Source organism: Miscanthus floridulus, chromosome 1 (assembly GCF_019320115.1).
Source record: "Miscanthus floridulus cultivar M001 chromosome 1, ASM1932011v1, whole genome shotgun sequence".
In the NCBI taxonomy this organism is placed as follows: domain Eukaryota; kingdom Viridiplantae; phylum Streptophyta; class Magnoliopsida; order Poales; family Poaceae; genus Miscanthus; species Miscanthus floridulus.
Genome location: NC_089580.1, coordinates 147,418,669 through 147,490,757, shown reverse-complemented (window position 1 = coordinate 147,490,757; position 72,089 = coordinate 147,418,669). Strand labels below are relative to the sequence as shown.

At 44.4% G+C, this 72,089-nt stretch overlaps 2 protein-coding genes, 1 long non-coding RNA gene and 1 pseudogene across 5 annotated transcripts; 3 read left to right on the top strand and 1 right to left on the bottom strand.

Annotated features, from left to right (window-relative positions):
- The first annotated feature begins 490 nt into the window (after positions 1-490).
- Positions 491-2,402, top strand: LOC136497297 (cytochrome P450 93G2-like). Its single transcript, XM_066493096.1, has one exon. The coding sequence runs from the start codon at positions 596-598 to the stop codon at positions 2,183-2,185; it is 1,590 nt and encodes a 529-aa protein (XP_066349193.1). The 5' UTR covers positions 491-595; the 3' UTR covers positions 2,186-2,402.
- A 29,501-nt stretch (positions 2,403-31,903) lies between these two features.
- Positions 31,904-34,202, top strand: LOC136497289 (probable F-box protein At2g36090; annotated as a pseudogene).
- Positions 34,203-34,497: 295 nt separating this feature from the next.
- Positions 34,498-44,362, bottom strand: LOC136543483 (villin-2-like). Of its 2 annotated transcripts, none has more exons than XM_066535920.1 (24): positions 44,151-44,362; positions 43,779-43,911; positions 43,511-43,613; positions 43,351-43,416; positions 43,013-43,249; positions 42,749-42,926; positions 42,514-42,646; positions 41,855-42,014; positions 41,623-41,779; positions 41,446-41,549; positions 41,197-41,367; positions 40,748-40,816; positions 40,595-40,663; positions 40,302-40,439; positions 39,623-39,751; positions 37,912-38,062; positions 37,770-37,780; positions 37,541-37,681; positions 37,329-37,454; positions 37,066-37,122; positions 36,872-36,973; positions 36,549-36,774; positions 35,953-36,146; positions 34,498-35,012 (listed from the first exon to the last, which is right to left on the bottom strand). In XM_066535920.1, the coding sequence occupies exons 2-24, from the start codon at positions 43,832-43,834 to the stop codon at positions 34,899-34,901; spliced, it is 2,892 nt and encodes a 963-aa protein (XP_066392017.1). In that variant the 5' UTR covers positions 43,835-43,911; positions 44,151-44,362; the 3' UTR covers positions 34,498-34,898. The 2 variants fall into 2 exon arrangements, with proteins under 2 accessions (XP_066392017.1, XP_066392021.1); XM_066535924.1 differs by having other exon boundaries at positions 41,197-41,355.
- Positions 44,363-49,988: 5,626 nt separating this feature from the next.
- On the top strand, positions 49,989-54,541 carry LOC136497281 (uncharacterized). 2 transcript variants are annotated; one of them, XR_010769268.1, is made up of 5 exons: positions 49,989-50,448; positions 51,060-51,207; positions 51,904-51,964; positions 52,685-54,257; positions 54,406-54,541. It is a non-coding gene; the product is annotated as an uncharacterized lncRNA (long non-coding RNA). The 2 variants fall into 2 exon arrangements; XR_010769272.1 differs by having other exon boundaries at positions 49,989-50,453.
- Positions 54,542-72,089: the final 17,548 nt, after the last annotated feature.

The following is a 72,089-nucleotide window of genomic DNA, read 5'->3' as shown; positions in this document are numbered from 1 at the left end:
TTTCTTGGATTCTTTACATGTGTGTTATAATCCTGTAGTATAATCCTAGTCCGTTTGGATGAGATTTTAAGATTATGAGATTATTTTTATCCGGCTTCTTAGAATGCCAATCAACCCTATGCAGCCTGTTCGGCTGGCTGGTTCGTATCGTTATTGGTTCGTGAAAATACTGCTAGCTAATTTATATGAGAGAAAAATATTATTTCAGTTAGAAATTTAGGATCGTTTACGACGTGCTGCCAAACGAAGGTGCTGACGGTACCTTAATCGCCACGGGGGACCCTAGTCGAGCCGCTGGAGCCTAGGCGCAGAGACTGTTTTCTTGGCATAGGACCACTGCCGCCTCCAGGGGTGGCCCGCGTTCCTCCGCGTCGCTCCTTTTGGCTGGGTGGCCTGCGTTCCTCCTCGTCGCCTCTTCAATTATATAGTAGTATTCTAGTACTAGTATCTAAGTAGTATATCTAGTATATAGTAGTATTCGGGTGGTCCAAGGCTCCAAGCACACCTATATAGAAGCACAGCTAGCGTAAATAAACTAACCAGCCACACCATACGAGACGAGTGCAGTGCAGTGCAGAGCAGAGCAGAGATAACAATGGAAGCAGCAGCTGCTGCTGCCAGCGGCGGCGGCGGCCTGGCCCTGCTGCCCGGCGTCCTGCTCCTCCTGGCGCTCTCCACCCTCGTCATCTCCAGATGGAGCAACCGTAACAGCAGCAGGCTGCCCCCGAGCCCGATGGCCCTCCCGCTGATCGGCCACCTGCACCTCATCCGCCCGCCGCCTCACAGGGCCTTCGACCGCATCCTGGCGCGCTACGGGCCCCTCGTCTACCTCCGCCTCGGTCCCTCCACGCACTGCGTCGTGGCGGGCACGGCCGACGCCGCCCGGGACCTCCTCAAGCACGAGGCCAGCATCCCGGAGCGGCCGCTCACGGCCGTGACGCGCCACCTCGCCTACGACGACGCCGGGTTCGCGTTCGCGCCCTACGGCCCGCACTGGCGCTTCATGAAGCGCCTCTGCATGTCCGAGCTTCTGGGCCCGCGGACCGTCGACCAGCTGCGGCCCGTGCGGGAGGCCGAGCTGGCGGCCGTGCTGGCGGCGGCGCGCGACGCGGCCGACAAAGGGGAGGCCATCGACGTCAGCCGCCACCTCATCAGCATGTCCAACAACGCCATCATGCGCATGGTGGCCAGCGCGCTGCCGGGCCACATGACGGAGGCGGCCAGGGACTGCGCCAAGCAGGTCGCCGAGCTCGTGGGGGCCTTCAACGTCGAGGACTACGTGGGGCTCTGCCGGGGATGGGACCTGCAGGGGCTCACGCGGAGGACGCGCGAGGTGCGGGACAAGTTCGACGCGCTGCTGGAGATCATGATCACGGGCAAGGAGGAGAACCGGAGACGGCAGCATGGGCTGGGGCAGACCACCACCGCCGCCGACAACAGCAGCAAGGACCTGCTGGACATCCTCATGGACGCGGCGGAGGACGTGAACGCCGAGGTGAAGCTGACCAGGGAGAACATCAAGGCTTTCGTGCTGGACATCTTCACGGCCGGCTCCGACACCACGGCCACCAGCGTGGAGTGGGCGCTGGCGCTGGCGCTCAACCACCCGGACTGCATGGAGAAGCTGCGCGCGGAGCTGGACGCCGTGGTGGGCGCGTCGCGCCTGGTCGGGGAGCAGGACGTCCCGCGCCTGCCCTACCTGCAGGCCGTCTTCAAGGAGACGCTGAGGCTGCAGCCCCCCGCGGTGTTCGCGCAGCGGGAGACCATCGAGCCGGTCCACGTCCGGGGCTACGTCATCCCGCCCAAGACCTCCGTCTTCTTCAACATCTTCTCCATCGGCCGCGACCCGGGGTACTGGGAGGAGCCGCTCCAGTTTCTGCCCGAGCGCTTCATGCCCGGCGGCGCAGGGGCCGGCGTCGACCCCAAGGGGCAGCACATGCAGCTCATGCCGTTCGGGAGCGGCCGCCGCGCCTGCCCCGGCATGGGCCTGGCCATGCAGGCCGTGCCGGCCTTCCTCGCCGCGCTGGTGCAGTGCTTCCACTGGGAGGTGCCCGTCCCGCCGGGCCAGTCCAAGGCGCCGCCCTTGGACATGGAGGAGCAAGCGGGGCTCGTCACCGCCAGGAAGAACCATCTCGTCCTCATCCCCACACCGCGCCTCAATCCGCTGCCGACAAGAGCTACGTAGCTAGCTCCGTACATCACCGACACCTGCGGGTCCACAACTCCAGATCTGTCCCTGTCTTCACGGGGCGAAGGCTCTTTTCGGTCTCTTTTACCACTCTCCGTCTGTGTTTACAAACCTGCATTTCTTCACTGCAGCACGTTTCTGTTTCTGTATGTTTTATATTTTACTGTGACACATACTACGTCTGCAACCACCTTCAGCGGAAGTTTTTTTTTTTAGAATTTTAGGGGGGGGGGGGGGGGGGGGGGGGGGCGTTATATTTGTGCCTGTTGATGTTGATACATCCAGATTTGTGCTTAATTAGGAAGTACTCCTAGGTACGGAGTATATTACTACTGGGGAAAAACCACGCTTCGCGGGGACGTCCTACCCGGCAAATTTTCATCACTAAATTCCTTCAAGCACCATAAGGATCGCCCATATATGGAACCAAACACAAACGTTGCAGCCAAATAGGACCGATGCATCGATCTACAACTTTTGTTGTGCACGGATGAACATACTCGATCGTCGTCCTTTTCAAACAATTTCCAGTAACAGATTTTGGGTGTTCCGGCAGCAGAGGACACAGCAAGACATTGAAGTTCCTTGCCGTAGCAAGCATGTAAGCATTAATTGCTGAAAATACACATGCAGCTGCTGTAAATCTTGTGACATCCTTCATGATGCTTTTGAATTTTGAGCAACCTATTCGCAACCTATGGTCCTGGAATGAGCGTCAAGCGAAGGGCCGGGATGCATGCATGCGGACCTGCAAAGGCACGTAGGACCAGAAGCAGTGTGACTATCTCATTCCATTTTTTTTTTAAAAACACAACATATGTCAACCACACGATTGTTGGCTGCTAAGACTAGACACAACGTAGTCGACGCTCAAAAGAAATTTGGCCCGTGTTTAGTTGGCCAAATTTTGGAATTTGGGTTACTGTAGCACTTTCGTTTTTATTTGATAATTAGTGTTCAATCATGGACCAATTAGGTTTAAAACATTCGTCTCACGATTTCTAACCAAACTGTGCAATTAGTTTTTTTTCGTCTACATTTAATGCTCCATGTACGTATCACAAGATTCGATGTGATGGCTACTGTAGCACTTTTTGGGAATTTAGGTTTGGAACTAAACACGGCCTTGCCTGCTGGATGCCATGAACTTTTTACTTGCACAACGTCCAGCATCGACGCAATGATTAGTGCATGTGGGACCTTCCTTCCTCTCGCTCCCTCGCTCCATTTTACTTCAGGCCTTGTTTAGATACCATCCAAATTCTAAGTTTTTTCACTCTCTCTTCATCACATCAATTTTTAGCCGCTTGCATGAAGTATTAAATGTAGGTAAAAAAAAATAACTAATTACACAGTTTAGTTGGAAATCACGAGATGAATCTTTTGAGCCTAGTTGGTCCATGATTGGACAATATTTATCAAATAAGACGAAAGTAGTACTATTCATCGGTTTCAATTTTTTTGCAAAGTGAACGAGGCCTCAGTCATCAATGCCCAGGAACGTCCCGCTGAAGACAATATGGCATGTACTTGGCTCGATGCCTAGCTTTTTGAAGTGAGCATCGGCCGCTGCAATGGCATGAACGATGCTTGGGCTCCATTTCTCTCGTTTCAGCATCGATATTTCATCACATTGTGGCTAGTCGAGATGTTATATCTCCAAATATCAACTCATTATTAGGTTGCATTTTATCATAAAAGGCAATAAAGGGTTGTAAGTGATTGCTTCAGAGAGACAATTATTGCATTGGAGAATCGATCAATTGCATTGCATGTTTATGTAAGCACTGACAAAAAGACGGTCTCTTTTCGATCGCGTTAAGTTTATCACTCTCTCTGTGTGTGTTACGTACAATCCTGCATTTCTTCTCTGTAGCACATTTCTTCTGTTTCTGTTTATGTAGTATATTTCACTGTCACACATACAGTACGTCTGCAATCACCTTCAGGGGAAGTTTATGTTTGTGCCTGTTGATGTTGGTACATCCAGATTTGTGCTCAGGAAGTAGGTACTGCTACTACACTGGAAAAAAGAGACACGTACTTCGCGGCGACGCCCTGCCCGGCAAATTCATCACTGATTCCTTCAAGCACCATAAGGATCGGAGCACCCATGGAACCAAACACAAACAAACGTTGCAGCCAAATAGGACTACTGATGCATGCATCTACTTTTGTTGTTGTGCACGGATGAACATACTCGATCGTCGCCTTTTTCAAACCATTCCCAGTAGCAGAATTTGGGTGGTACGGCGGAAGACAGCAGGACATTGAAGTTCCTTTGCCGTAGCGAGCATGTAAGCATTAATTGACAATAAACTTTTACACACGCAGCTGCTGTACATGTTGTGACATCCTTAAATGATATCCATGTGATAGCTATAATAATAACATTGAAACTGCCACGTCTCGTCTAAAAAGTAGAGCACCATAATTTTTTTTCCCCGTTAAAGATCCCTCCTTGGTACGTCGTCGCTTAATTGGAGCCTCCGATGCTGCATGGTCGATCGTAGGGGTGGTTCCAGAAAGTTCCGCACCACGGAGAGGACAGCCAGCGGCACCGGGCACCTCATGTCCAGTTTAGTTTGCAAAAAAATTTACAAAATTTTTCACATTCCTCGTCACATCGAATCTTTGGACGCATGCATGAAGCATTAAATATAAATAAAAAATAAAACTAATTACACAGTTTAGACGAAATCCACAAGACGAATCTTTTAAGCCTAATTAGATTATAATTGGACACTATTTGCCAAATAACAACGAAAATACTACAGTGCCTATTTTACCAAAAATTTTGGAACTAAACTTAGCCTCAGCCGGCGCGTGCGTCCAGGAACATAGCAGCAGCCTGTGGTGACCAGCTGTACGTTGCCATGGCCCATGCACGAGAACTCCGATTACGGGGACCGGGAGGCGCGCGGACGGGGCCAGGACTCCCCAGAGTACGTCTAGACGGGGTGGGGCGGACCGAGCGGGGAAGGGTAGGAGGCCAGTGGCCAGCGGACGAGGAAGGTGGTCCATCACGGTCGGGGGATGAAGGGAGGTGATGCGGATCTAGCAGCTGCGCCGAAAAGAATGTCCATCCATGCAGGAAGGTAAGTCTAAGTCAGCTTGTTCGTTGGTGGGTTTCTAGGCTGATAAGTCTGGCGGGTGCCAGTTTGTCGTGAGAGAAAAATACTGTACCATGGCTGATAAGTCCTGGCTAAAACTAACGAGCGAACAGGCTGAGTGGCTCGAGGGAATGCGTGCCGGTGCAGAATTTCTTGAGCTGCTTTTGGAAACATATAAATGATCCCTATTTGTTTCCAGACAACATAATCTCTAGTACAAGATTGCAGCAACAGCCTAAAACGGAGGAGGAGGAGTTCATGCTGGCCAAGATTGGAACTATCACATGTTTGGCTGGCCTAAAACTGTGGCTGCGGAACTAGAAGAGAAGAGTCTTCAATCCTGGGAGCGAGCGGAGGAAGTTTCTGATTAACAATCTGCTGCGGGAGCTGTTTAAGGAGTTTCTTTTGGGTGTGTTAGCTAGTGCGCTGGGCGCAGCTCTGTGTTCTGTTGGCTCACCTTCTCTTTTAGCTTCGTGTTCTGAGACTAATTTGGTTTAAGTGGTGTCGGTGCTAAACGGTTCCGAATGGGACGCTGACATTCGTTATACTGTAAACAGTAAAACCGCCTTTTGGCTTTTAGTTAAAAGACTCGGGCTATGCCCTACAACTTAAAAAAAATAGCAAGCGCGCGGGTGTCATATGCTTTTTTCTAGGGAGCGAGGAGTCCGGAATAGGTGAACGATTATTTCGAACACCGATTACAAAAGTTGTTGGAGCCTTGTTTCTTTCAAAAAATTCTTAAAGAGAATGTCTATATCACACTTGGGTGTTTTTTGGGCAACTAGCATATGAATTTTGTAGAACATCACATAATACATAATAGAACATCACATAATACATAATAGAACATCAGAGTGTCTATTTGGTAGTCGGGTATTATTCGTGTGTTTTTTTTTTGGCCAACTAGCACCCGAATTCGTAGAACATCACTTGTGCACCATGCGAACATCACGAAAACATCATAGAACATCACTGACCGAGTATCGTAGAACATCACATGTATATTATGCGAACATCACATATATACTATAGAAACATTAGAAAAAATTCATATGTGAGATGGGTGTTATTTAGCATTCCTAATGTTGAAAAACAATCATCAGGATTCACGGACTGCAGTTGGTTCCAAGTGATCCGTTCACGGAGCATGCAGCATACAGTGCGACGGCTAGGCACAGCCGCACAGGTGTGCTGCAGCGATAAGACGCCATATGATGCTTCTGAGCAACACTAATGGAGTAATGGTCCTGGAGTGAGCGTCAAGCACATGATGGACAGAACAAAAGGGGATCCATGCATGCAGACCTGCAAAGGCACGTAGTACCTACCCGAAACAGTATAGATGGTGAGGTCTACAGCGTGGATCTTTGGCGCCGACTATGTTTAGTTCTTCCCCCTAAAGTTTAGGGCATGTTCTTTTCTCTAGTCCTAGGACTAGAGACTAAAATAGGAAGTAAAATGGTGTTTGTTTGAATGAACTAAATGGCTAAACAAAGATTAAAATACCCTTCTTCCTCAGGACAAAGGCCATGGAGAGAGAGCTCGCCGGGCAGAGGGAGCGCCCGCCGGAGCTCGCCGGCTCGCGTCGCTGGGGGCGCGGCGGGGCTGACGGGTAGGGGCGGCCTCACTCGCCGACGTTGGTGCCAGGCCCCGGCGCAGCGGACGCGTGGGGTGAACTCCTGCCAGGGCACCGCGCGATGGACGGGTCGGGTCTGGGCGGCACATCGGGCGAGAGGAGAGAGAGAAAGAAGGGGTGGGGACCAACAACAAATGAGGGGCATGGGGGGTCAATTTGGCTACTTTAGTCCCAATAAGTCTCGCCCCAAGGGATTTATGCATTTTAGTCTCTAGTCCTTGTTTTAGTCCCTGGTGTTTGGTTTAAAGGGACTAAAAGTGACTAAAATTTAATCTTTAGTCCCTCCTCTCATGGAAACAAACAGGTCCTTAGTCCCTATCACATAGGATGTTTAGACACATGGAGTATTAAATATAGACTAAAAAATAACTAATTGCACATATTACGGCTCATTTACGAGACGCATTTTTTAAGCCTAATTAGTCCATGATTTGACAATGTGGTGCTACAGCATGTGCTAATGACAGATTAATTAGGCTTAATAAATTCGTCTCGTGAATTTCTGAAGATTTCTGTAATTTATTTTATTATTACTGACGTCCCCTAAATTTTAGCCCCTGAATCTAAACACCGCTCTAGATTCGCTCCAGCAGATCCATGCCAAGAGATGAGGAGCGGTGGGGACCACCTAATCCATGGCGCATGCACCAAGAAGTGAGGCACGCAAGCGTCAGCCAGGAGCACATGGAGGTAGAGGATCTCCACGAGCAACGACCAATAAGGCCCCGTTTAGTTCCGAAAATTTTTGGCTTTTGACTACTGTAGCACTTTTGTTTGTATTTGGTAAAATTTGTTCAATTATGGACTATTTAGGTTTAAAAGATTCGTCTCGCCAATTACAAGCAAACTGTGCAATTAATTATTCTTTTTACCTACATTTAATGCTCCATACATGTGCCGCAAAATTTGATGTGATGGAAAATCTTAAAAATTTTTGATTTTTGGATGGGATCTAAACAGGACCTAAATCAATAATAGCCTTCTCCCTGTCCATGCATGAAATGGATCCCTTCTCGATGCATGGCTTCCTTCTGCCTCAGGCATGCGCACCCTCGTTATCAGCGTCAGCGTAGTGGCATCCCTTAGCTCTTCTCCTTCCTCTTGCCTCTATTGTAGCTGCCTCTAATGTGGATGTTTAGTTCAATGGACCTAAGGATAATAAGGGGTGTTTGGTTTCCTGGACTAAATTTTAGTCCATGTCACATCAGACGTTCGGATGCTATTTAGGAGAACTAAATATGAGTTAATTATAAAACTAATTACACAGATGGAGGCTAATTTAATAGACGAATTTATTAAGCCTAATTAATCCGCCATTAGCACATATTTACTGTAGCACAACATTGTCAAATCATGGACTAATTAGGCTTAAAAAATTCGTCTCGCAAATTAGCCATAATCTATACAATTAGTTATTTTTTTCGTTTATATTTAATACTTCGTACATGTGTCAAACATCCGATAGAACATGGACTAAAATTTTCCTGTAGCCAAACACCCCCAACTTGGATAAAGCCATAAAGGGCGACATGAGAGCTGCTGTGAAGATTACAGAAGACATGCAAAATCCCGTACATGACGTGGGAGCAGGACAATCGTCTACAGGCACGTGTCAGGGTAGTACAGTTTTTTTCCCCAACATTCAAAAGAACGGCTGCAGGACGCGTGTCTTGAAAGGTGAATTTTCGCTGGCCATGCAATTCAGCAAGATTCTGCTGGGCCTTGTCATGGCTACTACTGCGTACTAATAAGATCAGCCCTTGTTTAGTTTCACCCTAACTTCCAAAAAGTTGCTACAGTACCTGTCACATCGAATATTTACGGCCCGTACATGGAGCATTAAATGTAGACGAAAAGAAAAACTAATTGCACAGTTTGGTGGGAAATTGCGAGATGAACGTTTTGAGCCTAATTAGTCCATGTTTGAACACTATTTGCCAAATAAAAACGAACGTGCTACAGTATCCCCAAAATAAGAAACATTGCGTCAAACACCACCTTATTTATTATACTCTCCTTATTTGACAACATGTCTATTTAGGGATGTTTGATACCTCTCTTAAACTTCTCTATCACATCGAATATTTGACACTAATTTGAAGTATTAAATATAGACTGATGATGGATTAATTAGGCTTAATAAATTCGTCTCGAAAATTAGTCTCCATTTGTGCAATTGGTTTATAATTAGTTCATGTTTAGTCTTCCTAATTAGCATCCGAATGTCTGATGTGACGTGGACTAAACTTTAGTCCCAGAATCTAAACACCTCTTTTTTTTCTATCTGGCGCTACATGGATAAGTGCCCTTCAAAATTTTCAGTGCCTACACGGAAGAGTGAATTTGAGGAGGCTCATCTGTTAGGCTGCAGCTTACTGGTCCTCATATACAATCTGCAGCTAACTGTGTTCAGCGCTCGGCTATTCTATGTTAGGATCTTCGGCTGTTCGCCATAGTTTTCTTGTGCCCTTCCATGTTGTCCATGCTAATGCTACAGTGTCATTATAAACACAAATCAACCAACCAAATCATAATATATGTTCTGATGATTGATCATGAATAGAAAAAATGAAGGGCACAAAAAAAGTCCATGTTACCCTAACTTGGTTCCATTCCATAGTCATGGAATATCAGTGTTGAATTGTACACATATCCGGAAAATAGCTAACTTTATGGTTGCTTTGTTTGCTAAATAAATGTCCAATAATCTGATGAGTGAATACCATTTTGTCAGCCAAAGACACCAACAAACAAGTTCACATCAATTCTCTGAATCATGTAAGGACATGAAACAACATCAACATACCCTTTTGTCCTAGATAATATTCAACAAGTAGAATAGTTTTTGTTACATTAGTAACTCATAGTAAAATAGGGTCCAATGTTCTAGGTCATGATTGGGGTACTTAGATTGCTAAATTATGTATGCATATATGTCTATAGGAAAGTTCCTGGCTGAATTTAACCTACTTGCTTCTGACGAGGAATTTTTTTTCCTTTTTCAAATAAGAGCAGCCTCTATTTGCAAATGCACTAATTTCATTATAGATCTTTGGAAGGTTGTGGTGGAGGATCACAAGAGATTTCTGCTAAATGCAGTTCATGCTGGCCTGGAGAGGTCATGGATTTGAATGAGATTGACTTTGTAGCGTGCAAAGACATGTCCATATAAAATCCTAAGCTTCTGTTAGGTATATTATATAACGATGCATCTTGTATATTTTGTCTTCACTAGTAGTATGCTCGTGCTAATGCTACGGTGGCATTTAGACATACAAAATCAACAAAAAATATGAGTTAACAAAACTTAAATTTCTGCAAAGACCAAAAAATACCCATGCCCATGCTACATGAAAAATATTTCACAAACTGGTAACCTCTAAAACTTTGTAGCCAACTTCTTCATTCCGGTTGTTTCCTTTTTCAATAATTACATTGCAACTCCACTAATTACCACTAAAATTTTATAGCCAACTCTTTCATTCCACTTGTTTTCTTTTTTAATAATTACATTACAACTCCACTAATTACCTTCGTAGCCATAAGCTCGTGGAGCGTCTGTTTAATGTCCCGTGCTTAACCCGCGCTCTTCGAGCGGTCCACCTCAACCACTGGGATGTGGCATAATTAGATGAAGAAAATGATGAAAAAATATGGACACATGTTTGCACGCTACAAGTCAATCTCACTCAAATCCATGACCTCTCTAGGACAACATGAATTGCAATTATAAAAAATCCCTTGTGATCCTTTCTGCAGATCAGTGTTTGAAAACACACTGCACTACTGGATTCAGGTTCTTTGCCAAGTGTGGCACTCGGCAAAGAACACACGGCAAAAAATTGATCGGCAAAGCCCTCTTTGTTGAGTGTCTTTTATCGGGCACTCGGCAAAGGCTTTGTAAGCATCGTACGTGACAACGTGCACGAAATCTTCTGAAATTTTTATCATAGCCTCTATATACGATATTACGACATCTCAACAAGTTTCATAATTTTTGGACTTCGTTTTCTTTTTATAGAATTTAAAAACACTTCACACGCAAGTTCGCGGTCATGTTTCGTGAACAAGATGTTCGAAATTTCGGGTCCGTTCCTGGATACGGCCTCACACTACACTCAGTAACATGACTATCATTTTTTGAATCATTAACTTCCATTATTCGTACCATGTGCAGATCAAATTTATATTTTTCGAAAAAATTCAAGTAAACGAAATAAAGTAACTAAATATATAAAAAAGCCACAAAAAATCCCCAAATTCTAACGAGGAGTTCCTGGTACTTAAAAAGGGCTGCACAAAAAATTTGGAGGCAAAAAAAAATTTGCCGAGCGCCGGGGCATGGCACTCGGCAAAGGGTGTGAAAGGTCCTAATATGGCTAGAGTGGGGGTGAATAGCCTATTTAAAATTCTACAAATCAACTAGAGCAATTTGATTAGTAAGACAAATAGTGAAATGCAAACTTGCTCTAGCTCTATGAGGGTTGCAAGCCACCTATCCAACAATTCTAGTTACAATGATAGTTAGACGCACAACTTGCTATGATACTACTCACTAAGAGCTCTCAAACTTTCTACTCTAAAGAGCTCCACTAAGCAAACTTAAATAGCTAAGCAAGCTCTCAAATCTAATTACACTAAAGAGCTTGCTACAACTAGTTTGCAAGAATATAAATGGGTGAGTAGGATGGTTATACCGCCGTGTAGTGGAATGAACCAATCACAAGATGAAGATTAAGCCAATCACCGGGAGAATGCAAATGACAAGAGACAACCGATTTTTCTCCCAAGGTTCACGTGCTTGCCAACACGCTAGTCCCCGTTGTGTTGACCAACACTTGGTGGTTCGGCGGCTAAGAGGTGTTTCACAAACCTCGTCCGCACGATAGGACACCACAAGAACCAACCCACAAGTGAGGTAACTCAATGACACGAGCAATTTACTAGAGTTACCTTTCGGCACTTCGCCGGAGAAGGTACAACTCCCCTAACAATCACCGGAGATGGCTACGAACAATCACCAACTCGTGCCGATCCTCCACCACTGCACCGAGCCATCTAGGTGGTGGCAACCACCAAGAGTAACAAGCGAAATCCGCAGCCCAACACGAATACCAAGTGCCTCTAGATGCAATCACTCAAGCAATACACTTGGATTCTCTCCCAATCTCACAATGATGATGGATCAATGATGGAGATGAGTGGGAGGGCTTTGGCTAAGCTCACAAGGTTGCTATGTCAATAAAAATGTGCAAGAGTTGTAGCTTGAGCCGGCCAAGGGGCTTTAAATAGAAGCCCCCATCAAATAGAGCCGTTGGCTCAAAGAACGGGCTGACTACGCGTCGATCGGATGCTACGGTCACCCTGCACCGGACGCAGCACCGGACGCTCCGGTCATGAATACCAGACGCGTCCAGTTGGCATACCAGACATGTCCGGTAGCCCCAGACTGCCACGTGTCCAGTTCAAATCAAACTTAGCCGTTGCTGCCCCTTCAGCTGACAACCGTACGCTCACACCGAACGTAGAGTCACAAATGACCAGACGCTGAGCCGCAGCGTCCGGTGAAGTACAGTAAGCAACCACACCCGACCGGACGCATCCGGTGATACTGGATCGGATGCTGCCAGCGTCCGATCGGCTGTCCTCCGTATACTGTTGTTTCTGATTAACACCGGACGCGTCCGGTGTGGCGACCGGACGCGTCTGGTCGCTGAGTCTGTCGCAAAATACCAGACATGTCCGGTCACATACCGGACGCGTCCGGTCACTCTGTAACCAGCACGACTAACTCTTCTTCGACTCTATCTTCTTCACTCTTGCTCAAATATGCCAACCACCAAGTGTATCACCTTGTACACATGTGTTAGCATATTTTCACAAATATTTTCAAGGGTGTTAGCACTCCACTAGATCCTGAATGCATATGCAATGAATTAGAGCATCTAGTGGCACTTTGACAACCGCATTTCGATACGAGTTTCACTCCTCTTAATAGTACGGCTATCTATCCTAAATGTGATCACACTCACTAAGTGTCTTGATCACTAAAACAAAATGGCTCCTATATTTTATACCTTTGCCTTGAGCCTTTTGTTTTTCTCTTTCTTCTTTTCTAAGTTCAAGCATTTGATCATCACTAATGTCATAATCTTCATCATTGCTTCATTACTTGGAGTAGTGCTACCTATCTCATGATCATCTTGATAAACTAGGTTAGCACTTAGGGTTTCATCAATTAACCAAAACCAAACTAGAGCTTTCAATCTCCCCCTTTTTGGTAATTGATGACAACCCTTTTACAAAGATATGAATTAAAGTTCATTTGAATCCATGTTGCTTGCCCAAGCATATTTACTATGTATAAAGGATATGGACAAGTTTCATGAATTCCATATGATAGCAATTGCTGCCCCTACATATGTGCTAAGAGTTTGGATTGAAGCTTTGCACATATGATTAGATAGGAAATATAGGAGATAATTTCTACCAAATGATGCTAAGGTATAAAAGATAGACCTTTGAAGCATGATACCAATCGGAGTGCACCATTATACCATCCTTAGCACCATTAGTAACTAGACATACACAAAAACTAGAATACCCTATGAGATCAATATTACAAATAAGGGTCTAGTTTCCATAGAATGAACATAGGTCTAGTTACTTTAGCCTATGCATGCTAGTTTTTCATTTCAACATTCAAACCTACAACTAGCATACACCACACAAGCATGGATATTGAAATTAAAAAAAATTATGCTATGCAAGGAAACATATGTAATGCACATTCAAATTTACCATACAAGTTTATGAGCTTGCTCCCCCTATTTGTATGCTCAAAATTTTAATTGATCCCCTTCCTTTGTCATATATTATCTCTTCCCCTTTATTTCACTATCTTTGTACACTATTTCTCCCCCTTTGTCATCAATGACCACAAAGGCTTAAAGTATAGATAGGGTAGGATTATTAATGTCAACAATTTGCACAAAAGGTGGCCTTAAATTATAGATATGTTGGGGTGAAACCATGTGAAATGAGGATCATTTTCCCAATTTGGTTCAATCTAGATTACTTACAAAAGATATTTAACTCGGTTTGATCCGAGGACAAGCTTCTTCACACCTCCAATTAAGGGTTATCTTGTACCATGTTGAGTTAAACACTTATAGCTTATTTTCTAAATCAAACACTAGGTTTGCAAGCCCACAAACATGTTATATGCTACTACTAGATCATTTCAAACATACAAGCAATAGTGGTACTATACAAGCATCAAATTCATTTGATTTTCATGTATGAGCCTATTCAAATGTGAAATATGTCTAGATGCACTAATCATGTCCTCAGCAAGGATGTATGTTATGCCAATCAATTTTTACTTTGTATTGCTCGAAGGAGAGGCATGTCATATAATGGGGGTGCATCAACACATATTGGAGAAGTCAAGTATGTTCAATTCATTCCTTAGCTTGCAAAACCTCTTCTCATCAAGTGGCTTGGTGAATATGTCGGCAAGTTGATCTTCGGTGCCCACACTCTCTATGCAAATGTCCCCTTTTTGTTGGTGGTCTCTTATGAAGTGATGACGGACATCTATATGCTTTGTTCTTGAGTGTTGAACTGGGTTGTTGGTGAGCTTTACGACACTTTCATTGTCACATAGCAATGGCACTTGCTTGAATTTGATTCCAAAGTCACTCAAAGTAGCCTTCATCCAAAGTAATTGAGCACAACAACTACCGACCGAAATGTACTCCGCTTCGACGATTCAAAGTGCTACACTATTTTGCTTCTTTAATGACCAAGACACAAGTGATATTCTCAATAGTTGACATATGCCCGATGTGCTCTTTCTCTCAACTTTGCATCCCGCATAATCGGAATCCGAATATCCAATCAACTCAAATATTGCTTCTTTGGGATACCATAATCCAACATATTGTGTATGCTTTAAATACCTCAATATTCACTTAGTTGCCTTCAAATGACTTTCCCTTGGTGAGGCTTGAAATCTAGCACATATGCATACACTAAACATCACATCCGGTCTTGATGCGGTCACATAGAGTAGGCTTCCAATCATAGACCGATATATCTTTTGATCCACCATGTTGCCACTAGCATCACTATCTAAGCTTCCACTTGTCCCCATTGGTGTACTAATAGCTTTACTCTCATCCATTTCAAACTTCTTGAGCATGTCCTTGATATACTTGCCTTGACTCACAAATGTGTCATTCTTTATTTGTTTGATTTGAAGACCAAGAAAGTAACTAAGCTCTCCAATCATAGACATCTCAAACTCACTTGCCATCATCTTGCCAAACTCCTTACAAAATTCTTGATTTGTTGATCCAAAGATGATATCATCAACATAGATTTGCATCACAAATAAGTCATTTCTAAGCTTCTTGGTAAAGAGAGTGGTGTCAACCTTTTCCATCTTGAATCCCTTAGAGAGTAGGAAATCCCTCAATCTCTCATACCATGCTCTAGGTGCTTATTTCAATCCATACAAGGCCTTTCTTAACTTATACACATGGTTGGGTTTCTTTTCATCTTCAAAATCGGGAGGTTGCTCAACATACACAAGCTTATTGATGTACCCATTGAGAAATGCACTTTTCACATCCATTTGATACAACTTGATGTTGTGGGCATAAGCATAGGCTAACAAGATCCTAATTGCTTTCAATCTTGCAACCGAGGTATATGTTTCTCCAAAGTCAAGACCTTCAACTTGAGTGTAACCTTGAGCCACTAATCTTGCTTTATTCCTTATTACTATCCCATCTTAATCTTGCTTGTTCCGAAAGACCCACTTGGTTCCAATCACATTATGATCCTTAGGCCTCTCAACTAACTCACATACTTGGTTTCTTGTAAAGTTGTTTAGCTCTTCATGCATAGCATTGACCCAATCAACATCCTTCAAAGCTTCATCTATCTTCTTAGGTTCAATGGATGACACAAATAAGAAATACTCACAAAATAAAGCCAATCTTGATCTTGTTTGCACACCTCTTGAAATATCACCAATGATAGTGTCTAATGGATGATCTCTTGCAACATTGGTTGGTTGAAGCACTTGCACTTGATTGCTAGCATTTGATTGATCACTTGGTTGAGATGATGAACTAGCCATTTGTTGATCTTCCACATTGCCATCACTAGTGCTTGCTTGGATTTGATCATGAGAACCACTAGCTTGCACATTTGAGTTAGAGAGCACTTGATTCTTGTCACCTTCAATATCAATCATCTCTCTAGGCCTTAACTCACCAATGTCCATGTTCTTCATTGCATTGACCAATTGAGTGCCTCTTACATTATCTAGATTCTCATCTTCCTTATGGGAGCCATTTGTTTCATCAAACTCCACATCATGAACCTCCTCAAGAGTACCACTAGCCAAATTCCAAACTCTATAAGCTTTGCTAGTAGTGGAGTAACCAAGCAAGAAACCTTCATCACATTTCTTTTCAAACTTGCTTAATCTAGTGCCTTTCTTCAATATGTAGCATTTACAACCAAAGACCCGAAAGTATGCTTTGTTGGGCTTTCTTCCATTCAATAGCTCATAAGGTGTCTTTTCCATCATGGGGTGACAATAGAGTCGGTTGCTATAGTAGCAAGCCGTGTTGATTGCTTTGGCCCAAAATGAATGACTCACATTGTACTCACTCAACATTGATCTTGCCATATCAATCAAGGTTCTATTCTTCCTCTCAACTAAGCCATTTGATTGAGGAGTGTACTTGGCCGAGAATTAATGTCTAATTCTAAATTCATCACATAGCTCATCAATTCTAGTGTTCTTGAACTCACTTCCATTGTCACTTCTAACTTTTTTTTATTGTTGTTTCAAACTCATTGTGAATGCCTTTGACAAATGATTTGAATGTTGCAAACACATTACTCTTGTCAACAAAAAAGAACACCCATGTGTATCTAGTGAAATCATCCACAATCACAAATCCATATTTGTTTCCACCAATGCTAGTGTATGTGGTTGGTCCAAACAAGTCCATGTGCATCAACTCAAATGCCTTGGATGTGCTCATTATGCTCTTCTTAGGATGTGTGTTACCAACTTGTTTTCCAGCTTGACATGCACTACATAGCTTATCCTTCTCAAATGTGACATCTTTCAAGCCTCTAACTAAGTCATGCTTAATCAACTTGTTCAATTGTTTCATTCTAACATGACCAAGCCTTCTATGCCATAACCAACCCATGCTAGACTTAGTGATCAAACATGTTGACAATTGAGCTTCTCTAGCATTGAAATCAACTAAGTATAGATTCTCATATCTAAATCCTTTGAATATCAAGTTAGAGCCATCTACACTTATGATCTCTATATCATCCACACCAAATATGCACTTGAAACCAAGATCACATAGTTGAGCTACCGACAATAGGTTGAAGTTCAAGCTCTCTACTAGTAGCACATTGGAAATGCTCAAGTCATTGGATATTGCAATCTTACCAAGCCCTTTGACCTTGCCTTTGCTATTGTCACCAAATATGATACTATCAATCCCATTGCTCTTGCTTTCATTGATTGAATTAAACATTCTTGGATCACTGGTCATGTGTTGTGTGCACCCACTATCAAGTACCCAATGCCTTCTTCCGGCTTTATAATTTACCTACAAAAGAAGATCAATTCTTTTTAGGTACCCAAACTTGCTTGGGTCCTTATAGGTTAGTTACCAAGGTCTTTAGTACCCAAATGGCCTTCTTCTTTGGGCCCACAATTGGTGTACCAATGAACTTAGCCTTCACGCCATTGGCACCCTTACAAAGCATGTAACAAGAATCAAATTTAATTGAGGATACATTAGGTAGCTTATTCTTGTTAGTCTTGCAATTTTGCTCTATATGCCCAACTCGCTTGCATCTATTGTAAAACCGACCATTGCCCTTCACAAAGCTAACTTTGAGAGTGACAAAGGCTGCCTTGCCTTTCTTGGAGGTATAGCCTAATCCCTCTTTGTTGAGAGAAAACCTTTGGCTACCCAAGCACTTTAGCAAGCGGGCATCTCCACCATAGGCATTGCCTAAGGCACGAGTGAGCTCATTCACCTCCTTCTTGAGGGTCTCATTTTTCACTTTTAGTGATTTTTCACATGTGAGACCATCATTCAAGGGTGAAGTGGAAGTGGTAGTGCTACAAGAGGTGTTAGTGGGAGCAACAAAAATAGATTCATCAATAAGATCACATGTTAGTCCCACATCACATGTTATGATCACTTGCTCCTTCTTGGCTTCCTCCACTTTGACTTGCTCAATGAGAGAGGAGTGAGCCTTTTCAAGCTTAGAGTGAGCTATGCCAAGCTTCTCATGGGCTTCCATTAGCCTCTCATGAGTGGCATTGAGCTCATCAAGGGATTGCTCAAGAAATTTGACTTTCTTGTTCAATTCCTTGCACTCCTTTCTCTTCATCTCAAAGCAAGTGTACACTTGCTCGCACATGTCCATGAGCTCCTCCTTGGAGTACTCCTCATCATCACTCCTACAAGCATCACTTTCACATTCATCATCATCACTCACATCATATTTTACCTTGGTAGGTTTTACCATGAGGCATGTCGATGGAGTGTCGAAGATGGAGAGCTTCTTGTTGATGACGATGCTTGCTAGTGCTCTCTTGATGGATTTCTTGTCATCATCACTAGAGCTATCATCATCCAAGGAACCATCACTATCCCAAGTGACTACATAGCCTCCACCCTTCTTCTTCTTTTGGAAGGTCATTCTCTTCTCCTTCTTCTCCTTCTTTTCTGTCTTATCCTCCTTGTGCTTCTTCTTCTTATCCTCATCATTATCACTATTGTATGGACAATTTGCTACTACATGATCGGGGCTCTTGCAATTGTAGTATCTTCTCACATACTCTTTCTTCTTGGTGTGATCTCTTCTCTTTCTTGCATCATAGCCCTTCTTCTTCATGAATTTTCCCATCTTGCGCACAAAGAGAGCCATAGCTTCATCATCAATATCAGTAAGATCATCATCACTTGATTCTTTCTTGGACTTGCCCTTGTTCTTTGATGATGACGAGCTAGCCTTGAATGCTATGCTTTTCTTCTTCTTGTCTTCTTCTTCCTTCTTGTCATCCTTGTCATCCCCTCCCTTTTCACACGGTATGTCTCTTGTGTCGTGACATCACCTAGTACTTGGTTGGGGGTAATATCCTTCAATCCTCCTCTTATGATGAGCATCTCAACATCTCAAATCTTGGAGGTAGGCACATCAAGAATCGATGAGAGACATCATCATCCTTGATCTTCTCTCCCAATGCCTTCAAATCATTGACAATCACTTGCAAACGATGGAATATCTCCGGAATGCTCTCATCTTCCTTCATCTTGAAGCTTGTCAATTTATCCTTGAGGATATACAACTTGGCACTCTTCACCGCCGGTGTGCCCTCATATGTTTCCTCCAATCTCTTTCACACCTCATTTGCTCTTTCACAATCTTTGATTTGCTCAAACACCTTGGAATCAATGGCATTGTATATGGTGTTAAAAGCCATTGTATTGCATTGCTTGTTGATCTTATCTTAGTTGGTGGGATCATCGGGATCAATGATAGCATAGTCATTCTCGGTCACTTCCCATACTTGATCATTGATTGAACCAAAATACATCCTCATCTTTCTCTTCCAATAATTATAGCATGTGCCATCAAAGAACGATGGTTTGCCCCCCACATGGTTGAACACAACTTGAGCCACAATTTAACACCGAGGTTGTTAAGCCTTCAATCAAACGGTGACCATGGCTCTGATACCACTTGAAAGGTCCTAATATGGCTAGAGGGGGGTGAATAGCCTATTTAAAATTCTACAAATCAACTAGAGCAATTTGATTAGTAAGACAAATAGCAAAATACAAATTTGCTCTAGCTCTATAAGGGTTGTAAGCCACCTATCCAACAATTCTAGTTGCAATGATAGCTAGACGCACAACTTGCTATGATTCTACTCACTAAGAGCTCTCAAACTTTCTACTCTAAAGAGCTCCACTAAGCAAACTTAAATAGCTAAGCAAGCTCTCAAATCTAATTACACTAAAGAGCTTGCTACAACTAGTTTGCAAGAATATAAATGAGTGAGTAGGATGGTTATACCGCCATGTAGTAGAATGAACAAATCACAAGATAAAGATTAAGCCAATCACCGGAAGAATGCAAATGACAAGAGACAACCGATTTTTCTCCCGAGGTTCACGTGCTTGCCAACACGCTAGTCCTCGTTGTGTCGACCAACACTTGGTGGTTCGGCGGCTAAGAGGTGTTTCACAAACCTCGTCCGCACGATAGGACAGTGTAAGAACCGACCCACAAGTGAGGTAACTCAATGACACGAGCAATTTACTAGAGTTACCTTTCGGCACTTCGCCGGGGAAGGTACAACTCCCCTAACAATCACTGGAGATGGCCACGAACAATCACCAACTCGCGTCGATCCTCCACCACTGCACTGAGCCGTCTAGGTGGTGGCAACCACCAAGAGTAACAAGCGAAATCCGCAGCGCAACATGAATATCAAGTGCCTCTAGATGCAATCACTCAAGCAATGCACTTGGATTCTCTCACAATCTCACAATGATGATGGATCAATGATGGAGATGAGTGGGAGGGCTTTGGCTAAGCTCACAAGGTTGCTATGTCAATGAAAATGTGCAAGAGTTGTAGCTTGAGCCGGCCAAGGGGCTTTAAATAGAAGCACCCATCAAATAGAGCCGTTGGCTCAAAGAACGGGCTGACTGCGCGTCGACCAGACGCTTCGGTCACCCTGCACCGGACGTAGCACCGGACGCTCCGGTTGTGAATACCGGACACGTCCGGTCAGCATACCAGACGTGTCCGGTAGCCCTAGACTGCCACGTGTCCAGTTCAAATCAAACTTAGCTGTTGCTGCCCCTTCTGCTGACAACCGGACGCTCACACCGGACGTAGAGTCACAAATGACCGGACGTTGAGCCACAGCGTCCGATGGAGTACAGTAAGCAACCATGCCCGACCGGACGCGTCCGGTGATACTAGACCGGACGCTGCCAGCGTCCGATCGGCTGTCCTCTGTATACTGCTGTTTCTGATTAACACCGGACGCGTCCAGTGTGGCGACCGAACGCGTCGGTCGCTGAGTCTGTCGCCAAAATACCGGACGTGTCCGGTCACATACTGGACGCGTCCGGTCACTCTGTAACCAGCGCGACTAACTCCTCTTCGACTCTATCTTCTTCACCCTTGCTCAAATATGCCAACCACCAAGTGTATCACCTTGTGCACATGTGTTAGCATATTTTCACAAATATTTTCAAGGGTGTTAGCACTCCACTAAATCCTGAATGCATATGCAATGAATTAGAGCATCTAGTGGCACTTTGATAACCGTATTTCGATACGAGTTTCACTCCTTTTAATAGTACGTCTATCTATCCTAAATATGATCACACTCACTAAGTGTCTTGATCACTAAATAAAAATAGCTCCTACATTTTATACCTTTGCCTTGAGCCTTTTGTTTTTTTCTTTCTTCTTTTCCAAGTTCAAGCATTTGATCATCACTAATGTCATAATCTTTGTCATTGCTTCATCACTTGGAGTAGTGCTACCTATCTCATAATCATCTTAATAAACTAGGTTAGCACTTAGGGTTTCATCAATTAACCAAAACCAAACTAGAGCTTTCAGGGTGTCTTTGCCGAGTGCCAAGAATAAGGCACTCGGCAAAGATATTTCAAAAAAAAATATTGAAACTTTGCCGAGCGCCGTGTCAGGAGCACTCGACAAAGTATTTTCTGAAAAAAAACTTTGCCGAGTGCCTAAAAGCAGGCACTCGGCAAAGAAGGACGTGGCCGAACACCGTTACGCGGGGCAGCCTATGCCGAGTGCCTCTCTTTTGCCGAGAGCCTGGCACTCGGCAAAAAAGTCCTTTGTCGAGTGTCCGGCTTTTTTGTCGAGTGTAATTCTTTGCCTAGTGCGGCACTCGGCAAAGAAGGTCTTCGCCGAGTGCACGATTTTTAACACTCGGCAAAGCAGTTTACTCTCGGCAAAAAACCCGTTTCCCGTAGTGCTGGCACCTCCATTTTCCAATGTATCAGCAGGAACCTTGAAGCTACAGCCCAAAAATACATCACTAACCTGGATTTGACAGAAAAAGAAAGAGGAGATCCATTTTGCAACTAATAAACAGGGAAAAGAATTCTTAGCACAAGTTCAACATATCTGCTACAAGGCAAAAGCAACATCAGATCAAAATAGTAGGTACTAACAAAAAAAAATGTAAATTGTGGGGATAAGTTAACTGATGAAATCATTAATATGGTAATTTAAAATGTCTGCAGAAAGCCAGAAAGATCACAAATCCTAACATCTTTCACCTCCCAATCAAACCGAAGATCAGGCCTATCTGTCCCCATGTCCCATAGCGATCCATTGCCTCTCCATATATGTTAACCTTGGAAAAGGATTTGGCAGCTTGATATCTCCTACCGCTTGAAAAAACTGTTATATAAGTTTTTGCATCATTTACTAATTTATTAACCACAAACAGTAGCATTAGCACACGAGAGCGCCGGCTCCTCCCTGGGGCCAGGCGACCGGATCCGCGGCCAGTGAGCCCGGCAACAGCCGGTGAGCCAGGCGGCTGGTGACTCCGCGCACACACGAAGGCCTTTTAACAAATATGGATAACACCGAGCATTTCTTATGATCAGATAAAAATCCACCTAAAGCACGAGTACATGACTACATTTAAGGGTGCGTTTAGATCCAAAAATTTTTGGATTTTGGCTCACTGTAGCATTTCGTTTGTATTTGATAATTAGTGTCTAATTATAGATTAATTAGGTTCAAAAGTTTCGTCTCGCGATTTCTTGACCAACTGTGTAATTAGTTTTTTTTTTCGTCTACATTTAGTACTCCATGCATGTGCCGCAAGATTTGATGTGACGGTTACTATGCAAAATTTTTTGGAAACTAAACGGGGCCTAAAGCGAGCCCTTTCCTTCGTCTAGGTTTATTGTACTTTTCAGTACTTGGTGTCAATCAGACTTCAATCAAGCTCAAACTGATAACTTCGCTTCATAGTGTTTAGTACAATCAGTTCTAAACTGACCGGCAAAAGTGAGTTCAGTCGCATCAGCAAACGGTCAAAACTGACTTCAACATTGATCTACACAAAAAAAAGTAGCAAGGCAAATAATGCTCGATTAGCCAATAGGATATAGCTAGACGTAAAACCTAGTAGCACTGAGATTTGTCGAAGAGAAAGGTGGGGTTTGTGCTGCGTTCCTTGGCACGGGTAGAGCCGGACTGCGTACCTTCTTGCCGCGCGTGGAGCCCGCAGAGAGCAGCGCCACGAGCGGCGGGATGGCACTGCAGGGCCCGATGGTGGCGCGGTTCTCCTCGATGCCCGAGAGGCTGAGCAGCGCGCACGTGGCGTTCTGCTTGGCCGGTACCGTGCCGGTGCGCAGCGCGTAGACGAGCGGCTAGATGGCGGACCGGTTCCGCTCCTCGAGCGAAAGGTTGAGCAGCGCGGTGACCGTGCTCTCCTGCGCCACGGGGTCGGTGCTCCGCAGCAGCGGCACGAGCGCCAGGATGTCGGACCGGTGCTTCGGCGTATCCTAGCGGCCGGTGGGTTTCTAGCGGAGGAGACGTTTCTTGCGGGAGCTCGGCGGCCTGGATGTTGGTGTCGCCGCCCCACCGTTAGCCGTCTGCAGCCCGCCGGCCGCCGTGGCACCGCTGCCGCCTGAAAGATGCGTGGGGATGGAGCAGGGTGTCTCTACGGATTGGAGATGAATGAGGAAGGTTTCATCACGTCACAGCTAGAAGAAATTTGGGCTGTAGAAAAGGAAGTGGAGGATTTAATTCCCTTTGACATGCGTGTCTGTTTTTTGAAACGGGAAATCAGGAGGAGAGGACGCGTGGGTTCTCAGCGGATGCCGCGCGCGCGTCGCCGAAGGCCGCCGGTGGGTGCGTTGAAGCCTGACTTCACCCCAAAAACAACTTTGGCCATGGGATCACGACGAAGCTTCCTGATGATAGATCTGAGCCATTTATTTCTACAGGATGTGATTTTTTTTTGCATAAACTGGGGTAGATGTAGGAAAGTTCATCTATGTGGGGGGCAAATTTTTAGGTGAACTGAGCGTATTTCGAATTGGTCCCTACAGTAGAGATTTTCTTCTCCTCTAAGGCCCCGTTTGACAGGGCTTCTCCACCGGCTTTAGGAGCCGTTTGGAGCCGTTTTCTACCAAACGGTATAAAGTAAAATAGTTTCACTTGTGAAGCCCCTAAAAACATGTTCTTATAGTGATTTGGTGTGGGATGGAGCCAAAAAAAAATGGCTTCTCCCGGCTCCTCCTCCAGGCCCTTAAAAACATGCTCTCACAGGGAAGCTATTTTGCCAAACGGTTTACCAAAACCGCTTCAACTCCACCGGTGGAACTGTTCGTGGAGCTGAAGCCAAAAAAAAATAGCTTCACTAATGAAGTGAAGCCCTGCCAAACGGGGTCTAATTATGACAAATCCAAATGGTTGAGGTGGACCGTACCCGACTGAAGAGCGCAAGTTAAGCATGGGACATCAATCCACGAGCTTATGGCTATAGGGGTATAGGGTGTCCGTCATTATTTTAGTTTTTCAAGAAACTTTGGTCAGTTTTATCAAAAAGAATTTTAGAGGTCATACAATGTATATTTTTCATCATATTTTTGTTGTATTGTAATTAGTGGAGTTGCAATATAATTATTGAAAAAAGAAACAATTAGAATAAAAAAGTTGGCTACAAAGTTTTAGAGCTTACTGGTCTGTGAAATATTTTTTATGTAGCAAGGCATGAGTATTTTTTGTCTTTGAAGAAATTTAAGTTTTGTCAGCTCATATTTTGGATGTTCTAATTTGTATGTCTAAATGCCGCCATAGTGTTAGCACAGGCATACTCCTAGTAGTTATAAGTTTAGCCAAATGACCATGACAGAGTATCCTAATTAAGGATGTCTAATGTTCTACTCTCTTTATTCTAAATTCTAAGTCATTTTCATTTTTATAAGACATAATATATATCTAGATGTGTAGTACTACGCTTTGAATCTCTACCCTGAATCACCGGTCAATCACCCTGCCCTGCTGCTGCGAGCTATGGACGCGAGTTCTGAGTCTGTCTGCTGAACACAGGAGGAAGACGATGACTTGTGACTCACTGTCACTGACTTGACGAACCGTTACTTCCATTACACATTTGGGCCTTGTGACATGTGGCTATGGGCCTATCCGCACATGGGCTTTGCCTGCCCGACGGCCTAGCTACTGTAAATAGTACTAGTGGCCAGTGTACGCTATGGATCTCCACAACTTCGATTTTTTTTTTTAATTTTAACACTTTTTGAAAACTAATTTTAAATCTAACACGGTCATTTTAAAAAAAACTAACATTTTGGCCGCGCCTATTTCCCTAGCGCGGCCAAATGCCTGTGTCGCACCATACATGGTGGCGCGGCAGAGGGCTGACGTGGCGGCGACCGAAATCGCTGACCGCTGACGGGGCAGGGCCTGTCGCGCTACCGATCTTGGCGCGGCAGTTCCGCGCCCTGATCCGTGGCGCGGCAGAGCCGAATAAAACCCCCGCGGCCAGTCCCAGCCCCCGCCCGGCCCTCCATTGCCGCCTCCCTTCCCTTCCATTCCCCGGCCGCCTCCTTCCCTCCTCGTCCTCGTGCAAGGCAATGTCGCACATTTTATTTTCGTTTAAATGGTGGATAGTATATTATGAATGGGAGCTAAGTTTAGAAGGAAAAAATTATGTTTGGGAACTATGGTCTACGGTTTGAAGAAAGATATTAGTTTGATTTTGTCAATGTTAAGGTTAATTATTTAGTTAGAAGTATGTTTACCATGTATATTTTTGTTGCTCTAATTGTTGGTTATATTATTTTAGTTGCATTGCAAATGATTATATTTTATATTAATTTGCGTTGTTTTGATTGATGTTTAATTTGAACCATTTTATTAGATAGAAGACATGTTTCGGGAGCAGTTATGGCAAAAATGGGGTCGTCCTAGAGAATTATACCCCGACGAGTCTAGCAAAGATGCCCCCGTCCCTCCTGAACTCTCTGTCCCTAACTATGACTGTGGTTGTCCGGCCGACGTGTTTCAATCGAGACATCCAGACACAGCGGCTCGTTGCTTCTACATGTGCAGTCGTTTTAATGTAAGTAATTGTTTTCCGTATGTTTTTTCTTCTTTATTTGTATTACTAGGTTACTAATATTTTGTTGGAATTTTATTGTGTAGACCCATGAGAGGTGCTTTTTCTTTCAGTGGATCGATGGTGCAGACAAGTTTGACCCCAGATACCTCCTTTTTGACGATTGGTGGAGAAGGCGACATCCACAAGAGCACTTCGAGCGGTGGGTTCCACCTCCCCCTAACCCCCATCCAATGATGGCTAAGGAGAAGCACTTAGCCGCAGTTAGACGACTCGAGGAACCTTCTCTGTGTCATTGCGGAGACCGAGCCGTGATAAACCCTAACAATACGTTGGAGTTTGTGTGTCCAAACAAGCATGAAGTAAGTGCAAAGTGTATGTGTTGAAATGTTGAGCTATATGTGTCATGTACTAATGTCACGTTATTTAGGTGTATTCAATGGCGAAGTGTTGTTTCAAGGAGTGGTTGTATGGTCCTAAGAACAAATGGCCCAAAGAACCTCCAAAAGCAAAGCAAAAGAAGAAAGAAAGGTTAATTTACAAAGCACTGCCAGTCAAGTGCGAATGTGGTGTTAAATCCAACTACGGTCTAGTCCCTTTGGAGCTTGGAATAGGCCATTATTGCGGCCATATGATTGATTATGATGAGGTTGGTTATTTTTATGGTAACCATGGAATCATATTTTGTTTCTTTTGCTAAGACATATATGATATAATTTATCGTTTGAACAGAGCACTAGGAAATGCAGGTGGGAATGTTATGATGGTCAAGCTAAGTTCTTGGATGAACTGAAGGGAACGCAAGTAATTGCACGAAAGAGGGGATATGGATCTGACTACGTCAACCTTTTCGTTAAACATCACAAAGACAAGATGCGTGAGTTTGCTAGACAACGCGGTATTTGTAACCCGATCGATGTTGGGCTTGTCAAATGGGGATTAGAGAGATGGATGATATTAGAGGAGAAGAGGGCAAGGGAGGAGACAAGAGTACAGATACAGGTCTTGAACGAGCATGTTGTTTTATTATGTGCCAGTGAGTACTTCGAAGCCTTTTTTCCGTTGCCTAATTTTAAATGTAAAATAGTCGCGTTGCTAACTGATTGCATTTTATACATGAAGGGATTGGATACAGCGAGGACCATGTTGCAAAGGTGGCTCGTGCAAGGTACGAGGAAAAGAAGTTAGATGAGCACAGAAAGTGAGCTGGTCGTACCGTTGAATCACCAATTGTGTTGTCTGATGAGGGGGACAAGGATGAGGACGACACTGCTAGACTCAGCGAGCTCATCGCTCTAGTAGAGGCGGGCTTACAGGCGGAGAAGGCTGAGGACGACACTAACAGATTGAGCGAGCTCATCGCTCTAGCAGAGGTGGACTTGCAGGCGGAGGAGGATGACGACGTGTTCTTCACTCAGGCCGCAGAGGCAGTAGATGAAGCGGAGGCTGCTTACTATAGGCGAAAGGCAGATCAGGGCAATGCAGGTGAGCCTAGCCACAGCAATAAGGTTGTGGTTGAGGATTGGTACTCGGACGACGAGTGACTTACTCAGTATGTTTCTGACTGAGGGTTTTTAATTACATCGACTGTTAGTTCCATGCTTTATTAATGATCAATGTAGCTATGTAGTAGAAATTCCATTGTGTTGTCTTATATTACATTTGAACTACTGATGTATTGTACCCATGTGTCATGTACTCAGATTACCCATGATCGATCTTAAGTGATCACATCTGTTTGTATCATGCGTTCAAAATTTCTAAAATGAACATAATCGGGTGAAATTATCTCGAATACAGCGCCGTAGCCCACTGGTTCTGCCACGCCATAGCCCAGGTTTTGCCGCGCCAGAGTCCACGGAGCGTCAGTGCCGCACCATACTATCTACTGCAGTTGAATAAAACTGCTCCTGCGTCAACTAACCAGGCCTTTCCCGCTGTATTTACCATCTTATCTAGTTCTCTCTTTGTCTCCTTGAACTGGTGCTCTGTACGTACACAACATAGAGCCTTTACCTTGTCACATACCTCCTGCTTCCGCTGACGCCGTTAGAAATTAGCGACAAAGTGTCTCATGCACCATCTATGTACTAGAGGCGGGAACCCATCTATATGCTCAGCTGTAGCATTAAGAAGCCCTGCGTGACGGTCTGAGATCAAACATATAGTGCGAGTTGGGCCAAGCACTTGCACACGTAGAAGCCGCATGAACCATGACCACGATTCATTGTTCTCTCCCTCTGTCAAAGCAAAAGCCATTGGTACTATCTGGTCCTCAGGATCAACAGCAGCAACCATCCTCAAGGTGCCCCTGTACTTTCCTGTCAGGAAAGTGTCATCAATAAGTACGACTGGTCGACAAAACTAGAATGCATGTTCCGTTGCGTGAAAGACCAGAACACACGATAGAGGACATGCCTCAATGGGTCCCGAAAAAACATCCCTCCGGTGTCCACAAACCATTTCAAGCCAGGGTTGTAGTAATGCATTGCACATAAGATGCGGGGCACCCTGTTGTACGCTTCCTCCCAAGTACCCCATCGAATCGCCAGAACAATTTGCTTAGCACGCCAAGCCTTTTCGTATGTCACATCGTACCTAACTAATCCAGATATGGACTGTTGTAAAGAAGACACCGAGATGTCGTTATTATCATCAACGAGCCCCAATATACGATGGGCAACGTAACATGCAGTGAGCTGCTGATGATTTTCCTTCCCCCTATTGTCTAGGCAAGTGTGGGGTTCGACAACTTTAGTTATCCTCCACTTGCCATCACTCTGTCTCTTTCGTGCATTTAACCTCCACATACAACCGTTTTTGCATATCACGTGGTACCTCAACTCATGGTTCGAATAAGTGACGGTGTATGGCCTATGGTGGTACATAGCATAGTCCTAAAGGAAGAGTTTTATCTATGACATTGTGTTGAATATCATCCCCTTCCTAAGGGTTTCTTTCTCATGGTTATACAATGAATTCCTACACAACTGGAGACTGGTGTCACAAACTGCCATATCCGTCATGCTGACATCCCTATAGTTCGGAACGCCCATGAAAGGTACGTTCTTGGACCTTAGTTGCTCAAGCTCAGTCGCTGTGTAAGGTGATGGTAGAACATACTGCTGCGCTTTGCTAATTCTGGCCATGAATCATAGGGGGTATCATCTGCAGCCAAATCTGTGACTAGTCTACCCTGAGCCTAGACACCATGCAAAACCTCAATTGGTACTGGTAATGGCATAGTATGAACCTGTACTGGCATGGCATCAGCCGGTGTTGGCGTAGCATCTGTACCTCCTTGGTCATCATCAGAATCGTCAGAATCACTGCTAACTACATCACCGATCCTGTCCTCCTCCTCCTGCTCTTCCTCTTCCTATTCGAAATCATTCACATTGAAGTCATTGCTTATACAACCTACTACAGTTGAATGAAACTGCTCCTGCGTCAACTGACCATTCAAATCCATGTTATCCCGAGTTGCTTCCCCTTCGACCCCCAATTCTTGCTTATTGCCTCCAACACCGTCAATGGACTGGCCGTATTGAACACCCTGCATCATGTACCCATTCTCCACCACCACCTCAGTCATGGGCACATTGGAACCTTGGAGAACCCTAGTGTAGCGGGACCAGTCAGCAGGGTCGCGCAAGGGCATGAGGACATAGTGTGCCCTAGTCTTCCCAGTATAAAACCTCTCCTTCAGTGTGAAATCACCGTCAAACTTTGCATTCAAACGGACACAAAGGTCGTTGAAGCTAGGAGGTTCATTAAACCATTCCAATTCTTCTTCCATATCCTCAAACATACCATCTTCTCTCCTAACACTTCCTCCATACAAAACTCTAACACAACAATCCATCTGCAAAAGCATTAAAAGAAACTTCATCATGTCATCGAAATCGTCAAACGTAATGTCCATAGTAATATTAATATATATTCTAACTATAACTATATTAACTAATCTAATATTAACATCTATACAAGGCTAACTACAACAACTAATTAGACTAAATCCAATGTATAACTAGACTCAATAACTGTACTAACTAAACTACCTAATTTTACTACCTATACTAACTTACTATATTACCTATACTAACTAAACTAAATAACTTTACTAACTCTACTAACTATACTGCAATAATTTTACTACCTATTAGGGGAGTACCTCGCTGCAGCGCGCTAGATCGGGCCGGGAGGCGCGGGCGCGTCGGCGTGGGGGCTCGGCGGCCGCACCGGGCGGCCGACGGCCGTGCCGTGCTCGGCGGCCGGCATGCTCGGTGGCGGGCTGGCGCGGGCGGATGCGGCGGCTAGGCGGCCTTGCTGCGCTGCTCGGGCAACGGTGGCTGCTCGACCACTGGCAGACGCAGGCAGCGGCGGTCGGTTTTATTCGGCTCTGCCGCGCCACGGATCAGGGCGCGACAGTGCCGCGCCAAGATCGGTGGCGCCGCAGGCCCTGCCCCATCAGCGGTCAGCGACTCTGGTCGCCGTCACGTCAGCCCTCTGCCGCGCCACCATGCATGGCGCGGCATAGGCATTTGGCCACGCCAGGGCAATATGCGCGGCCAAAAGTGTTAGTTTTAAAAAAAATACCGACCGTGTTAGATTTCAAATTAGTTTCCAAAAAGTATTAAAATTAAAAAAAAAATCACAACTTCAGCCCTAAGGTCACAGCACGTCGGCACACCACACAAGCAAACAAGCAGTGGCACGTGTACGCACAATACATAGACAGACACAAATAGCACCGTAATACAAAATACATTCCATGTTTGGGTAGCGTTACAGACAAAGGGTTCAATATCTATTTTTATCTTCTCCAGCAACAGGACAAAAAAGAGAACCCTTTCTGAAATGAGTCTCTAGAGAGAGGATACTCATATTTAGGTCGTGCCTCTGCTGTAATCCAAAATGGATCTCGCATATAGGTATTCTGTTGGAGGCTGATATAGTACCATCCACGACCCATTTTGGATTTGGGTCTCCATATAGATCATCTATTGAAGACAGTCTAAGACCCAACTTTGAATTATGACTCTTTTGTCTCCAATGTTCAGTTGTTTGTTTAATTATTAGTTGGATATTAATTAATTTGATTGGTTAATTTTTGGAGCATAGTGGAATGGTGTGTATTATTAAATATAGATACATCCAAAAGCAAAGGAAACTAGAGGTATCTATATATGACGTATTGATAGGTATTTCCGTCCTCCGTCACTAGTAGTAAGAACTATATACCTTCGTAGTTTTTATGTATCTAGATATGATCTATATGTAGATAGGTATTGTAAAATATAACGGAGGGAGCAGCATAAAAGAGCTCAATGGAGAGCTGAGATGGTTGGTTGGAAAAACGATTGATGCTGATACTGATTTGTTATGACTGTGATTTTGCTTGTGAACAGGGCCATCATCGGCCAACTGTGCACCGGCACCCCCAAAGAAAAAAAAGGTGTGCGCTGGCAGATCGGCACAGGCTCCTCCCTCTCTAGACTAGACCCGATCGTCCTACACCGCGGAGGCTGCGAAAGAGACTACAACGCCGCGCAGCAGTGTCGCGCCTGGAGACGCTATCTGAAGAGGCGTCTTCATATCTACGTTTACGTATTTACAATAGCTGTTTACATGTGTGTCGCTGTTTTGTGGACCCGAGTGGTCAGACTTGTAAGGGGAATAAAACACCCCGATCCCTTCTGTAACAACGATCGAACTCGTATTCAGTAAAACTGAAACTCGCCAAGGCAGAGGGCTTGCCCTGCCGGCGACCTCGTTTCCGTATATCCGCTGTGTTCGTGCTCACGTCGGCGGCGATCCCTCGTCGGCGGCCAAGGGTGTGACAAGCAGGCAGGCCGGCCGGCCGGCCGTCGCGTGGCTCGTTGGTACGCCCGCGACCCCGCGTACACCATGGTCCGCCCTATCGCTTATCCGGCGACGTTACTCACGATGCGATGCGACCTGGGGATATTTAAACCCTGACGCCACCTTGTGCTGCTGAATGCTGAATAGTCAGTCAGTCAGTCGTCTCTACCTCATCCACCTGACGAATCTTGATTCTTGAGGTGAGCCTGCCTAGTCTCTCGTCTCCCTCTTCCCCTCCGGAGGATGTTGCTGTGCTTTCGACCTCCTCCCTTATTCGATGCTTATTGCTCCTCCTGCGGCTGTAAGTCTGTAACCATAGATCTGTGGGGTTTTTTTTTTTGGTGTGTGTGTGTGGGGGGGGGGGGGGGGGGGGGGTGGTGGGTTCTGGTTCAGATTTAGTTTCCTGCCCATGATTTCTTCTCTCATTATTAAGCACGTGCTCAGTTCTTTTGTTGGGCATCAATGGAGTAACCACAGCATTGCTTCTCTGGCCAATTGAAAATGCTTGTTCCGTTCATTGTCAGAGTGCAATAGAAGCGGAGAAAGAGTATCTGTGATTAGAAATACCAACTATAAGTTTTAGGACAATTCTATTGATTTTGTGCTACCGAGCAGGCTTGGGACTGGATGCCTTAGTTTTCCAGATCTGGGAATTTGGTCGTTTTGGCCTACTATGCACCGCTATTTTCCTTCCACTGCCTTGGGACTCCAAGAAATTTAAATGTTGGCCCAGAATTTCAGCAATACACCACATATTTTGCCTTTGAAGATTTGCTGATATAGTATGTCAATTGGTATACTGAGAAGAAACTAACCAAAGTCCTGTTTTGTTATGCTCCAGGTTGATTAGGTCCCATCTCTTTTAGCTGCAACTGCGCAGCAGGCTGTGATCATGGCATCGCTGAGTGCCGACCTTTTCTACGACATACTCAAGCGTCTCGATGCTGCAGCTCTGGCAAGAGCAGGCTGTGCCTGCGCTGATTTCCGTGCCATATCAAATGAAGAGGATTTGTGGGAAAATGCTTGCACATCTCTGTGGCCATCAACGAGACGAGATGATGTCAGGAGCTTAATTGTTTCCGTTGGTGGATTCAGGAAGTTTTATGCAGATTGTTTCACCCTTATATTGAACAAGGATGTCCCTGTGGTTCAAACTAATGAAAGTAATTTCTTTGCCGAAGAATGGGCTGAGTCTGACTGCTACTACTACGATGACATGGATGAGCTTGAAAACTCATTGCCTTCAGACTTCATATCTCTGATTGATGTATGGTACAAAGACCGTGCACTCTACTCAAAGGTCATATGGGGAATCCCCAACTCAGACAGTGCCAATGGATGGTTCTATAACTACCCGTTCCGGATAGACTTGTTTCAACACTCAGCTGAAAACAATGAGAACAATGGAGGGGTATCCCTATCCACCATCAATGACTTACCATCGGTGCCCTCGATGGAGCAAGAAAGGAAAGACGGGAAGCTATGGAGGGAACTGAATGATGGCATAAAGTTGAGCTGGATCATTGTCAACCGAAAGATGAAGCGAGCAGTGAACCTGACAAGTTGGCACCCGCTGAGTGGGCAGAGGCACTGGCCAACGGATACTGATTTCGTTCTACGGTTTGGGTCTGTCCTTCCGGCAAAGGAGGTCCTGCCCTGCCAGGTAGCAGAATGCATTCTGTTGATGAAATTCCGTGTGACAAACATGGGCAGCGAGGAGGCTGGGGAACCTTCAACACTTGCGCTGACAGAACTGAGTATGCAGATGGAAGACATGGGCGGTGTTCATCTCAATGGGCGCTGCAGCCTCCTCCTTCTCAAGGAGGCGCTGAGCTGCCACCGGAGCAGGAACTATGACGAGGTGCTGGAGTCTTGCAATTTGTATCTGAAGGCACAGAGTGAGCTGAAAGAAGAGAAGATACGCAGTGAGTGCCGGTTCGACACACTCTGTATTTTCAGTGGCATTACAATATTTGCTGCTATCTGCACCATGTGCTATAGAAAGTTTTGACTTTCTAGATAATGCTAGCTGCGGATTAAATAAATGTTGTAGTGATGCACATGCTTGAGAGCTTGTAAACACAGCCTACTTATTATTGCTGGTTATTAGTTCTCCTTAGATATTTCATGGGGAAAATAACCTAATGTCCTCATCATATATGAAAGTAGAAAATAACAAATTCTGCTAGCAAAATTGAGTTATTTCTACTAGTAGAGTCTAGTTGCAATTGATTCAGAAACTACAATAGATCATAGTAACTGCAGCTCATCGATCATCTTCCTACTTGATAATCCACACCACCAAGATGACTAGGGTGTCAAATCCCTACCGACCCGACTGACCTGACTTGTCGATCATCTTCCTACTTGATAATCCTATCATATAGTACCATGATCACTGCTGCACTGCTGAGCGGTAAGCCGGTAAAGATGATTAAACCAGTAGAACACCGCCAGAACATTAGAAGCTGAAGTCTTATATAACAAAAATATGTTCCATACACCTTGGTGCCAATGCATCATTACTTACAAAAATCTCACTAGTAATGCCATTTGCACCAATTTGTTTTTTAATAAAATAAGAAAGAAACATGTGAAAGGTCAACATCCAGAACGACCTCAGAATAATGGAGGGGCTAGGGTCTAGGGAATAATATGGCCCGTGGACCTATATAACGCGCCCAAACCATGTGCAGATAAAGAGTAGCCTATACAAGTCATGGATAAAGCTGTTGCTGATCATCCGTGGAACAAAAATGATGAGAATGCAGAATGCCAGACAGCGTGGACTCTCCTTGGAGAGGAAAATAGGAACGCGTGACTCTCTGCAACATAAGGGTTTTATTCATAGCCAGCCGTGTTTCAGAAAAGATTGGCTTTCTTTTTCTGCAACTCTTGCTTCCACCTTGGCTGCTCGTAGAATTCCTCTTTAGTCATACCAAATACGGTCTCGAATTCACTGTCCACCAAATATGTCTGCAGAAGCAAAGTGAACTTAGCCTTTGGAATCCATAAACATGAGGTGCAGAAGAGGCTGCCATCAATAAATTGTAATAGATATTCCAATGAGAAACGAAAACGATTAAAAAAACGCCATCAATTTAGTTGCATTTGTAATAAACCCAGCTTAATCATTGTACTTCAATTAGAGAAATGGTCACTATTCCTGCTTCTGTTGCAAAGAACTGCAGGTTGAGGTACTCAGGGAATCATTTCAGAAGGAACTAACGAAGGCCTACAAATTATTAAGAGCATCATTATCTTGGTGAGCATTGTTAAATCATAAATATGTATGAAACTGAAAAGCGTAGAACGATTCCATTTTCAGCAGTTCTAACAGAAGAATTTGGCTGGGGTTCTGATCAAATCTTGACCATTTCATTTGTTCTCCTTGTCTAGATCAGTTTGTTTATTTTTCCAAATACCTTCCACACCTCATGTTCTTCATGACTAACAGCAACTGCGGCAAAACGCCTACAATCCTGACTGGTATGTTCCAAATTGGAAGTCTGAGATATTAGTAACCAGAGGTTACCTCAGAAATAGAACCTTGAAGCAAAGTTATAATAAATTTTCAAACTTACCTATTTACTCTTTATGGTGAGTAAGCTTGCCTATAAATGTTTACAAGCAAAAAAGTTCTATCTAGCATGTCCTACAGGGAGAGGAAAACAGATCCAGTAAATGGAAATTTAGAAGTAAATGCTAAGCACCTGAGCCTTAGTTGAGGCGAACTTAGGTGCCTATTTTCTTCCTAGTATAAATAAATCCACCAGTCCTCCTAAATTGTTCTAGATTTAAATAAAATGCACAGAAAGTTTCATGTATAATTATGACAAATACTCAGCCCTTCCACAAGGAAATAGGTAATAGAAGAGGGAGAACTTTTTTCAAGGATGCAGTGGGAGTCACAAACCTCTCTGCGCTTGTAGTCTATCCCACTAACAGGGTCAGTGGACTTTGATATCAAGCGTTCATAGCTAAAGGTCGTCTGGCCTCCATTTTCGTTAGCAGTTTGTTCCTGTGAGACATCAGGTTCTGTTCGGACATCTTCATGCCCTGCTTCTAACTGATGAGGAGAAGCAGGAGCTAATTCAGTCTTCTCAGCATCTGCATCAAGTGAAGGTATCATCAACGTTTGCCATCAAGCTAAGGGGTAAAAAATTAATCACAGAATTCTCCTGGGTTCATCTTCATCTACTTTCTTGCAGTTACTAAGCGAATCCTATTCATTATTGATGAGTAAAACTCAAGTAAACACAGTTAACGAACTTAAACACATCCCAGATCCATTTTACTCTTCCAGAGCAAAACCAAAAGGACTCGATTTGACTATTTCTACAAAAACAAAGTGATGCAACATGCCGGTGCTAAAAATATCCAATATTATTTTCCAGAATTACTAGCATCACAACAACAATATCAGTGGGAGCTTGAGACATGCTTCTAGTTTTGTTATCTTCCTAAAGAAAAGGTGAAACTTCAGATCAAATTTAGGCTGGCAAGTCTAACCTGCTGTTGGAGACGACCTACTGTGGCGGGGGCTGTGAGATCCCTCTGCAGTCAAAACATTGGACAGTGCTGCAACAGCAGCGGCTCTTTGAGACCCTTGGCCTGAATGAGATTGTGTGCTGCTGGGTTTTGACGATGTATTAAGGGAAGAGGACAAGGCAGCGATTGCTGAAGCACGTTGAGTATGCTCGCTGTCACCTGATGAGCTTGTGGGCCTCTCGTCTGACTGAAAAGCCACAGGATTTGGTGGTTAGCAGATAAGAAAAAACGGGAAGGAAACTTTTTTTTTTTTGTAACGGAGGGAAGGAAATTATTAGCAGTACCTGTTTTCCTTGCGACGATGGATTCAATGCAGATGAAAGAGCTGCCAAGGCTGATGCCCTTTGAGTTGGCCCACCATCACCTGATGAGCCCTTATTTCCACCCTGGAAGCAGTTAAAAAGGCATGAAGCAGAAAAAAAAGAAGGAAAATAACATGTATCATTCTTTGTAAATTGAATAGCAAAAGTGAACTTACCTCTGAACGCATTCCAAAAAGAACTGAAAGTTTCTTCTCAAAAGAGTTTCCATGAATCTGTTTCAAGAATGACACGTATCAGCTTAACCGCAAGCAAAGAAAAATGGTATGCCGAATATTGGACATATGAGAAAAGTCCATTAAGTGAAAAAAGGTAAACCTTCACAATATCAGCTGTCCCATACAAATAGATAATAAATGGAACATAGTTAGAATGAAAAGCTGAACTTGTGAAATACAGAAGTAAATATCTAAGAGCATACCACGGATCGTGTGTTATCCCAGGAGAAGTATGTCCTGAAGAAGCAAGGTTCATTCCCTTCATTGACTTTATAGAGAGGCACATCAGGAGAAATACCTTCAAAGGCCACGGCATGTTGTACGTATTTCTGGGAGGGAAGCAATCGTTGCTAGGAGTTGGACGATAGTGATCCAACCAAAAACAGAAAGGTTAACACTTAAACTTGGTACCTACCTGGCCAATGTCAAATGCTTTCTGTTTTTCTTTTGTCTCCACACACTGACCCATCCAAACAAAAACCTCACAGTGTGTATCAAGTATCATCGTATCTTCGGTCAACAAATCATCTTGTGAAAAATTGAAAACTTCAGTAACCTGTGTACAAGTGAGCTTTCAGAATTTTTTGAAAAAACAAGATTATTGGAACATGACCAATTTGGATCAAATCAATACAGCAACAAACCTCCAGCTTCCCTGACAAATGGTGACGATGTTATCGCGATTGAAGCCAAAAAAAATGATAATAAAACATTAGGGTCACTATAAAAAACAGAATGTGGTAAGATTGAGAAACACTGTGAATAGAAGGTTTGACTACTACTAACCATTCCTAAGAGAGAAGGTATACAAATGAGGCTCTCTAATAACAGCATCAGGTGCAGCATTTTTACTTGTAAAACTCTGCTTTCCACCAATAGAAGACCAGAAAATAGAGCTCTCAGTGCCCTCCTTGCAATGTTTGACAGCAACACCGGTCTGTAGGATTGGGGGTACAGATAATTTAAGTGAGTAATAGTGGCCACGATAAGACATGTCAATTACTTTCAGTTTTATCAGTATCAAGTGCTGCTGAGGGAGGAGGATTCAGCAACCAGCGTAGTTCTGTCTAACCTCATTGGATCATTAATAAACCTTAAATTAGACAGCAGTGAGAAAACACCAGTATTTATGCATAAAATTATTACCTTCCAGCATGATGAATTTTTATCATAAAGATCATTCTGTTAGCAGTAGCAGCTTTCAACAAAATAGTCTTTCAGAATTGTTTTGCTCAAAACAGGTTTTCCATAAGCTTTACATAACACTCCAATAGAGAAGAAGCACAAAACTGCAAATAAACTTGAAAAATATAATCTAAAACCCTTCTCAATATCCACTTCTAACCAATCTACTAAGTGGTAGAGAAGAAATGATTTTTTCCTTAGTGACGAGGTACTACCTCCAGTCCAAAATTAAGGCATTCAAACTTCAAAAATGTTTTCGTTGTTGTACATTAATCATTTTGATTGTCACATGCAATCAAGGTTCTAAATAGCACACTATAGCTTTTTATAGGGTCTACCACTACTATATTGTTTTTTTCCACTATCACTGCTAAAGATGTTCTAGGTCTGCTAAACACCACTATTTGTTTTAACCGTGAAATAGTTTTAGCAGCACTAATCCTGACCGAAGCAGAAATTCATACCTTAGTCTAAAAGACTATAATATGTGCCTCTCCATTAGGTTCTTTACATGATACTGATTTAATAAATCATTGAACAACTTATCCTTGAATACTGAATGAATATGATGTTAATCACAGCCGTGAGTATGTTGATTAATATGGCCAATGTTAAGTAATAAATGTGGAGGCATGCTCTCCTAGAGCCTGTACATGTACTTAATTATTTATGTTCATATAATTTTACTTTGCTAAATGTTTTCGTGCATAATTAATTAAGAATTTTATGTTTTCTATAAAACCGCTAAATGAAAAAGCTTTCGCTATATCTGCTATAGCTTTTGAAGGAGCCCACCGCTAAATATCTTAGCCCATGATTTAAAACATTGCATTCAATCAATATAAATATGGTTAATTACATTCTCATTCAAAATATATTGATTTCACTGTAATTTAATAATTTTTGGCAATGCTACTTTGAAGAAATATAGTCAAAGGTGTGACAATATCCTAAACAACCAAGTAAATAGGAAGAGAGTTGTTATGAACATAGTTCATTAGGAGATAGCTAAGCAAAGTCGGATTAGAGGGAGACTAGAGTGTTGGGGGATCTGGGATTAATTCTTCATTGCTTTCTTTCCTTGATACATCCCCCTTTATATAGAGAGGATTATTGGTCCCCTAAGAAGGCTCAATCAAATCCTAACAAATCATATCCAAACCTGTCTCTAATTGACCAAAATCTAATCCTATCTCTAATTGATCCAATCCCTCTAATTAATATTATGGGCCCTTGGCCCCCTAGCTGTTGCCCCATAACAAGGTTACCATGCATGAAAAGGAATTATCAAATTGGTTTCATTGTTCCATACCTTCAGAAATTCAGCAACTTTAGCAGCCCACTGTTGTTGTTCAAAAGAACTTGAATTTCCATTCCATAAAAACATAGAGTTTTTAGTTTGCAAAACAAAACAATCCGTGGAACTCAAGGATGTTGGGACCTAGAAAGTCAAATAACAATTAGTTCAAGAGAGCAAAAGGTTGGACTCTTTTAAGTTATTTACAGTGCAGTTTTGTATTAGCTATACAAACAAGGATAAAGCTTTTTTTTCATGCATGTACTCTTTAATTAAGTCTGTTGGCCAAGAAAAAACTTTTTTTAAAAGAGAGAGAGAGAGAGAGGATGATGGTATGCAGGCCATAATGAGAACATAGTGATTCCATCCAGCATTAGTTCCATACTTCATTTCCCCATAGCTTAGGATTTTGAGCAAACTCATAGATGCATAAGACTTGATATGCTATAAGAGCAAAAGTTCTTGAGCTCGAGATTTAGTAAAATCAACGCTAACCTAGAAAATTGCTATGGCCCATTTTTAATATACGCCACAGGTAATGGATGATAGGCATGACGGATATTGCTTTAGTTGCCTACTTATTCCCCAAAAAAAAAAATTATTGCCTACTTTTTCTCATTAACTTAAAATGTTCAGGATGCTTATGTGAATGGAAGTCAATATATTTATAAGAACAGGTAGAGGTAAGAAATACCGCATCAACTTGGAGTGTTTTATTGTTATGAACTGCTGTTCCAGAAATTCGAATGAGAGCAACGCCATCAGCACAATATGTTTCATCTTTCAGACCCTTCTCTTCTACAAATTTCTTATAACCAGAGCTAGTACCACCCTGCATGATTTGACAAATACATTCTGGTAATTTCTGGAGTAATGTTAAAAAACATTTTTCATTTCTATAGAATGCTCCAATATGAGTTCTTTGTAGACCAGCACACATTTATCATTAACTCACTATACATGACATAATCACAGTGAGCATCATACCTTAAGAATAACCATTGGTTGGAAAAGAGCAACAAATTGTGGTGGCTCTTTTCCTTGATAAATACGACCCTACAGTAACACAAATAAGATACGAAACTCACCCAGAGGAAATATTTTATGCATAATAAAAAATTCAAAATGTGAATACAGTACCAGGACAGGTCTTCCTTTCAAAGAATTCCAAGTTGTATTAGCTATTTGAAAAGCCGCCTCTTGATCTTCCTACGTTAAATAAACAAAGAGTAACTTCATATATATATCACAGCACAGTTACATGGGCACTGGGCCCACCATGAACCCTTGTATATGTTAAGTACATCAAGGCTCATATAGTCATATATTAATTATAGGACACACAAATGTGTAAGGACCATCATTATTTTAAACAAACGTGTGCAATAATAGCTTCTATTTGGATGTGAGAAGAATTCATGACAAACAGCTTTACAAATAATATTAATAAGAAGGTTTCAGTTGACAATGTGACTATGACAAGCAAAATAATAAAAATGCATTCCAATAATGGGGGTCGATGGAAGATGCAAAGCAAGAAAGTTCAGTAAACTACATCTTAAGCATGCTTATATTTAAATGACAATTACCTGTACACTATTTTTCCCGATCCAATAAGTTAAATAGAACTCTTCTTTTTTGTCAGAAGAATGATAAGTGTAGAGAACAACATAACAGTCTCCACTGTAGAATTTTCCAAGTTCTTCCTTTGGAAGAGCAGCCTTCACACTGCCATTAATACACCAAACCTGAAATATGCACTGCTTGCTTGTGATTTCATTTCTACACTGCATTCACTATTGTACTTGGTAGGAAAATGTGACTAAGTTCAGCGAAACCTCAAGCTTTCCACCGCCATCTAGCAAAGGAGGAACTTCATCATTTACTGGCGCACTAGTTTTTGTGATTCCTTTGACATCGACACCTTTCTGCTTCAAGAGTGCTGATAAAACATAGATGTTAACAATGAATGACAAAAGGTCAATTGTTTAAATACCAATAAATAAGTATTGTACCTGTAACTTTCACTCGGCCTTCCTCTGTGCTGGCACTCCCTGCCGTGCTACTTACTGGCCATGACTCAAACTTAGACTTGAATGTATGATTCTCATAACCTTGAATCACTTGAGTTATTCTTGTTGTCTTTGGTCTATTTTCTTTAATAATGAATTTCTACAGGAGGTAAATTTTAGATAGGATATATTTTGAACAAGGCAACAAAACAATAAAGTTGGGCTGTAGTTTTACCTCAACTGCCGCACTGGCAGCTTTCCTCTCCTCTACCTGTGTTACCCGACCAATCCACACAAATAACTCAGCCCCACAGTCAAGTAAAAAGCATTTGGTGTTCTCCAGAATTGATTTTGTAAGAGCAGTGTCTTCTAACTTCAGTTGACCGTTAGTGATACTGCAAACATGACAATTAACAGCATACAATAAAACTACTCGATTATTAAAAATAAAGAAGAGCAGCTGAAGAATAGTGAGGTGAACATATATAGCACACATACACAGGACAGTCACACCTGAAGATAAAGTAATAGGCTTTGTGAACCAAGCAGGGTCTTGAAGTATGCTGCGCAACGGTAAATTTCTATGACCTATAAGCACTAGCAAACCAACTAACTAATCTGTACTGAATTGCCGAAAAGAATTCATTTGTAATCAGGAAAGGAACTTCTGTAGAAGTGAGCTGTGAATTCAGCAGAACATATTGCATTACTAATTGCAAGTGGTGACTGTCATCCATGCATAACTTTAAAAAAGTCAGAAAAGTGTGTGAGGCTAGAATAGGTATGATGAGCCAACATAAAAACCAGGCCACTCTTAGGGGTTAAGAACAAGTGTCGATAATTAAAATCAGAAGATCAAATATAACTAACTGTACACTCATAAAAAGGACATACCTGAAAAGCTTTGGTGGTGTAGTTTCAAGAACAACATCATCATCACTTATTATTTTTTTCCCTATTGGCGCAAAACCTCCAAAAAGGACCCAGAATTCTCCCGAATCTGATTCTGCTTGCAATTTTCCATCATCTATTATTAAGGCAAAAAAAAAGGTATAAAAAGGTATAAGTGTGTGTGAACTTACAGACGTTTTACATGTATGAAATGAAATTTGTATCATTCTCATCTCACCAACAATTGCAACAGCACACACTCCGTCATGGTATTTCTCCTTTAAATGTTGGATCACTTCCAACGCCTTGGCTCTTTCTTGAATGTTGGAGTTTGCGCCATTGAATTGAAATATTTTATTTTCAGTATCCAAGATAAAGACATCATCATGGTTCAATGATGAACGAGCAAAGGGAACCTGAGTAAAGAAGTCATCATTAGGATTGGCTTAAATAGCTCATTAAACATATAGGAAGCAAGCAAGGAGGTGGAACACCAGTGCACCTCTTTAACTCTGATAGCTCTCTTCCCTTTGCAAATATATAGCCGTGTTTCAAACTTGTCCACCTCTGGCTTCTTAAACCCAGAAGCAAAACCACCCTCCACGGGTATGATGCACGGTTTAAAATACGAAAGGAATTTATCAGACTCGTAGCACTGTGGTTCCCTGTGCTGTACCGCACGACCCCCAAGCATGCTGTCAAGTTCAACTGTCTTAATCGCGGCAGTTCCAGCTTCATCCTGCGTAGCAACAACAGCAATTTCGAGAAGTGGGCATATGAAATGTCATTTGCAGCTAGCATAGAGAAATCTGAGGTGGTGGTACAGAAATTAAAACCTACCTGGCTAGAATCTTTCCCGATCCAGAAATGGATGTCAAAAATATAAGCACCTCCTTTACAGGTCGTCTGAAAAAAAGGGACAGATGCATTACTAAAAATACAGTTTGTGTAGAGAAACAGAAATATGCCACTAGAAAAAGGAAGGGTTAAAGGCATTTACCTGCAGAACTATATATGAATCTCCACAGTAGAACTTGCCATAATCTGATTTTGGCAAAGCGACTGGCTTGAAATCCTCGATCCTCCATATTTCTGTCGTTCCTCTGTGTTTAATTAAGTTAAGGGACACATATACCCAACATAGAGCGAAAAGAGACGCCTTGCGTGGATGGAAAAAAAAAACACAGCTAAAATAAGGTGCCAGCCTGCTTGAAGTCATCTTTTTTTTAAGGAAACTGCTTGAAAAGTCATCTAAGTAGTAAGGATACGGCTTATGGCCAGCTCCTTGAAATGCAGGCTCAAGCACCACTTTTGCATTCGACATTGCGTTGGACACTACAGAGAGGCTCCGCCCACCACCCGGCAACAGTCAACAGAACACTAGAAACTCATGTGCTGCAACTGCAAGAGCGCACAGAAGAAATTTTGAACCATCATCAAGAGGAACAAGAGAAACCAAAACTTTCTGATCGCATCGCAGTCGCAATCACGCGGCCACGCCAAGGGCAGATCAATCCAACCCGCGCGCGGGATCGTGAGATCCTACAAACTAATCAAGCGCGCGATCGGAACAAGGGAGGGAGGGAAAAGGAAATGCAGAACCGTGGGATCATATCAGGACGCCGTCGATGGAGCGGTACCTGCTGCTAGATGTGTAACGCCGGTCGCCGATCGATCGATGGAAGCGGAGCGGGGGGATGGCCTCGAGCCAGAGAGAGGGGGGAAGGTGGCAGGCGAGAGGCGAGAGGCGACGGGACGAGGACGATCCCTGTACTGTCTCGGAACCGACGTAGGAATGGATGGATGGGTGGATGTCACTAGGCGACGCCGCGGCTTTTGCGGTTGCCTGATTTTAGAATGGCCCCCCATTTATACGCGCGCGGCGATCTGCCGCTTGCGGTAGCGACGGACGGATGGTCGGCAGGAAACTAGGAAAGGGGACGGAGGACGTGGCTACCAGGCTACCATGCGCGGACCACGGACCTACGCCGGCCGGCCGGGGCAGCACTAGTGGCATTGCTGTGCTCGGCCAGAGGTACGGCCGCCGGTGATTGACAAGATTCTTGTAGCGCCGCATGGGCATGGTGATGCATGAGAGCTAGGCCGGCCATCAGGGTCCAGTGGTCCGCATGATGCGGCCGATAATTGCGAGCTTTCGGTCGAGATGCATGGGGGAAGCCGCACACACTCATCATTTCATCAACTACAGCAATAACGTACGGGTTCACGCACGGGGCGCCACCTGATGCTTCCCCACCACTGCCCATCAGCAGCCCATCCAACTAGACTCTGAACATGGGCTGTCCTACCCGGCCAGGCCCAATCAGTGCACCAGGGAGTCGTTTGCAACCAGAAAAAAAAACACGAAGTTGGACACGTCGATTTACACATATAAATGTGGTAAGTAACTATGCTGAGTTATAGAGTCAAAGCCAAGTGAGCCGGTCTCACCACAAGGACTCAATCAAATGAGAAAGACCATTTGCTTTTGAGCTGCTTGTTCAGTCGTGCAGTTTGGGTCGTCCTTCTTCAGCGGATCGGTTTTTTTGTTTTTAGGGGAAATAGGAATTTCCATTACTCGAACGAAGCTGAACCTTCAGCAATTACAGACTGAATACAAGAAGGGATGCAAACCAAAATAGGTTCAGCATCCAAATAACAAAGACTGCCTAGAGCAGCCAACTCATGCGCCACCCTGTTGCACGACCGGGGCCGTTGTTGTACTCGCCAGGACACAAAGTTCAGAGACAGGAGGTTTCTCAGCTCCGCCACCAAGGTTGCCATTGCGCTGAGATCATAAGCATCAGAGTAAACAGCTTGTAGCACAGCTGTTGCATCGGTCTCAATGATAACCTGCCCCACTCCTTCATCAATAGCGGCCTGCAGTCCTTGGATTTCACCATGCAAAGGCTCCAGAAGTGCCTCCAATCTCCCACGTCGAGCAGTCACCACATCACCATCTGAGTCGCATAAGAATATAAGATACAGCCCCAGCCGCCAGAGTTTGTGTGCGGATGAAACGCCGCATCACAATTGACTTTGACATGGCCATCAGTCGGTCTTTTCCCACGGACTGCCTTGCACTGATCGCATCGGCCTGTCTTTGTTATGTGCTTCAGAGCCCCGGTTACACCATGCAGCCATGTACACTTGAATGCCATGCGCCAGGCTGCTTGGGTCCCTGCATTGCTCGCCGTCGCGCACTCTGTTCCTCTCCCCCCAGCAGTACCGCAGGGTGAGACAACATTTTAGCTTTGTGTTTTCCTTCATAGCCAACACAGCCTCAATCACATCTCTTGCTGAACACTTTGCAGCTAACACAGATCGTTCGTGTTCAAGGCCAAGAATACCTCAGACTCGTTCCATTGTTTTGCATCTGAAAAATAGGTGAGCTCCATCTGCATTCAAGCGTCGGCATACCACACATCTTGTGTCTAAGTCCATCCCTCTCCGCTTCAGATTCATGCGCAGAGGATGGCTATTATAGGCCAGCCTCCACAAAAAGTGCTTGATTTTCCCTGCGCAGTTGAGCCCCCACAGCTTCTTCCACATTGTCACATAACCATGGTCCGGTTGTGATGCCGATCCACCCCCTCTGCTACTTTTGTTTTGCTGATCATCTCTATAAACTTTGTAAGCACTCTTTACAGAAAAGACACCTTTCTTATCAAAATGCCAGGCTGCCAAATTACTCATGCCCCCATGGACCGGTAGTGCTAGAATAATTATTGCATCTTCTTCCCAAAAAATATCTCTCACCATCTGGACATCCCAGCTGCCGGTTGTTGGATCAATCAACTCCGCCACATCACATAAGAGGCAAGCTCCTCTCGGCGTGATTGGCCTCCTGGACATGTCACGAGGAAGCCATGGATCCTTCCATATATTCAGATTCTCGCCGTCGCCAACTCTCCAGATCAATCCTTTCTTTAGCAAATCGATGCCACTCAATATACTTCTCCATGAGTATGAAATGCCCGTCCTCGGCTGAGCTTCCAAACAAGATTTACCAGGGTAGTACTTTGCTTGGAGAACTCTAGAACACAATGAATCGGGCGACTGTAAAAGCCTCCATGCTTGCTTGCTGAGCATAGCCATATTAAAGCCGTGTATATGTCTAAAGCCGAGACCCCCATCCTTCTTTGGCTTTATCATCAGATCCCAGCTTACCCAATGTATCTTGTGTTTGCCTTCTTGTTGGTTCCACCAATAGCGGCAAATCATGGCACTTATTTGGTCGCAAAGAGATTTCGTGATATCAAAACATCACATGGGAAATGTCGGAATGGCCTGTGCTATAGCCTTCATCAAGATTTCTTAGCCGCCCAAGACAAAAATTTCTCTTTCCAACCCTGGATTCTTTTCCACACTCTGTCTTTAAGGTAGGCAAACACTTTTGATCTAGAACTGCCAACATGGATAGGAAGGTCCAGGTAACGCTCGCTCATGGTTTCCTTTTCCACTTCCTGAATACTCTTCACCTCACTTCTTTTGCCATCCGCTGTGTTAGTGCTAAACAAAATGGCTGACTTAGATTTATTTATCATCTGCCCGGAGCACTGCTCATACAGCTCCAAAATATTCCGGAGTTGACTAGCATCCTCCCCTTTTGCCCGAATCAAAATCAAAGAGTCGTCGGCAAAAAGAAGGTGAGAAATGCTAGGAGCATCCCTGCAGATTTTAATTCCTGAGATCAAACTATTTTCTTCGGCCCTGTTTAGCAAGGCCGAGAACCCCTCGGCACAGAGTAGAAAGAGGTAGGGTGACAGCGGATCACCCTGTCGGAGTCCTCGTTCTGGGATAAAAGCTTCTGAAAGTGCCCCATTCACCTTGATTCGATAGCTGACAGTTGACACACATTTCATGATTAGATGCCGCCACCGATCACAAAACCCCAATTTCTTCATCATCTCGGCCAAAATATTCCACTCAACACGGTCGTATGCCTTACTCATGTCGAGTTTGATCGCTGCATACCCCTCCTTGCCTTTTCTTTTATTCAACATGTAATGGGTTAGCTCATAGGCGATTAAAATATTATCTGAGATAAGCCGCCCCGGAACAAATGCGCTCTGAGTGGGTGTAATAATATCAGGCAGGATAATTTTTAGCCTATTTGCCAGGACTTTTGAAACTATCTTACAGACAACATTGCACAAGCTTATTGGACGTAAATCAGTCACCTTTTTCTGGACAATGCACCTTCGGGATCAGAGCAATAGTTGTGTCATTCCACCGGTCCGGCATAGCGCCACCGTTCAGCACTCCCAACACCTCCTGCGTCACTTGGGGCCCCACTGTATCCCAGAACCGTTTGTAGAAAACGGCTGGCATCCCATCGGGGCTTGGAGCTTTGAGATCCCCAATTGCTTCCAAAGCACTCTTCACTTCCTCGGGAGTAAATTCCCGAACAAGATCAGAATTCATCTCTGCGGTGACCTTAGGAGACATGGCTCGGAGAAGTTGTTGTGTGTCCCCTATGGCCCTCGCCCTGAAAACACTACTGAAAACTGAGACTTTGCCGAGCGTAAAATTCTTTGCCGAGTGTTGCCGAGTGCTGCAATCGGCAAAGAATTACACTCGGCAAAAAGTTCTTTGCCGAGTGCCAGACACTCGGTAAACAAGGGCACTCGGCAAAGGACTTCTTTGTCGAGTGCCAAACTCTCGGCAAAATCTCTACACTCGGCATAGGCTGCCCGCGAAACGGCGTTCGGTCACGGTCTTCTTTGCCGAGTGCCTGCTGTTAGGCACTCGGCAAAGATTTGATTTTTTTTTAATTTTTTTAAAAAAATTCTTTGCCGAGTGTCTCAGATCTGGCACTCGGCAAAGAATTTTTTTTTAAAAAAATACTTTGCCGAGTGCCCCTAGCACGGCACTCGGCAAAGATTTAATTTTTTTTTATAATTTCTTTGCCGAGTGCTCCTGTGGATGCACTCGGCAAAGAGGAAATTTTTTAAAAAAATTTAAAACACTCTTTGCCGAGTGCCTTATGCCTGGCACTCGGCAAAGACATCCTTTGCCGAGTGCCATACCCCGGCACTCGGCAAAGTTTTTTTTGTTTTTTTGTTTTTGGCCTCCAATTTTTTTGTGCAGCCCTTTTAAAGCACCAGGAACTCCTAGTTACAATTTCGGGATTTTTTTGAGGCTTTTTGATATATTTAGTTACTTTATTTCATTTACTTGAATTTTTCCGAAAAATAGAAATTTGAACTACACGTGGTACGAATAATGGAGTTTAATGATTAAAAAATTGATAGTCATGTTAGTGAGTGTTGTGAGAGGCCGTATCCAGGAACGGACCCGAAATTTCGGACATCTTGTTCACGAAACATGTCTGCGAAATTGCGTGTGAAGTATTTTTAAATTCTATAAAAAAGCAAACGAAGTCCGAAAATCATGAAACTTGTTAAGATATCGTGATATCATATGTGGAGGCTATGATAAAAATTTCAGAAGATTTCATGCACGTTGTCACGTACGATGCTTAGAAACCAGGACATCTCTACATGTGATATCAGATCTCACATGTAGAGATGTCCTGCTTTGTAAGCATCGTACATGATAACGTGCACGAAATCTTCTGAAATTTTTATCATAGCCTCCATATATGATATCACGATATCTCAACAAGTTTTATGATTTTCGGACTTCGTTTGCTTTTTATAGAATTTAAAAACACTTCGCACGCAAGTTCGCGATCATGTTTCGTGAACAAGATGTCCGAAATTTTGGGTCCGTTCCTGGATACGGCCTCACACTACACTCAGTAACATGACTATCATTTTTTGAATCATTAAATTCCATTATTCGTACCACATGCAGTTCAAAATTATATTTTTCAAAAAAAATCAAGTAAATGAAATAAAGTAACTAAATATATCAAAAAACCATAAAAAATCACCAAATTCTAACTAAGAGTTCCTGGTGCTTTAAAAGGGCTGCACAAAAAATTTGGAGGCCAAAAATAAAAAAAATAAAAAAACTTTGCCGAGTGCCGGGGCATGGTACTCGGCAAAGGGGTCTTTGTCGAGTGCCATAGATAAGACACTCGGCAAAGAGGGTTTTAATTTTTTTTTTAAATTTCCTCTTTGCCGAGTGCCTCCACAGGGCACTCGGCAAAGACATTTTTTTTAAAAAAATTAAATCTTTGCCAAGTGCCGTACCAGGGACACTCGGCAAAGTATTTTTCCAAAAAAAAGACATTTTTTTAAAAACATCTTTGCCGAGTGTCGTGCCAGGGGCACTCGACAAAGTATTTTTCAAAAAAAAATTTGCTGAGTGCCAGATCTAAGACACTCGACAAAAAAATTTAAAAAAAATATTTAAATCTTTACCTAGTGCCAGATCTGAGACACTCGGTAAAATTTTTTTTAAAAAAAAAAATAAATCTTTGCCCAGTGCCTCCCGATCCGGCACTCGGCAAAGAGCCGGTTCTGGGACTTAAGCAACTTCGGCCGGCCGGGCAGTCAAACAGACAGCCAGCCAGCCCAAGCGCCCGCGCCGCCCCCGCCCCCGCGCCGCGCGCCGCGCCCACGCCGCCACCGCCCGCGCGCCCGAGCCGACAGCGCTGCCCGACCGAGCGCTGCTTTGACCGAGCGGGGGAAAAAGGCCCTATGGAGGAGGGCACCGCCGCCGCCGGCTAGGGGGCGCAGCCGGCGTGTCTGCCGCCGGATCCACGAATCCACGACTGGACGGCCCCCCTGCCATCCTCGGCCGGCGTCCTTCGCGAGGGGGAGGCGCCGCCGCCCGCCTGGTCCAGCGCGCGCGACCGGGGTTGGTCCGGCGCGGCAACAGGCGGCACCTCCCGCGCCCATCCCGGCCTTTGCAGCGGCCATCGTGGCCTTTCCAGCAGCGCGGAGGAGGAGCCCGGCGCGGCCGACCTTTCCAGCGACACGGAGGGGCAGCCCGGCGCGGATGGCGCCTCCAGCTGCTCGCATCGTAAGGTTCTCCATTCATTATGTAAAAAGCAGTGCACATCAAATAGAAGCTCGTAGATTTACATTTCTGTACGATTCACAGTTCACCTGATATCTTGATGTAGATGATTTTCTAAAATTTGCATCGGGCCATTACGAAACCATGTTTGTGGAGTTAGTACGGCATGTCTGTGACCATGTTGTTCTAGACAAGTTTATCTATTTCTCAGAAAACTGCATGACGGACAACTGTTGCCTATTATTTCAGAAAAAATGCATGCCGTTGCAGTTCTGAAAATGCTGCTGACAATTGAGTGTGCAGGAGTGCTTACCAGTGTTTGTAAAACTCTAGCATGGTGAATTTTACTTGCTGTTTTCTTTTCAGTAATATTCTTGTTAGTTAGCTAAGAATTTTACCATGTCTGTTGCTGCCATGAAGTGTTACTTGCTATTTTACCTTTCCAGACAATAAAGTTATGTTACTTAGCATGGTGAATTTTACATGGTCCTATTTCTTGCAGTTATGGCTACCTAGATAAAATGTGAACTATTTTCTCTCAAATGAACTTGATTTCAGAACTGTAGCTATTGTTCTCTGAACCTGATTTTAGAACACATGATGCCTGCCTGCAGCCAGCAGCCTCGACGATCACGTACTGATCGATGAACTTGTGTGTATGTATGTGATACCGACCAACAGTCCAACACCAGGTGGAGGCGAACATAGGCACCGGCCAGCCAGGCACAACCGTGGCTTCCCCGGCTTCCTCTTGTACTCTTGGTACGTACAAGCTCTTTAATCTCTCCTCTGAAGTGTTAGACTTTCTGAGAAAGCATCCTTTGATAATTGATAGCGCAAACTTTTTTCGACAGAAAAGAGAATAATAGTTCGACAGAAATGTGGGCATTCGAAATCCAAAGATATATTAATCTGAATATCACACTTTAAATGGATAGAAAAGAAAGATAGTTCACTCAAGATTCTTACTCATAATTTTTAACTTTACTGGTTTTTTTTAGTTGTATGCTTTTATCCGTGACTATGATAGCTTTAGGGGGATGTTCCTGTACAGTTCGTGGTAGAATTAGTATCCTATGTTGTCATAGTCAGAAAGGCCCCCATCAAATAAATTGTGCAAATGCATAACTACATAGTTTTCAAGACAATAATTATCACAATAATGGCGCAATTGATGCCACAATAGGGAGAGCTGGTCAGGTCAGCGTGCATCATGCAGGTTATTGAAGGCCAGTATTCATCGGCAATCTTGATTTGTTGGTAGATCGATCAAGCACATATAGCTAATTAGCTAGCATATATAGTCAGCCAAGAGAAGAGATAAAAATTTGGCACTGCATATTAGCTAGCATGTACATGCCTGGTGTGTTAGCTGTTACTCTGCATCGTTGTTGCTTTACCTTTTTTCTACAATTTCATGAATGTAACTAACACAGTAGTCATGTCATCCTTGTATAGGAATCAAGTGAGAAATTAGCGATGGGTGAATTTTTTTGGCATAAAACCTCCTGAGAAGAAGGCAAGTATAATACATTCCCATTCTGTCATTTTCAGATGTGCTGCATTGTGTTATGTCGGTTTAGGCATCTTTCCGGCTACACTGTGAATTATCTCTATTTTAGGAAATGGAACTAGTTTAGTATTTCTGAAAGCTAGTGCATATCTATAAGCATTTTCTTTCTTGTCTGAACCCAGCAACCTGCTATACTAGCCACTATTATAGTGCTAATGTTCATTATACTTGTGCTATACTGACCACTATTCTAAAAGCTCTTGTTAACTGACTAGTGTGGATCAGGTAGTGTTAATGTGCTATTATACTTGTGCTTGAGATATCATCGTTCATACTGATTCTATGGGTCCTTTCTGAACTCCTCAAGTAGTATAGGAGGAAGTTGTATTGCAGTTTTCATTGGGGCAGAGTTAGAGCTTGTGCAGTATGGTGCACACATACATTCTGCTGCGAGTACAATGTACAACAATAAATGCAGTTCTCTAGTCAAGCCTAAGATTTGTCTTGCTTTAAATTTTTGATCTGCTGCTGCACTGCAAGTTTTAAGTCGATCTTGTTCTGGCATGTATAAGGTAGTGTTGGATGACCTAGGTGTACAATTCATATTTTTATGTTCCTGTCTTGTTCACCGTGGAGAATTTTAAATTGCTTATGAGAATTCAGATTATATCTTTTGCTCTTTCTATTTGTATACATGATTTCCTTATGACCACTTAATTTTTGCAGTAAAAAGATGATAGGTTCTATTCTAAAGCAGCAGGCACCTGACAACCATAGAGCTGTGTCCGTAGCGGTGGCAAGCTCCTGCAAGTGCCAAAAACCAAGCTACTATTGAGTAAGTTCTTCAATATGATGTACATAATATTCTGAACTTGACTGAATTTTTTATACCCAAATGTCTGACCAGCTGCACTTATCTTCAGTGGCCATTTATAATGGTTTTGCAGAATGTCAAGAACATGCCTTACTCAATGTAGTCACCTATAGTATGATAACAGTTGCACTTATCTTCAGCTGCAAGTACCTATAGTATGATAATTGTTCTAAAAAATATTGTCTGATCATAAAAAATTAAATATTAGTGAACTGATAGTAAATTTAGACCACTCTTAACTCTTAAAATTATCTTGCAAAAGCAATGATATTTAAGATAGTAGCTGTAATCTGGAGACTACAACACAGAAAAATTAAGAATACACCTTCCATGCAAACTTCTGTACAAAAGAAGGAACTCTATGTTACTTGCTTGCTACCAATAGTGCTAGGGACATTCTGATTCAGATTATCATCGGGTTCTAATTATTGGCCTGAGCCAGATTGGTTTTTTTGGTGCCAAATTTGACAGAGAGGGACATAAATATGGTAACATATACCTGATTACTAACTGGCGAGCCAATATATGTTCTATTCCAGAAAACATCTCTTCTCTGGAATTGAGATCTCTTGGTCCAAGTATTATTATTAATCCAGTAAACATGCATCCTTAGAAAGATCTATATAAATATTTGTGTACTTTACTCACTGTTTCTATTATATAAAAAAATCATCAGTTCAGTTAGTTTCTTCTTATTTCACTAACTTTATATGTGTATATATCATGTGCTTTCTTGACCACTCTGAATACGCAACTAGGCTATCAAAGATTGCTAAAGAAAATATCCTGGTTGGCAGGTAAACTTTCTTTTTTCTCGCAAAAAAATCACACAGTGTTTGTCCTTCTAGTGCCAATGCAGACCGTGGGTTTCACATATTGAAGAACCTTGAAATCTTGCATATTCTACTGCCAGCTTTGTGTGCAGCAGTGGTTCTGACCACAAGTTGCAGGTTGAAATTTAAGCATACTTTTTGATAAATGAGCACCCTAGAACTTTCTCAATCATGATTTATGCCCCTCTTTTGGCAAAAAACAAAAGATCACGTACTATTTACTGACACAGTGTATCACTTTGACACTTTCAATTGCATTTAGATTGTAATTGAATTTTTATTCAGGATAAATCTCATGTGTGAGTTGACACAGAGCAAGAACTATTGTTCTGTACATGCGAATTTGTGTAGGATACAATCCAAATGGAACCAGTTTATATATCAATTGTATTTCATTTTGTAATACTTTTCTGTATAGAGTGGCCTTCTATGTTAGAAAGGCCACATTTTGGATTGCATACCAAATTGTTATTTTCTATATCGAGTAAGGTAGGTCTTATTCCTTGCATTTCAGGTATGATTGAGCATGTTGGCTGAGACCTGGTGCCTTAAATATCTTAGGATGCGCTGCTGCTTCACTCTCTATGTCTAAGTAAGTTTGGTTGATTGATGGTGCAAGAGAGCTGCTGCATACTGCCCTTCTTTCTAAACATTGCCAGCTGCAAACCTTATTGCTTATCACAGTATTCTCTGTTGTTGGCACTTTTAAATTTGTACTTTGGTTTATAATGGTTTTGCAGGATCTCAAGAACAACCCTCATACTCAATGTAGTCACAGCTTATGTAGTGTTAAAAATCTTCTATGTTGCTGCTCATGTATTTGTCATGATGGAATGTAAAAAAAATTACATTTTTCCAGCTTTGCCGAGTGCTGTGACCATGGCACTCGGCAAAGATTTTTTTTTTTTTTAAAAATTCAAACTTTGCCGAGTGCCGGCCAGAGGGCACTCGGCAAAGAATTTTTTTTAAAAAAAAATCCAAACTTTGTCGAGCGCCGGACAGGGGGCACTCGGCAAATAATTTTTTTTTAAAAAATAAAAAATCTTTGCCGAGTGTCTGAAGAGTTGGCACTCGGCAAAGAAATTTTGTAAAAAAAAATAAAAAATCTTTGCCGAGTGCCTGCAGGGTTGGCACTCGGCAAAGATTTTTTTTAAAAAAAAAATTTGCCGAGTGCCTGAAGGGTTGGCACTCGGCAAAGATTTTTTTTTAAAAAAAATAAAAAATCTTTGCCGAGTGCCTGCAGGGTTGGCACTCGGCAAAGAATTTTTTTTTTTAAAAAAAATAAAAAATATTTGCCGAGTGCCTGTAGGGTTGGCACTCGGCAAAGAAATTTTTAAAATAAAAATAAAAAAATCTTTGCCGAGTGCCTGCAGGGTTGGCACTCGGCAAAGCCACCGTCAATGGGGCCGGCGCCGTGACGGTCGCTTTTCTTTGCCGAGTGTCCCCGGGGCAGTCGGCAAAGCCTTTGCCGAGTGCCCGATAAAAGACACTCGGCAAAGAAGGCTTTGCCGGTCAATTTTTTGCCGTGTGTTCTTTGCCGAGTGCCGCACTCGGCAAAGGCTTTGCCGAGTGCAATTTGGCCTTTGAACCTGAATCTAGCTGTGAAAGCTGCGCAAAATAGTTAGAAATAAAATCCTTCTTCTCTACTTCCTCTTCAACCCAACCTCCATCCTCCTTTCTAAGTCTACCAATTTTATTCATCCTTCTCCTCTCCGAACACCATTTATGGAAAAAAAAGCCGTATTTCTATCACCTTTATTCAACCAGTTTGTATGAGCTCTCTGTCTCCAGAAAATATCAACTTGCTCCTCCACCTTATCCAGAAAATATCTCAACACTGCCTCCCTTTGGACTGAGAACTCATTAATCGGGAGCCTCCTAAACCTCTCTAACTCCTTTATAATCTTCTTTATACGCTTCTGTAAATCCCCCAAAACGTTGACACTCCATGATTGTAGACTGCCAGCTACATGTTTTAGTTTCTCCACTACTGAGCCCTCCCCCAAAACACCTCCCTCCGCCCAAGCATCCGAGACGATGCTGCCACACATCTCCTCACTGAGCCAGCTGGCCTCAAATTTAAAAGCCGACTCCCCACCGCCTCTACTTCTCATCTGCTGATGAGCCCCTTCTAAATAGATGACCACGCCGGCCTATGGTCTGAGTGGAAAGGATCTCCATTTTTGACATGCACCAGCGGGTACCCATCCCTCCAAGCACCATTTGCTACAGCCCTATCTAATCTTTCACGTATATAATTAGCCTCTCTGAACTACTTGTTTCTCCACGTGAAGACGTCACCCGCAAAGCCAAGATCGTGTAAGTCACAATCCTCCAGCACCTCTTTAAATCGATCTAGGCAAGCTTGGCTTTTGGGCACCCCACCTTCCTTCTCATGATGAAAAAGGATTTCATTAAAATCCCCAGCACAAAGCCAAGGCAACGGGTTCACCTCGTGCTGGGCGAACAAATCCCTCAACAGAGCCCAATGACATGCTTGTCTTCAGCCCGTGGCTCACCGTAAATCCATGTGAAACGCCACACCTTATTATCCTCCCCTCTAACATCCATATCAATGTGATTGCGCGACGAGTTGCGAACATTCACATCAATTCCTCTCCTCCTCCACAACACAGCAATTTCCCCCCTTTTCCAACCGCATCCACCACAGCCATGTTTCCCATTTGCAACTTTTGTTTGATTGCTTTCATCCGCTTCTCGTCTAACTTTGTTTCTGACAAGAAGAGAATGTCCACTTGTTCGCCCGTGAACCGCCGGGTCGTTGCCGATGTTAGAATATTAGGCAATTTTAGCACCAATTTAATCTAGAAAAAGACATTAAACAAAATAATCATGTTGGTAACATCATATATGTGCTTGTGTGTCTTAAACATGACGAGCATGTAGATGATACTAAAACTAAGGATTGATAGCCAAGACCTTAGAAGATTCGTTCCAGAAACATACCCAGCGGCAGAGCGGATGCACTCAACGATATAGTGCCTGTCGGTGTAGTCGTCCCACTCGTTGCAGTGCAGACGAGAAGCAGTGCCGATCAGCGGAGAACCTTGAACATGCGTCGACACCGGAAAGAAGAGGACGTAGAGGTAGCGAGTAGTCGTGCCCCCAGCGACACTCCCAAAAAAACATGATTGCCGCCCTTCACCCGAGCAGGTGAACACGAAGATGGCAGGCGTTCCGGAGGCCCTACTCTCCCAGTTCCAGTGCACGTAGGAACCGAGACGGGGAGAACCCAGGAGCAATTGAATATGTGGTGGAAGCCAAGAGGAATGACTGATGGAGGAGTTCAGAATATATGCTCGCGGTGGGGAAGCGAAGAGGCTCAGGAGGAGATCAGGACACGGAGAAGGCGTGCGGACGCAGAAGGACGGGGAAGGCGGTAACAGGCGAAAACTCCCGCAATGAAGCCGCCTCCAACATAAAAGAGAGTAACTCCCGTAATTATGTGGATTGAGTGGCAAAACCATTCCCGTCCCATCCGTCCGCTCGCTCGCCTGCCTACCTGAGTAACTCCCGTAATTATATGGATTGAGTGGCAAAACCACTCCTATGTGGATTGAGTGGCAAAACCACTCCCGTCGCGTCCGCTCGCCTGCCTGCCATGCCCACGCCCACCCCCCGGCCTAGCCCAGGCGGCGGCGGCGGCGTTGCGCGCACGTGTGGCACACCCACGTCCTTTTCTCAGCTTCTCAATATAGATAGACAATGTTCAACCATATAAACCGAGTCAACGTCTTGTCAAAATCCCGTACGGTATTAAACCATATATCCCGTACGGGCCATAGAGTTTCTTTGATTTATTAAATATTATATGGGCCAAGCCCATAATATATCCAACAATCCCCACCAAACTCTATGGTTCGTAGTAAAATAGTCTCAAAACCACATTTCTTTGATATACCAGAGTTTCGATGGAGACTGTTAAGTTGAACATCCATCTAGAGCAGCAGTTACACTCAGTTACAACTGAACAATAGACTATACCTTGAATTGACAGTTTCATGTGAGGTGAGTTTCACTAAAGTTCTTATTTAGTACTAGGCTGCAACAAGCATCCCCTCTATTGGAAGCATATAAGTCACACTTCAAGGTCTTTCATGAGTATCTAGAGATTACCCACATCTCATAGATTTTGACTAGCAATCGAACTCATATAGGTGTGTTCCTTTTAGGATGTTCTGTAGTACAACATCCCTGCTTAAATAAGCCACTCGGATCACATTAAGGAATTGACCATCATGCCTTACAGCATTGGTGAAACAGTGCATCTCAAATGAATCAGACCTTAGCATAAGGGGTCTCTCCCTCAGTCAACCACTAGCTTGTTTCACCATCCTACTTCATGGAATCTCCAATCATATAGGATAGGTTACCACTATAGAATGACTTCACGTGGGTCTCAAGCCCAACTCCCTCGATGCACCTTCTATCACATTACGTGATAGACCCTTTGCAAACTGATCTGCCAGATTCTTTGATGTATGGACATAGTCCAATGCAATTACTTTGGAGTTTCTTAATTTTCTGATAGATTTTAACCGCCTTTTCACATGCCTTGTAGACTTCATGTTGTCCCTAGAACTGTTCACTTTGATTATCACCGTTTGGTTATCACAGTTCATGAAAATGGTCGGTATCGGTTTAAATCCATTAGGAGTTCACGAAGCCACTCAGCCCCAGCACCAGCGATGTCTAATGCTATGAGTTCTGCTTCCATTATAGACTTCGTTAAAACGGTCTACTTACAAAACTTCTAGGAAACAACGCCACCTCCAAGCAAGAATGTGTATCCGCTTGTGGCATACAACTCATTAGCATCAGATATACAGTTAGCATCACAATAACCCTCTAGTACCCTCGGGTACCCGGTATAGTGAATGCCATAACTCATGGTTTCCTTCAGGTGGCGCAACACCCTCTCAAGAGCATGCCAATGTGTATCTCCCAGATTTGAAACAAACCGGCTAAGTTTGCTCACAGCAAACGAAATATCAGGCCTTGTTGCACTAGCCAAATACATAAATGAGCCAATAATTTGAGAATATCTCAATTGATCCCGTGCTATTCTTCGATTTTTTCTTAATAGCACACTTGGGTCATAAGGAGTTGGAGCAGGCGTGCAATCACTATATCCAAAGTGATTCAGCACCTTTTCCACGTAGTGGGATTGCACAAGTGTTACCCCACCATTTCCTTCTCTCCGTAGCTTTATGTTAAGAATAACATTAGCCTCACCTAAATCTTTCATTTCAGAATTATTAGACAAACAATCTTTCACTTCCTTGATCACATTAATATTATTTCCAAAGATTAAAATATCATCCGCATACAAGTACAAAATTACACCTTCTCCCCCACCATACAGATAATAGACACATTTATCAACTTCATTCACTACAAAGCCGACTGATGTCAAAGTTTTGTCAAACTTCTCATGCCACTGCTTAGGAGCTTGCTTTAGGCCATACAAGGATTTTAATAATTTTCAAACCTTACTCTCTTGACCTTTTGCTACAAATCCATCAGGCTGATCCATGTAGATCTCTTCCTCAAGCTCTCCATTCAATAAAGCTGTCTTAACGTCCATCTGATGAACGAGAAGATCGTGTGAGGCAGCCAAGGATAGCAGCACACGTATGGTCATCAAACGGGCAACTAGTGAGTAGGTATCAAAATAATCCTCACCTTGTTTCTGCGTATAGCCCTTTGCTACAAGCCTCGCCTTGTACTTCTCAATAGTACCATCAGGCCTAAACTTTTTCTTGAACACCCATTTACATCATACAACTTTGCACCCATAAGGACGATCAACCACCTCCCAAGTTATATTAGACATAATAGAGTCCATCTCTCTCTGAACAACTTCCTTCCATAAGTCAGCATCTAGAGATGAATATGCCTCTTCTATGGTTTTAGGAGTGTCATCCACAAGATATATAATAGTCTTCACCAAAGGACTTTGCAGTCCTCCGTCTCTTACTCTTTCGAGTGACTATATTATTATCCTCCTCAGGAATTTCTTCATGGGTTTCAACATCAGTGTGTATTACCGGTTCATGTGTCTCAGGTAGAAAAATAGATTCATGACCAGAAGTGCTAGGTGTATGTGGGGTGTACGACCCTGGATACCCACGGCAGACCACATGGGCTACGCCCCTAGGGGTGGCCCAGCCCACAGGAAGAAGCCTTGTGGGCCACGACTCTGCTCGGCGCCTTTCGCAAGACATCGGGAAGATATCCTGAAGATACTACGAGATCTGTTAGGATATGTATGATCCCAAGATTCCTATAATCAGTAATTACTTTCCGATTATCTCTTAGATCTAACCGACTTATAACCCTGCCTCCCGGACTATATAAGGCAGGCATGGACCCCCTCTAAAATCACGGCATATCATACGATAGTTAATACAAACCAATAGACCACAGGAGTAGGGTATTACGTCATACTGACGGCTTGAACCTATCTAACTCGTGTGTCTCTATTGCCTTCTTGTTCTTGATCTCGCGCTCCTCTACCGATCAATCTACCTTTGTGGGATACCCCTCGGAGGACTACCGAGCATATTCTATTGACAGTTGGCGCGCCAGGTAGGGGTGTGCGTGCTGTTTCCTTATTGAACAAGATGGCTTGTTCCACAGGCTCTTCGTCCCTTCCATAGCCTGGCCAGTTCTTCATGGTCGGATCCATCTCGTGGGTCATCAACACTGACGGAGTCGGAGAGCTCCTCGAGCCGGAGCAGATCAGTTCTGCGCCGGCCACCCCTGTACCTGCAACTGCAGATCCGATCTTGGAGGTGATTTTGAGATCTCTTTCAGCAACAACTCGCCATCTGCTTCCTCGCTACCAGAGGAGGCCAATCGACAACGACGATCTGATCGAATCCATCGATCAGGTCAGACTAAAGCTCATCGATTGTCTCTCTATCGCCGAATCGGCACTGGACACTCTAGTTCAGCGCCGACCACCCTCCGATCTAGATCTATCAGAGGGTGCTCAGGAAACTACAAGGGCTATGGCCCTACCCTTCGGATTCTCCAACACTACCGCCGCTTACCAGCATGCCCTAAGGGGCCAACTCACCGACCAGATCACCGTCTAGCTCCCGATGGCTGTCAACACGCTACACTTAGGCCGAAGCCCTAGGGCGCACCTCCAGACCATCCCGGAAGAAACTCTATGGGTTCTATGGAGACCCTCGCCGAAACCTTCTCCGATCAATTTCTCCTCCCACCCTTCCGGGGTGGTGCAATCTTCAACGTCAGCATCGATAGCCCTCCTCAGAACGGCGAAACCAAGGAGGAGTGCGTTGCTTGGGAGAACCGAAGTGTCAACCGCACACAGCGGCGAGAAAACAAGGCAACCATCGCAAGGGCCGAGGCTACTCGGAATAATCGGCTTGACTCTCAAGGAAGACCGCTCCTGCTCTACCGCGACCTCGATGAGGAATTTCTCCGCGTCGACGGCCACGACATCTTCAAGACTCCAAGCGCCAATTTGGTAGTAGCTGCCAACGAGCTCGCTCATTTCCCTCAAACGCCTGAGCTCGCCAAGATCGCCGCCATGCTTAAAGCGGCTCACTGTCAGGTCAATGAGATCCACGAGGATCAGAGACCTTCGTGCTCTACGAGCACGATTCACCGATCAGCCGCGTTGAGGTCCAATCGCCACCCAAGTCAAAGCTGTTTCGCCGACCAGTCATTACCTCTCCAAGGGGGACCCAGGGGGCATCGCGCCGAACACCATCGCTAACATGACTAGGAGGTCGAACAGGATGCTAGAGTACATCTTAGCAACCTCTGGGATGCGTAGTGGCGTATCGAGCACCGTCGCTTTGGTCACCACGAAGACGAAGTACGTCGCCGCTAGGATTACGAAAGGGAGTACGGCAACCCGGACTCAGCCCTTGAGCCTATCCCCGACCACAACACCGTAGATTACGGTGTCGACAATCTTGAGGGGCCTCTGGCTTTCACAAGGGCACTCTGAATGCTTCGATGGCCCCGTGGTTTTAAGATCACCGGGGTCGAGCCCTACGAAGGAAGAATGAACCCAACTCAGTGGCTGCAGGCTTATGCCACTGCCGTCCGTGCCATGGGAGGAGACACCAGTGTTATGGCAAATTATCTCCCCATCATGCTCACGCCATCCGCCATGAGCTGGTTCACCAGCCTTGCGCCGAACTCCATCGGCTCGTGGGAAGAGTTGAAGAAAGTCTTCACCGACAACTATATGGCCACGTGTACTCGACCCGGCATGGACCATGATCTCAGCCGCATCAACCAGAAGCCATCCGAGCTCCTCCGTAGCTACATCCGGCGTTTCTCTGAGATAGGAACTCTATCCCCAACATCACAGAAGCTGAAGTCATCACCGCCTTTATCCGAGGACTCCACCATCGCGAGCTTTGCTCTAAATTCAACCGTAAGCCACCGACCGATATCGACGAAATGATAACTACCGCCAACCAGTACGCCGATGCAGAGGAAGCCGAGGTGCACTTCAATGAGGATGCAGGCACTCAGCGACCACCTCACTGATACAACGATCGCCACGACGATCGACATCACAATGACCGCCGTCCCGACGACCGCAGCTATCATCGCGATAGCGGCCGTGATCGAACAGGAGGACATAGGCCTAGCCAAAATCACCGCCGCCGGCCAGAACACATCTTCACCGCCGTTAGTCAACCTCACACCAAGCGTAACTACGCCGAGCAGTACCAAAAGATACTCGATGGTCCGTGCCCTCTTCACAAGAACGCCAATCACAAGATAAAGGACTGCATTGGTCTAGCCAGGGAGTTCCAGGACAAGAGGCTCGACGATGACGCCAACAATGGAACATGAGGTCGCCGACTGCCTAGGAACAACAACAACGCCTTTTAGGACCACGATAAGGTGGTCGCCACCATCTTCGGGGGCCTCGCCTCCACTGAGAGTCGAAGGGAATGGACGCTTGCCGCTCGATGAGTGCTCGTCGTCACTTCAGAAGAAACTACCGCCGACCCCAGCTATCGCCCATGGTCCAAGATCCCCATCACCTTCAGCAGGGCCGACCAGTGGACAGACATACCATATATAGGGCGTTTCCCCCTCGTCCTCGACGCAACCGTCTAGAAGGTGCTATTTAGAAAAGTCCTTGTTGATGGTGGCAGTGCTTTGAACCTACTCTTTGCTGGAGCCCTAAGGGAGTTGGGCCTCATGATATCATATCTCACACCCTCAGACTCCTCCTTCTGGGGTGTGGTACCTGGAAGGGCATCTAGGCCACTTGGAGAGATCACCCTACCAGTACAGTTCAGCACGACAAGCAACTACCGCATCGAGCATATCAACTTCTACGTCGCCGACTTCGACACCACCTACCACGCCATACTTGGCCGGCCAGCTCTGGCCAAATTCATGGTCGTACCGCACTATGCATATCTGGTGTTGAAGATGCCTTCGCCTGCAGGAGTCCTGGCTCTGCGGGCCAACCTTTCCATCGCCTATGCCTGCAAGACAGAGAGTCTCTCCCTCGCCGAAGCCACCGACCTCTCCATCCAGATGGCTAGCGTGGTCACCGAAGCCAAGACAGTACCCACCGATGACATGGAGATTCCAGAGCTAGAGCTTCCCCACGCCTCCACCAAGTCCAAGGAAATCAAGGAGGTCGGCCTCGGCCTCAATGATGCTTCCAAGACCGTGAAGATTGGGGCTCACCTTGACCCCAAATAGGAAAGCGCGCTTATCTCCTTCCTACGTGCCAACGCTGATGTGTTTGCTTGGAAACCTACAGACATGCTGGGGGTACCATGGGAGAAGATCGAGCACTCCTTGAATGTCTCACCGACCGACAAACCGATCAAGCAGAAACTTCACTGATTCGCGCCAGACAAGAAGGAGGCTATTAGGGTAGAAATAAAATGGCTCTTAGCTACCGGGTTTATAAAAGAAGTGTATCATCTAGATTGGTTAGCAAACCCTATTCTCGTTGGAAAAAAGAATAAAGAATGGAGAATGTGCGTTGATTATACTGATCTTAACAAACACTGCCCTAAAGACCCCTTTGGCTTGCCTAGGATAGATGAGGTTGTAGACTCTACCGCCGGCTACGAACTACTCTCTTTCCTTGACTGTTACTCTGGCTATTATCATATCTCCCTCAAGGAAGAAGACCAGATAAAGACGTCGTTCATTACACCTTTCGGTGCATACTGCTACAAAACTATGTCCTTCGAACTCAAGAACGCTGGGGCTACCTATCAAAGGGCCATTCAGATGTGCCTCGACCAGCAAATCAGCCGCAACATCGAAGCATACATCGATGACGTGGTCGTCAAAACCAAGATAGCCGACAACCTTATCGCCGACCTCGAAGAAACCTTCGCCAATCTGAACAAGTACCAATGGAAGTTGAACCCTTCAAAGTGCATCTTTGGAGTTCCATCCGGTACACTGCTGGGCTACATCGTCAGTGCTTGAGGCATTGAGCCTAATCCTGACAAGGTCTCCGCCATCACCAATATGAAACGGCCAACATGTGTCAAGGATATACAAAAGCTTATAGGTTGCATGGCTGCTTTAAGCCGCTTCATATCACGCCTCGGCGAAAAAGAACTACCTTTCTTTAAGCTCCTCAAGGCCTCTGAGCAGTTTTCCTGGTCGGAGGAGGCAGACTCAGCTTTCGAGCAGCTCAAGTTGTTCTTAACAAAGCCGCCAATTATGACAGCGCCAAGGCCAGATGAGACTCTGCTAATATACATCGCCGCCACTTCTCACGTCGTGAGCACAGCTATCGTCGTCGAACGCGAGGAAGCCAAGCACGCTTACAAGGTGCAACGTCTGGTCTACTTTATCAGTGAAGTACTTAATGAGCCAAAAACTCGTTATCCTCAGGTACAAAAGCTGTTATATGCAATTCTAATTACGTCGCGCAAGCTTCGACATTACTTCGAATACTACAAGATCGCCGTGGTCACTGAGTTCCCCTTGGGGGACATTCTTCGCAACAAAGAAGCCAATGGCCATATCATTAAATGGGCTGTTGAGCTTGGTACCTATTCCATTGAATTTAGAAGCAGACCTACCATTAAGTCATAGGCGCTCGCTGACTTTGTCGCTGAATGGGCTGAGATCCAAGAGCCCATCGCTGCTGCTTGCCTCGAACACTGGGTGATGTACTTTGATAGCGCCCTTAACATCAACGGTGCTGGTGCGGGCATTCTGTTCATTACGCCGATCATGGATAAGCTATGTTATGTTCTTTGGATACACTTCCTGGTCTCCAACAATGCCGTGGAATACGAAGCATGTCTCCATGGTCTTCGTATAGCCATCGAGCTCAACGTCAAACGACTAATGGTGTACGGGGACTCCGCATTGGTTATCAATCAGCTCAACAAAGACTTGTATTGTTCCAGCAAGAAGATGGATGCTTACTGCGCTGAAATCAAAAAGCTTGAAGGAAAATTCTATGGTATCGAGTATCACCATGTGGTATGTGACCAAAATCAACTCACCGACCAGTTATTCAAGCTCGGTTCTTCTCGTGCCGCGATCCCACCGGGGGTTTTTATTCAAGATCTCCTGGCGCCATCCATCAAGGAAGATAAGGAAGTTGAAGAAGTTCCCCCTACCGAGCAGTTGGTACTTGCGGTACATTCGCCGGTCGCCGATTGGAGGGAACAATTCATCAAGTACCTCACCAGCGCCAAAGTACCCATCGACACGACTAAAACTGAACGTCTAGTACGTTGAAGCAAGCTTTACGTGCTGGTAGACGGTAGCCTGATGAGGTAAAGTGCCAAGGAAGGGATACTGTAGAAATGCATCACCCAAGAGGAGGGAGCAAAGCTGCTTCTTGAAATTCACTCTGGTTCCTGCGGCAACCATGCGGCCTCGAGAACATTGGTCGGCAAGGTTTTCTGATCAGGTTTTTATTGGCCCACAGCCATCACTGATGCAGAAGATCTCGTCCGACGTTGTGAAGGATGTCAATTCTTTGCTAAGCAAATACATGTACCGATGCAAGAGCTGCAAACCATCCCAGCCTCCTGGCCCTTTGCATGCTTGGGACTAGACATGATTGGGCCTTTCAAGCCAGCACCAGGTGGTTTCCAGTACGTGTATGTCGCCATTGACAAGTTCTCCAAGTGGATTGAATATAAACCGCTCGTCTCGGCTACTACAAAAAAGGCAGTTGAGCTCTTTGAAGATATCATCCACAGATTTGGTCTACCAAACAGCATCATCACCGATCCCGGAACTACGTTTACTGGACATCACTTCTAGGACTTCTGTGAAGACCATTGCATCTCCGTCAAATATGTTTCTGTTGCCCATCCAAGAGCCAACGGTCAAGTCGAACGGGCGAACGGTATGATACTTGATGCCCTAAAAATGACTGTATCATAAAGAAGAAAACCACCCGAGAAGATGGCTCAAGGAACTTCCAGCTATAGTCTGGGGACTGCGTACTCAAGCTAGTCGCAACACCGGCGTGACTCCATACTTTTTGGTCTACGTCTCAGAAGCCATACTACCAGCGGATGTTACTTTCCGAGCACCTAGAGTGGAAAACTATGATGAAGAGCAGGCCGAGGCTGTTTGGTCTGAGGACATCGAGAGAGCCGAGGAAGAGCACCTAATCACCTGTGTCCGTACAGCTAAGTATCTGGAAGGCTTGCGGAGGTACTACAACCGAAATGTCAAAGGTCGTTCATTTGCTGTTGGCGATCTCGTCCTCCGCAGAAAACAAAAGACTGACGGTTTGCACAAGCTCTCTTCCCCCTGGGAAGGACCTTATATCGTCAAAGAGGTTACTCGACCAGGTTCTTATCGCCTAAGTGACTTAGAAGGAGTCGATGTTCCCAACTCGTGGCACATCAAACACCTTATATGTTTCTATTCTTGAAACACTACAGATATATACTCTACAAATTTATATTCAGTAATGTTTTTTGGTCTCCATAACTTGTCTCCATTTTGTCTCTATTGTGGATTAGCAAACACTTATGGTCGCCAAGCTATATGCTACTTCATAACGAACTCTAGTACGCAATCACCGTAAAAACGATGACCACGTTTTCTCCAAATCACCGAACACGATATCTCCTAAACGCCGACCACGTTTTCTCCAAATCACCGAACATGATTTCTCCAAAACGCTGACCACGATTTCTCCAAAATGCCGAACACAATTTCTCTAAAACGCCGACCACGATTTCTCCAAATCGCCAAACTCGATTTCTCCGAGTCGCAGAACATGTTTTCCATATAGCGAAAACATTTCTTGATTGGAAAGAAACATTTTTTTCTTTTCTATTCTCTTCGGAGACGACCCAGTCTCTGACTTCTACCTGCACGTGCTACGGGCTCTGCACTCTGCGTTATGGGTGGTCAGCTGTGGTCCTTTGGTCACACCTGTTTTTCCTACATGTCTACGGGCTCCGCGCTCGACGTTATGGATTATGGGTCAGCCAAGGCCGAGAGTTCAACATAGAATACATTGCTCGGATGCCGTTTGTTTTGCCTTTATCTTCAAGTCCATATAACAGCTGCCGACCCAAACACGTTCAGCGCTGTTTTTTATGGAAAAGACTCATCCACCAATTTTTCCCTACACATGCCACAAGCTATGCGCTCTACGTCATGGGTGGTTGGTTGTGGTTCCTAGGTCATATCTATTACTCCTATATGTGCACGGGCTCCACGCTCGACGTTATGGACTATAGGCTAGCCAAGGCCATAGGAATCAGTAACAGACCAACTGGTCGGATGTTAATTAAACTATGCATAATTGCGTCAGGTTTGAAACCTCGAAGATTTTTTCGCCAAACTACAAGCAAACTGCATATATTACAAACACCTTATGACAAATATTTGATAAGTACTTGTTTCTTGCGCTATCGCGTTTTCTAATACACAGTCAAGGTTTTACAGATGGTCTTCTATAATTGGATTAATGAGCTCCGCCATCGCCATTCGTCTCGTCAAATAGGTCTATATCACCGGCCAGCACTTTTGCTGCCTCCTCCACTTCATCCTCCAGCTGCTGGGTCTCCGCGTCGCTTAGTCCTTCCACAAAACCACCCTCTATGGATTGAAGGTCGGCGGTCGGATAATGTGACTGAACAACCGCAAGGACATGGGTAGCGACGGTAGTGATGGCATCGCGGTTGAAGGTTTTGAAGTTTTGCCATGCTACCTTGCACCTCTGAATGACGGTGTTAGGGTGTTGCCGCCTGCCGTCGTGCTGAGTGGCCGTCTTCAGGTCTATGCAGTCAAGCACCGGCTTAATTGCAGTGACTATAGTATCGAAGTTCTCCTTCTAGACTTTAGCCTCCTGCACCAGCACGTCGAATTGTGCTTTGGCTTTATGACGATAACCTATGAGAGTTACAATGATCCGTTATACGAGGAGCTACTACAAAAATGATACCGACCAGAAGCAATTCACCTTTTAGCTCCTCAGCAAGCTTGTCTGCCCGCTCTGTTTCCTTTGCCTTTTCCTGGCGAAGTTGATCGATGGTCTAGAGCATCTGGCCGAGCTTAGAATCTTGTTCTACAAGCACAGCAGTTGTTAACGAAACTGAGGCTGTTTAGCAAAACTAAAGTACATTCGTTGATGTATCGTACCTACTTTCTATTTGGATAGACTGTTGAGCTATTCACTTTTCCTCTCCAGCTGCTCGAATGCACACTTTAGTTGGTCGGAGATAGCGGCCAGCTGTTCGGATTGGCTCCGCACTTGCTCGGATGCAGCCGCCAACTTCTCGGTAAGGACCCCCTTTTGGTATTCTGGGTCCCACGCATTGGACTCTGCAAGGTCTCGTTCGTGTTGGGCTCGCTGGATATTCTTCTCCAAGAGGTTTCTGGCCTCCTTGAGTTTTTCGTTCTCCGCTGCAAGGGGCTCCATTCGCTTTATTAGCTGGCGGCGCTGCTCGGCAACCTGAGATATTTCCTGCAACAAATATGATGACATTATTGTTAACCAATGCCAACAAATGACAAGCACTTTTCTAGAATAAGTATTCACCTTGATCTGTTTCATCACACCAGTAAGGGAAGTCTCCAGTCTCCTAAACTCCTTAGTGGGGTCCTCCTCTTCAATAATTATTATTTCTTCACCGCGCTTTTGGAGGATCCAGACTGCTTGAGGTCGAGGTTTGTCACATATGATCTCCTCCACCTCATCCTCTTCCATCATAGCCAGGGGGACCACCTTGGGGCTCGGTGGTCGGATAGCAGTTCTGACCATGCCCTCTAGAGAATCAGGGACTGTCATCTGTTCATTTGACTCCAAAAGCTTTTTCGCCCCCTTTTCTACCATCGCAGAAGGAGCTGTTGCCGATTTGCTCACCATTGTAGGCAGTTGTTCGCCACCAGGAAGTTCACCAGGGGCAGCAATTGGCTCTCTCGCGTGCTCCCGAGCACTCGGGGACTCCAGGATATGGTCTGCTGTCGTCTCCACCGCTCCAGGACAAGTTTCTGGTCATCAATCAGTCTGAGCGGGTGGGGCTGGATTTGTTGCTCGCCTAGCACTATGTCAAATCAGTTATTCAGTAACAACATACGTAAAGAAAATACAGCAAATTAACTACAGCACAAGAGTACTTACGGTTTGGTCTGACGGTTCAGTTTCTTGAACCGACGATGCTGACTAGAGCCTCCAGGCATAGTAGCGGGGTCAACTCCTGTGCTCGGCGGGGGAATTCTTGGCTCCTCCTCGGTCAGCGTTGGTTTAGTCTGCTGCTCTAGGGTTGCTTTCGTTTGTTGCATAGGATCTCCGTTGCCCGCACCGTGGGGATTTCTGACATTTGCTGCGCAGTAATACCCTCCGCTCGATGCTCAGGGACTCTCCTCATCGGAGCCTCAATGACTTCTTCGCCTACACCGGTTTGTTGCTCCGTGCGTGGGTAGAGCGGAGGACCTTTTGTGTTCGAGGGAGGATTCATGAGAATTTTGTCGTCGTTAGACCAATCGAACACCACGGTTCTTTGTGTTTGATTGGTCTGGTCATCATCCAGAGTGATCCCTCTTGGTTTGTGGGGAGCAGTCACTACTGTTTTCCTCTTCTTCTATGTTGGCTCATCTTCTGCTGGCCTCTTTCCCTTATTTTTTGCAGGCACCAGGGGAGGACTCTCTGTCCGACCAGTGTCCATTCCTCTAGATTCCAAGGAGACACCGATGGAGCTCTCCTCAATTTGAATAGGTCAACATGCATCTACTGACGGCAGCCAATTGTTTCTTGGTACACCCGAGAAATATACTGCCCTATCCTATGAATGGATCTTCACATGAGTAGGATCAGTTTATTGCTCGGCAGTGTGAATAAAATTCTTGGAAACATAAAGTAAAGACATTCACCTGAGGGGGTAGATTCTTGCAATTGAAGGGCTTCGTGTACCCTGATAGCCTGAAGGAGGATAGCAGAGCGAATAGCTCGGCAATTCGCTCTTCAACGTCGCTTCTGGAAAGTATTTTGGGCCTCTCTCGAGTCCTGTTGGTCTCCCCTTTGAATTCATAACCTGGGTGTGCCCTCTCCTTATAGGGTTGTATGCGGCGCACTATGAAACTCGCCGCTACCAATCCACCATTGGTCTTCATGCCCTTTATCAAGCCAAGGAGTTCATTCACTTGATCCATGTCATCCTTGCTCGACAGCTCCGACCAACTCCTTTGGCTTTCTAGGATGTGGTCGGCATTACAACGCACTGCTGGGTGGCTTTGTATCAATTAGAACCATCTGGTGTTCCACCCCTTCAGCGAAGTGTTCAGTGGTATGGTAAGATATTCACTAGCCATACCATCCCGAAGCTGGAGATACACCCTGCCGACCACCTTCGAACCAGTGCCACCTCTTTTCTTCAGCCAGAATAGGTGACAAAATAGATTGAAGTGGGGTAGGATGCCAAGGTATGCCTCACAAAAGTGGATGAAGATAGAAATGTGAAGAATGGTGTTGGGGTGCAGGTTGCATAGAGTAACCCCTAGAGCTCCAATAGATCCCTCAGAAATGGGTGCACAGGAAACCCTAACCCATGCCAGAAGTAGTCTTCGAATACTATAGCTTCGTCAGTATGAGGCATGGGAAAGGACTCACTGAGAGCTGGCCACCATCCGGCGGTCGCACGATCGGGGAGAACGCCGGCCTCCACCAATCGATTTAGCTCAGCTTCTCCTGTTCGCGATGGCACCCACTCCTCGTCACGTCGGGCCACGGCATCCACCTTCTTGGGGCTCGCCTTCTTCGGTTTTGTAGCTCCTCTCTTCGGTGCCATCTCTCAGATCTATTTAGAGCTCGGCGGCGGAGGCAACTGTGTTTGTGGATTTGGCCGGTGCGAGATGTGAGGAGGAAGATGAAGTTGATTTTCTACCTTAGCTTTATAGATCTTAAAATAATGCAACGTTTCATCTTTTGATTTTAATAAATACCCATAGCAAAATCGAGTGCAATCATCTATGAACGTTATGAAATATCTTTTGCCACATTTAGTCAACTCACCATTTATTTTGCACGGATCAGAATGAATTAGTTCTAATGGAGCCAAGTCTCTTGCCGCAGCTGCCTTGTGGGGCTTGCAAGGTTGTTTTGATTCAACACATACATGGCATTTAGAACCTTTGACTAAATCAAATTTCAAGATTAAATTTAAACCAGCTAAGCGAGTCATACAACCAAAATTAATATGACATAAGCGCGAATGCCGAACATTTGTGTCACTATCCTAGCTCACATGGTTCACAGAATTAACACATGCATCGGTTAAAGACAAGCGGAACAAGTCTCCACTCTCATAGCCTTTGCCAATAAAAGTTCCATACTTAGAAAGTACACACTTATTTGACTCAAACACAAATTTATAACCATCACAACATAACAGAGAACCACTAATCAAATTCTTCCTTATTGAGGGGACATGCTGCACGTTCTTCAGTTGCACGGTCTTTTCCAAAGTAAGCTTTAGATCGACCGTACCAACACCACATAGTCACACGCACCCCGTTCCCCATCAACAAGGAGAAAGTCCGCCTGACCTGATAAGAAGAAAATAAAGAAATATCAGCATACACATGAATATTGGCTCCTGTATCAACCCACCAATCAGGTGAATGAAAAACTGAAAGAACTATATGTAATAAATTACCATACCCCGATGTTCCTCCATCAGCATCAACCATGTCTGCAGATTTCTTCTTGGGCTTCCACTTGCCATCCGGGCAATCCTTAGTATAATGTCTAGGCTTGCCACAAGTGAAACAATTCCCCTTTTCCTTGTTCTTCTTCTTAAAAGGTGCAGCGTTCTTTTGTTTGAGTTCTTACTAGAATTTCTTCTTGTGGGTGTGTTGAGGATTTTTCTGCATCATATGGGCACTAGAACTTCCCTCAATAGTTTTTTTGCCATGGACGTCT

Bases quoted from the DNA above. Each gene is read 5' to 3' on its own strand.
- LOC136497297 (XM_066493096.1), top strand. From the start codon at position 596: ATGGAAGCAGCAGCTGCTGCTGCCAGCGGCGGCGGCGGCCTGGCCCTG.
- LOC136543483 (XM_066535920.1), bottom strand. From the start codon at position 43,834: ATGTCGAATGCAAAAGTGGTGCTTGAGCCTGCATTTCAAGGAGCTGGC. The intron at 43,417-43,510 runs GTAAATGCCTTT...CCTTTTTTTCAG, and splicing joins ATTCATATATAGTTCTGCAG to ACGACCTGTAAAGGAGGTGC. The intron at 40,664-40,747 runs GTACTGTATTCA...GTGTTACTGTAG, and splicing joins TGAAAGGAAGACCTGTCCTG to GGTCGTATTTATCAAGGAAA.